This window comes from Passer domesticus, chromosome Z (genome assembly GCF_036417665.1).
Source record: "Passer domesticus isolate bPasDom1 chromosome Z, bPasDom1.hap1, whole genome shotgun sequence".
NCBI lineage: Eukaryota > Metazoa > Chordata > Aves > Passeriformes > Passeridae > Passer > Passer domesticus.
In genome coordinates, this window is record NC_087512.1 from 77,095,605 (window position 1) to 77,163,517 (window position 67,913).

At 46.8% G+C, this 67,913-nt stretch overlaps 3 protein-coding genes and 2 long non-coding RNA genes across 18 annotated transcripts in view; 1 reads left to right on the forward strand and 4 right to left on the reverse strand.

Moving 5' to 3' along the window:
- Positions 1-801: 801 nt before the first annotated feature.
- LOC135290384 (uncharacterized) lies at positions 802-7,765 on the reverse strand. 9 transcript variants are annotated; one of them, XR_010353159.1, is made up of 5 exons: positions 7,399-7,765; positions 6,716-7,018; positions 3,019-6,514; positions 2,834-2,925; positions 802-1,859 (listed from the first exon to the last, which is right to left on the reverse strand). It is a non-coding gene; the product is annotated as an uncharacterized LOC135290384 (long non-coding RNA). The 9 variants fall into 9 exon arrangements; XR_010353157.1 differs by having other exon boundaries at positions 803-1,297; positions 1,794-1,859; positions 2,834-6,514; XR_010353158.1 differs by having other exon boundaries at positions 802-3,880; positions 6,103-6,514.
- A 4-nt stretch (positions 7,766-7,769) lies between these two features.
- LOC135290383 (serine/threonine-protein kinase PAK 3-like) lies at positions 7,770-17,687 on the forward strand. Of its 2 annotated transcripts, XM_064404292.1 has the most exons (13): positions 7,770-8,027; positions 8,923-8,960; positions 9,362-9,484; positions 10,002-10,124; positions 10,352-10,532; positions 11,471-11,534; positions 13,340-13,388; positions 14,534-14,646; positions 15,170-15,287; positions 15,926-16,025; positions 16,459-16,655; positions 17,203-17,340; positions 17,489-17,687. In XM_064404292.1, exons 1-13 carry the CDS (start codon positions 7,952-7,954, stop codon positions 17,576-17,578), a joined length of 1,410 nt encoding a protein of 469 aa, XP_064260362.1. In that variant the 5' UTR covers positions 7,770-7,951; the 3' UTR covers positions 17,579-17,687. The 2 variants fall into 2 exon arrangements, with proteins under 2 accessions (XP_064260362.1, XP_064260361.1); XM_064404291.1 differs by lacking the exon at positions 7,770-8,027 and having other exon boundaries at positions 8,664-8,960.
- Positions 17,688-21,028: 3,341 nt separating this feature from the next.
- Positions 21,029-25,878, reverse strand: LOC135290692 (uncharacterized). The gene is made up of 3 exons (XR_010353463.1): positions 25,723-25,878; positions 23,880-24,562; positions 21,029-21,140 (listed from the first exon to the last, which is right to left on the reverse strand). It is a non-coding gene; the product is annotated as an uncharacterized LOC135290692 (long non-coding RNA).
- Positions 25,879-40,686: 14,808 nt separating this feature from the next.
- Positions 40,687-67,913, reverse strand: part of LOC135290017 (serine/threonine-protein kinase PAK 3-like) — a 40,149-nt gene continuing 12,922 nt past the window's right edge. The window contains exons 1-17 of one of the 5 annotated variants that reach the window (XM_064403917.1): positions 58,597-58,851; positions 57,616-57,653; positions 56,695-56,826; positions 53,763-53,897; positions 53,150-53,485; positions 52,733-52,864; positions 49,789-49,923; positions 49,175-49,318; positions 48,567-48,731; positions 48,081-48,258; positions 46,411-46,474; positions 46,072-46,120; positions 45,195-45,307; positions 44,413-44,530; positions 43,499-43,598; positions 42,229-42,425; positions 40,687-41,949 (exon numbers count right to left, since the gene is read on the reverse strand). In XM_064403917.1, coding sequence (XP_064259987.1) covers positions 41,842-41,949; positions 42,229-42,425; positions 43,499-43,598; positions 44,413-44,530; positions 45,195-45,307; positions 46,072-46,120; positions 46,411-46,474; positions 48,081-48,258; positions 48,567-48,731; positions 49,175-49,318; positions 49,789-49,923; positions 52,733-52,864; positions 53,150-53,485; positions 53,763-53,897; positions 56,695-56,826; positions 57,616-57,653; positions 58,597-58,675 — 2,223 coding nt within the window. In that variant the 5' untranslated portion in view covers positions 58,676-58,851 and the 3' untranslated portion in view covers positions 40,687-41,841. Of the gene's footprint in view, positions 41,950-42,228; positions 42,426-43,498; positions 43,599-44,412; positions 44,531-45,194; positions 45,308-46,071; positions 46,121-46,410; positions 46,475-48,080; positions 48,259-48,566; positions 48,732-49,174; positions 49,319-49,788; positions 49,924-52,732; positions 52,865-53,149; positions 53,486-53,762; positions 53,898-56,694; positions 56,827-57,615; positions 57,654-58,596; positions 58,852-67,913 lie in introns of those variants that run through there. The other 4 variants (XM_064403915.1, XM_064403916.1, XM_064403918.1 and 1 more) reach the window with 4 other exon arrangements.
- On the reverse strand, positions 66,379-67,583 carry LOC135290094 (uncharacterized; the record flags this gene model as incomplete). The annotated part of the gene is given in 2 exon segments (XM_064403996.1): positions 66,379-66,662; positions 67,154-67,583. Coding segments are annotated over 2 exon segments (714 nt in total), but the record flags the coding sequence as incomplete, so codon positions are not given.

Below are 67,913 nucleotides of genomic sequence, written 5' to 3' on the forward strand. Positions count from 1 at the left end.
CGTGGGGAGCAGAGACAAATGAGGAAGGAAACTGGGAGGATAAAACATGCTTCTGCTTCAAAAAAAGCCGTGACTTCCCTTTACAGAGAAGGATATAAAATTTGTCTTGATTGGTCTGAAGGGAATAAACAAGTCTCTCTATGTCCTGATCTTTTACTAGTCAAGGGTGTAAGAATTTTTTTTTTTTTTTTTTTTTTCTGTGGTGGTGGGTGGGGTCTGCGGACCTGCACAGCTGCTGTGGGTGGGGCAGGTGCTCAGGTAATTGCCAACAGCTGCTTGGTAATTGAGAAGTTGGCTTGTGCCTGGTTGAGGGCTTGAGGACTGTGCTGAGAGAATGAATAGGGAGTGGAGTGGAGTGGAAAATATTATTTACACAAGCAGGTATAGGTGGATGTCTGGGGTGTAGGTGGGAGTTAACTGGTTTAGGTACTGCATTTATGAAGAACTGAACATTTAACTCTGAGATAGGACTATTTAGTTGCTACTCTAAATGCTGCATTTACTAACATGGAATGTAGTTTCTTTGTGTTTTGCTCAGAGAGTGTCTCAAAAACATTGAAGTCCAATTATAGTCATCATAAACACAAGTTAATATCTTCCTTTTTGTTGCAAACAGAAGCTGAAAGGGCCAATGGATCTTGCATTCAGTAATGTGCACATTTTAAAAAGAAGTGGCTCTCTCCTGTTCCTGTGGCTAGCTGGTCTCTTCAGGCTAGACAAACATTTCTGGGAGCATTTCCTTGCTGCTCCAATATCTCTACCCCCTTGGAATTTGATGCAAATACTATATTTTTCTAAAATTATTTCTAGACCCTTTCATTTTCTAATTTGCAACTGTCATTTGGGGGAAAACCAAGTCTGATAAGGTTTTATTTTTTGTAGGCGTCTCAAATTGCAGCCCATTGTATTTAGCTGCAAAATCCTAAATCATGCTATCAGGATACCTGAAATGGACACTGGTAGAGAGTAAAAAAACAATACCTGATACAGATGCTATCAACTATTTTTATTTCCTGACAGTCCAGTATTGCACTTACCCAAGGACTGTTCATGTTTTTTTCTCTTTTTCTCAGCTGTCAGTTCTGTGAGGGCTGAGAAACAAAAATGCCAAGTAAGGGGATCCAGAGTAGATGGACACAATGAGAATTCGGGGCCAATTTGACCATACTCTGATCTGTAGGATTGCCCTCCTCTGTGGAAGATTGTAGTGGTGTGATTGCAATTTCTGCTGGTCCGTGTTTTTAGTGTTAACATAGCTACCCAGGCAGCCAGCCAGGTTTTATGACTCTCTTCGGAACTGAAAGAAAAAGAGAAGAAAAAGTGTCTGTGGTGTTTTCCTGCAGCAGTTCCACATGCTATTGGTGGCACGTAACAACTAGATTCCACACCTAGGAACTGCTTGTGCTGCAGTCTTGAGTGTGCTAGCTGTGAGAGCTGCTTCTGGAGAAGGGTGATTTCTATTACTGCTGTGTTAATTCTTCCTACAGAATGAGAACAACCCAGCAACTTCCTAGCTGCTTCCAGACGTTTACATAAGGGTTTGTATTTGTACCCCTGTTCTTGGATGTTTGAGTTCTGTAGTCAAGCTACCTAAAAGGTCCAAGAGCTGTATCCAAGCAAAGGTGTGTTTGGATGGTAGTCTGGGACAGAGAGTATTCTCCTCTGCAGTTAAAACTGGCCAAGTTTAAGCTTTTTAATTGACAGGCATTCTTAACCGGAAAAATAACAGTTTTTGGAAATAGAGAGTTTTGAAATCCCCATAGTACATAATCTAAACATAGAGCATATTTTACAATCTTGCTTTGGGAACTGCTTGCAATTCAGTGTTGCCTCCTGAGGTGTCTCAAGTTGTGGGTGTCCTAAAGAAGAAGAGAAATAGGAATTTACAAGAGAGGAAACAGAATTCCAGAACTTTTCACTACACCAGTCCTGTACTGAAGTGGCTGTTGTGAAAAATACAGCCAGCCCCATGAAACTTAGCAGTGTGAAGAAACTGCTGCACAGCAACAGCTGAACTTCAGTGTGTCTGAGCCAGTGCTGCTGGCTCAAATGCTGCCAGCATTATCTCTGCCCCCTGGGACACTTCCCGGTTCCTGTGCCTTGACACTGCTTTCCCATGGGGCTGGGGAAGGAGTTTGGCTCCATGAACTGCCTGGTGCTGTGAAACACGTTCATTTTTGTCAGATGAGGTGATGGTGTGCATGTGTCCACATGTCTCCCTGCCTTAGTGCCCTTTGTGAGCTTCTTACTTGAGCTGGAATTTGTGGAGTGGTTAAAGCTGGCTGCCTTTTATTTCTTTGGTCCTATTCAGAGAAATGAGTTGTTGAAGTCCCTGAAATGTTCCGTTTTCATCCTTATGCAAGATAGTGAGGAATGTGTTCTTCTCATCCCTTAGGTAATTCTTTGCTTTATTATTGCATGCAGTGAGATAGAATTAGTGTGGGTTACAAGCAGTAAGAGAATATGGAATAAGACAACAATAAGCACAAGAGCAAAAGATAAAAATAGTCTCAGGAATTAACCTAGTAGTTTGAGATTTCTATTAATATATAAAACACTTGCAACAATGCTTAAATCTCTTTTTCTTTCTGATAAAAAATGTGTTTTCAAGTATTTTGCATACAGGATTCCCCTGGGATGGAAGAACTTGAAGCATTTCAAGTCTGCAGCTTCAGGAATGAAATAAACTTTTGACTCAAGTTGTCAACCTGAATAAACTCTTAACTACCCCACAGCAATTGCAAGATATAGCTAGGAACAATGGAATAAAAACACAATTGCCCTTTTTGCTCTTAGCATTTTCTCCCTGGTCCTATAAAATTTGGGTCTGTACCTTGTTCCTTAGTTTGCTTTCCAAACCATTCCATGTCCTCAATAGATCTGGAGAACTGCCTCATGCGTAGAGCTGAATAATCAGTTTTGAATCTAGGAAATTAAAAGAAGAATCACACTTCATAAGCTTGGGCTTCTGGACTGAAAGCTTGAGATCATTCAAGTAGACATTGCTGAATGTTCAACCTGGTCTGGCAGGCTCCTCTCTCTGAAAGGTGGGCAACTGAAACCTCTGTGTTTGCACAGAAAGGCAAGTTATGGGATAGCTGGGAATTGGCTCTGGCCAGCTGGTGTCCCAGGTGTCATATTTAATAGTTGTTTTCTTATGTTATTAGTAACCAGGCTATTAGGCCAAGCACCTGTAGTGTTTGGGTTTTTGGTTGTGCTTGTTTTAGTTTTGGCCAGCTGTGTTGGCAGGTGGCTGTGAGTGCACTGTAGTACCCCCAGCTGCTGCCCAGCTCTGCTCTATTATGTTTCTTTTTCTTAGCCAGGTCTCATAAGCCCTCAAAAGAAATATAATACACCCAAGAACAGCTTATCTATTACTCTGGGGGCATAAAGTTAGCAGGATGACTTCTGCTGCAGTGTTAGAAACAAAAAGGTTGAATAAAAGGTATAATAACAAAGAGAAAAACTCGAGCCAGGTGCAGCAGTCCGCTCCTGGTAAAAACACTTCACAAAAGCACTTAGCTCTTTTCTTCTCTTCTTTTTCTCCCTGATGGATCAAGCGGCACTTTTTGGCTTCTATCCAATTAGATGTCCTCAAGTATTTGGTGAAGTCCCTGAGGTCCCATGAGGTGGCTTTTCACCTAATCCTTGAGAGAAACTTCTGGCCTTCTTTCCTTTTCTGGGGGACAAAGGCTAGTTTTGCCACTCTGCCATTAGGGTGCACACTCCTACAGACATGGCTCTCTTTTCTTTCTTGGTCTCTTACCCCTCTGGCACTCAAAGCCATACTTGCTATTGTAGTCATTAGGTACATGGTCCTGCTAGGATGGTTGACTAATTCAGGAACAAACAGCCATGCTGCCATACCAGGGACACTGCTCTGGAAATGGGCAGAAAGAGAAACCATTTAATGTTTTTCACTTTAGAAATGTTCCATTGCAGCTTTATTTGCAGCAGAGTTACATTTACTGGACTGTCCAATACAATTCCATGTGTCCAGAGCTAACTTTAATCACATAATTTAGGAGTGTCCAGCTGTAAATCTCACAGCCATGGGATCAAAAGTCCTTTCCACTTCTGGTTAAGTGGCTCTCCTTTCTGGGTCTGGATGTACACCCAGTCTCCTGACTAGTGAGGACATTCTTGAACATTCAGGCTTATTAGTGAGACCAAAACAAACTTGCACGATGATAAAATCATTTTCTCCTAAGGGTTATGCTTTAGCAGCAGCATTTTGGCTTCCAGCCTTTGGTGGCAGAGAAGGCTCAATAGCCAGGGCTGCCAGAAGGAGGCAGGGCAGGAGCAGTTTGCAAAGCTTCATTAAGAATCCAGGGAAACTGAGTCCCCATTTAATCCCCATTTTCTTTCCAGAGAGCCTCTGGGGATATTTCAATCCACCACCTTCTATCAACAACCATAACTTTTTGGAGGTGGTGCCAAGATTTTGTTTTCTCAGTTTTGATCCTTGAATGTTGAAATAACTTACAATAACACAGAAGAAGGTCAACGGGCATCAGCTGTTTCTCATGCATTGCTTGGGGTTCTCTCCCCTGTAAGGGGTCCAAACTTGTCACATCACAGGTTGTTCCCCAGGCAAAAGACCAGGGATTTTCACCATGTGCTTCCTTCTCCAAAAGTTCTATTTCATTCCCCCAAATCCAAATTCGCAAAACATTCTCCATTTCCCTTTCTTTGCGATCATTGCTTATTTTCCCGTGTAGTTCAACCACTTCTGCTGCAGAATGAGGTATCACTGCAGACACTGCATCCTGATAAGCCAATTCCTTCTTTATCAGTGAGCAGGCCTTGGGATGAGGAGGGAAGAAGATTGGCTTTGCAGAGCCGAACCTCTCCTCCAGGGAGCAGAGGAAGGTGACATCATCTTCGGGGCATCCTGCCTCTGTATTTTATAGGGGTGGGCAGAGTTTAGGGTGAGGCGCGGGGTTGGACTTTGAGGCACTAAAGCCCTCCCAAGGGCTGTGGGGCTGACCTTGCAGTCAGGAAGGCCTGGCTGTTCCTGGGCTATGGAAAACACTGCTTCCAGGCCTTCCCCAGCAGTGTTAAATTGCAACTCTAAAGCTCTTTGGCTTTGGAGGAGCGTGTTTCACTGGTTTCTCATGGTTTGGGGGCTGGCTTCATCCTGGCATTCAATTCCTACTCTGGCCTGAGGCTGGCTATTGTTTCAGGCTCAGCAATTTGCAGCTGATGCAGCTCCTTTTCCAGCTGATGGGCACCATACAGCTCTGAGTCAAACCTCCATGCATATGGATACCAGGCATGGTCCTTTACTTGGAGTTTTTAATTTTCTTCTACCAAATTTCATGTTTCTCCACAAGTAACTGTGGATGGTGCTAGTTTCTCTCCATCCCCATCTCTCTTTAGGGCTGGACAAGCTTTCTATATAAGCTTTTAGCAAGTGCGTCACTGGAGAGCAGTTCAGATCAGTTTCTGCGTGGGATTCTATTACTTTTCTGCCAGAAAAGAGCAGCTTTGACTGAAAATTTATTCTCCTTTATTATGTCATGAACAGTTAATGCTGTATAAAAGGCCCATATCACCTCAAGAGTACCCTGCTTGCTGTGCCAATTAAAATGCAAGCCTCCAAAAACATTGCTCTATGAGATACTTTAAAAGGATTTAAACTTGTTCATGTACTGTAAGTTAGAAAAGCAGGAGAAATACTGATGAGATGTTCTCAAGAGTTCGGAACAACATAAAAACCCTTCATTGGCAACGTTTGAAAATCAGAGAACTTGAAAGGCAAAAATAATTTAGAGCAGGATTCAATCAACATAAAACATTCCATGAAGCATTAATTTAGCCCATTCAATTTATAATCTCTGCAAGTTAATTTACATTTAGATTACTAAACCTGTTACATTTTAAGTTATTCAAAAATCTGAGAGGAGGGAAAAGGGAGAAGAAAGAGAAAGAGAGAATGACATAAAAGAACCAACAAAGCTATCACTCCTGGTTCCAGTGGTGTTCAGCTGATAGAAATTCCAAGAAGAGGTAGGGTCAAGACATGTGGTGGCCACATATCCCAAGGTAAATAGCCTTTGGCTCTCCTGGGGCCTTCCCCCACATGGGGCTCCCACTCACCTGGCCATTTAGGAGCTGGGTTAGGGGCTCCAGACACAGGTGTGGAGCATTGCCTCTGGTGTGCCAGGGATCAGTGGCCACTGCTGGGCTGGGATACAGGCCTGGGGGTGTGGGGCGTGCAGAGTGGGGCATGGCCTCACCAGAGCAAGCCTTGATCTGCCCCCTTCCCCACATACAAGCCCCTGAAAAGTGTTGAGCCAGCAATCTCCTCTAGTCTCTCACAACAAGGTGTCCAGGTTCCTGTGCTTCTTGGTTGTCAAGACTCCACAGATTTGTGGCTGGATATTAAGAAACTTGGATATTTATTCCTTGCAAAAGCGGCAGCATGAGGGTTGTTTATTCTTTCTAAGGCCTTCCCTCCATTCTATGTCCTCTTCTTGAGGTAGTCCTTGTAAAGCCTCTCCTCTCTCTCCTTCTTCATGACAATGGAAAGGGACAATGGAGAAAACAATAAATGAGAGGTTAAAACTATTAGAGTTATAATGTAGTGAGGAAATAAAAAGCAGTGCACAACAATAAGAAGAAAATAGTGCAAAAGGAGTAATGGCTTAAGCAACAAAGGTGAAGTGTCACATGGGGCCCCTGGAACAAAGACAGGATGGCGAGGGCTTACAGAATGGTTCTGATGGTAGATGGGGGCTGCTGGTGCTGCCTGGAGCAGCTGTGCACCTGCAGTGGCAGTTTCCTGCTCCCTCTCTGCAGCAGGGATGGTGGCAGTGGCGATGGTGATGGGTGTCTCTCTGTCCCTGCAGAGCTCTGTTTGGCACTGCCCCTGCCATCAGTCTGCCATGCTGGGCATGTGTGTGGGAATGGGATCTGCCACTTTGCTGCCTCTTCCTACCACCCTGCTGGGCTCCACTTGGCTTGGCTGGACTCACTTGGGATCAGTGTCACCACTCTGGCTTGCCTGGTTCTGCTGGAGTGGAAAAACAGTCCCACATGCCACCCTGGCCCTGATGGTTTCAGCTGTGTGTCAGAGCTGCCACTTCTGTGACACCCATCTCAGCCCCGCCTCCTGAGCAATATTGTGGAAGGAGAAAAATGGGGGGAAAAATGGTGGTGGTGCTTTGGTCCCAAGGCCTCCCTGCTAGAGTGAGTCAGACAGAACGATCCTCCTTGCATTTTCTGTCACGGCATTTCCCTGCTGTGGGAATGCCATTTCCCATGGCTATGATGTAAAATGTTTTGAATATATAGTATTCAATAATATAATACATATACATATATATAGATATATATATGTGTATATATAAATAAAATATATATACAGAAAGATCCATGACTATGTCTCTGTACCTAGGAAAAACCTCTAAATGTAATTAAAGCAGTGCTTCTCCTTGTTTTCTGATTTCTAGAACAAAGGAACAAGCTTTCTGGTTTTTGCTCAGCAGAAATAGTGGTCAAAGACCACTACTGCGGCTCCTCACATCCTGGTCCCTTCTCAGTGCTCAGCTTCTCAGTGTGGGCTCTAGGGGCTCAGTGTGTTTCTACTCTTACATGCCTTGAGCAACAAGTGATGGAATAGGAGCGCTTTTTGTGTTGCTTTGTAGCAGAGGAGAACTTTGCAGGCTTTTTTTGGCATTAGGTGTAGAGCAGGTCTGGTTCTATGCATGAATTCACAATCCAGCCTAGGGCGCTGCTATTGTGATGTCAGCGGCCGCATCCCGGCGTTGTCAAGGCAAAGTTGCTGTGCCAAGGCCCAGAAGGGCTCAGTGTGCAGAGCAGCTCTGTGGCACGATCACTGCAGGCGGAACCTGCTGATCGACGAGGTCTCTGCCAGCAGGACTCAGAGTATTTTTTTTTCCCACAGGCGTTGTCTGGTACAGACTTGAGCAGCGCTGCTCGAGCCATGGAGGGAGTGTGTGCTGCAGTTTGCACGGCTTTTTCCGTGGCTTATTCTGGGTACTTTCTCACCCACCTGGCACGTAAGTAGATGTTGCAGCATATGGAAACCAAAATGCCACAAAGAGGCCTTTGGTTGGGTAAAGCCGCTGTCAACAGCTCCAGCCAAGAAGGGGGTGTCTCTAGCCAGTGAGGAGTGGGCAGCATTTGTAGTGTGGCCTGCAGGGGCTTCACTCCTCCCGTGGCACAGCCTGTGGCTATGGAGTTTAGTCTCCTCAGTTTGCTGGCTCAAGGAAGACAACTTTCAGGATAGGAAGAGTGGGAGAGCTTGTCAGGAGTCCTTGTAAAAGCTGTGCACTGCTCTCCAGGACTAAGGGAAAGTCTCTCAGTTCAAGTCTTCTTGTCTATATTCCCTCATCCCAGCATGTGCCTGTGGACCTTGACACTTCCTGCACACTAAAAGAGCCATTTGTTCTGTGATGAAGTCACAGAATCAGCTTGGAAAAGGCCTCTGAGATAGATATTTCAGAGGAGTTCTTGTATGCTCCCGAACCCTAGAGCTGTTCCCGTGCTGTGTCACGATAGAACTGCCACCCTGGCTAAGGGGCACTTGGGTGGAGCTTTTCTGGGGAAAGGTTTTCAGTGAGCTCATAGCAATTGCTGCATGCAATCTCTTGAGAAAACTGAAGCACAGAATAGGGAGGAGCTGTAGCTCCTGCTGGGTGGGGTGGGGCAGAAGCAATGACTGTTACAGAACCACTGGGCCTTTCTGAGTCTCAAGTTTCTATGGGTTGAGTGGCCACGGAGGACAAGGAAGTATTTTGTGCTGTTGCCTTGCTTGCTGTGTGACACAGGGGTTGCAGCTGGAGTGATGTAGTGAAAGCAGAATGCTCTGTCTTTGGGTTGACTTTTTGTGGGCTTGCCCAGCACAGGCAGTTTTCTTACAGCATCTGGTTGTTTTTCCCTTGTGTGTTGCAGGTCACATCACCCGTGCCTGGAGAGAATCCGGTCTTTGGGTGAGTGGGAAAGGAGCCTCTGGCCTTGTGGTAGCATTTGACAATTGTGGAGCAAGCTGTGAGCTGGGCGTGTTGCAGTCCAGTGCCAGCCTGGTTGGATGAATGAAACTACAGTCCAAACCCTTTGCAGCAAGAGCAGCAGCAGCAGGAGGAGCCCAGGCTGTTTTCTCCAGTTCCTTTTCAGAGCTTTTAAGAAGCTGAAAGTGGGATTGCTTGCTGCTTTAAGCCATGACGGAATTTCCCCTGCACAAGAGAGTGCAGTTCCTTCTAATTGTCCCATTTTACTTGAGCTGGAACAACTTAGAATCCCATTTCACTGCAGATGATTTCTCCTTAGTGCATCTGGGTCTAGAGCTGAATATAAAGAATATAAAGTCCCTCACACTGCTGTCTGTCTGCAGAGCCCAACACCAACCTCGGAGGCTCCTCTGGCTGCGTGTCTTCTTGCAGAAGAGTCCAAAGGGGAGGAAGATGCTCCCCAAACTGTGCCTGCTGCCACTGCAGGGCCTGAGCATCCAGCATCAGTAAGTGGCAGCTCTGGGTAGTGCTGTGCCTGGAGCAAAGCATAGCTGCAAGTTTCTGATTAGACAGCACCTCCTGTGCCTGGCTGAAGATGCTGGGGGCCGGAATCTTTCCAGCCCTTCCCCCAGTCAGTGGGGCCTGGAAAAGGGGAGTGGAACTGGGATTGTTTAGGCATCACCTTCCTGCTGTTCTGAAAGGGACTGTGAATTTGTCTTAGCAAGAGACAAGAGGTAGCATTAGGATGTCTTTGGATGCTCCTGGGGTACAAGTGAGGCCCTTGGTGGCCAGTGGCTGTGCAGGCTCCCTGTCCCCTGTGAGGAGAGCAGTGCAAAGATGCAGTTCACAAGCTTGCAGGATATGAGGAGGCACTGTCCCCAGCAGGGACCTGGCCCTCCCCACAGAGCAGCTAAAGTCAGTAGCTATAGGAGGAGCTGAGCTGCAGCAGGGCCTGTAGCTGAATATAGGTAAGGTGGTGAATGACAGGTTCTTCCTGTCCCTCATGCTGCTGTCTGTCCACAGAGCACAAGGGCAGCGTCAGCACCTGCTCTGGCTGCCTCTGTACCCGAGGATGAGGCTGAAGAGGAGGAAGGTGCCAATGAACCTGGCCCTGCTGTCAGCCCACAGCCGGAGCAAACAACACCAGTAAGTGCCTGCTTTGGGTAGCAGCATCTTTGGTGTCATTTCGTCCGTCATGTAAAAGCAGCCTTTGGATTTTGTGCCTTGAGCTGTTGAAGCGGGCTGCACAAGCTGAGAGGTGAAGAGCCCTGGGTGTGGCCAGCAGCATCTTCCTAGGGGCTTGCATTTGAAATGGGATGGGAGGAGCATCTCCGCCAGGCACATTTGTGACCCAAATTCATTTCTTGTCCCAGAGCTCCACCTCCTCTGTCCTGGCACCTGCACGAGCTGCAGCTGAAGGCTCGGGAGAAGGCTCCAGTGCCCAGGCTGGAAGCTCAAGCGCAAGCAGCTCGTGCACCTGGAGCACGACCAGCTCGTCTGGCAGCAGAGAGCAGCAGCGAGAGAGGACAGAGGACAAGTGCCTGGCCATGCTGAGTAGGTCCTTTGTGATCCTTGTGTGCCAGAGCAGTGCCTTGTGTGTGCGTGTGTCGGCATGAGCTGTCCCACCTCCTGCTCCTGCTCAGCTGAGTGCCAGGTCCTGAGGCCTCCTCCACACAGGACCTGTTGTTGTGCTCTGAGGTGGTGAGGGATCAGCGGGGTGTTGCTCCCGCCTCTGAGAGCAGCTCGGCCTGGTTTGGCTTTGCCTGAGCTTCCCTGTAGGCAAAAGGCCAGGCAGAGATTGTTTCTGGCTGAGCAGGAGGCTGTGACCTCAAGGAGCTCCTGCGGGGCCCAGCTGCTGTGGGCACGGCCAAGGTCATCTTCAGCACTCAGCCTGTCCTAAAGGCTGAGGGACCTCATTCCTGAGGCCATCACAGTAGCTTATAACATGAGCTGCTGCTCCTGAAAGGCTGAAGGGCATTGTTTAGGCAAAATCCTGCTTAAAGCTGGAGATCTGGGCTCTGCTGGAAGCACTTTGCAATATTCTTCCTGTTCTGGAGAGGGCAGCTGATGACAAAAATTGATTCCAGAACCCAAGATGCCTTTGATGTTTGCAAGGATGAAAGCTTGTGTTGAATGTCGCAGAGTGTTCATTGCCAAGAACAGGAAGGTTTTGTTTTTCCTGCTGCCCTTAATGTTTATAGACAACAATCACTTCTCTTGGTTAGGGTTTTCTGATCCCTGTCTCCTCTGACTGTTTCTCTGTGTGCTTAGATTTTACTTTAGACTTTTAGTTTTGTGCAGGCCATCTGTGCTGCAGGGCTGCTTGTCTTGCTGCTGCTGTTTTTGAGGTGGTGCTGGTGCGGTGGTGTTGTTGTTTCCCGACTGACTGAGTTGAAAGGGCCCAGTGTCCCGGAGAGTGGGGCTGCCTTTTTGATCTGCTGCAGGGGGGGGATCTCTTTTGAAGTGAGCATCTTTCCTTGGGATTTTTACAGAGATGCTGGTGAGCGAGGGAGATCCTGAGGCTAAATACACAGAACTGGAGACTATTGGCAAAGGGTGAGTGCAGCCACAGTTCCTTCTTCAAAGAGAGGGGCAGTGTGTTTTGCTGGTGTCCCATCTCCCCAGAGTGACATCAGGCAGGCTCCAAAGCTGTTCAGACACTGCGTTAAGATGATGCCAGGTGATCTCTCAGTGCTGGCCAGCATTTATAGCTATGGTCCAAAGGCACAGCAGAGGCACCTGGATGCTGGCAATGCCATGTCTGCGGCAAAGAGCAGCACCTGGCAGCTCTCCTGTCCCTCAAGTGTGTTTGCACCTGTTTGCCGCTTTTCGTAGGAGAAATAATTTTTGAGTGTCTTGAAACAGTACAGAATACGTGGGAATGAAATGTGGAGAAACCTCATTGCCTCAAAGGTCAAGGTAGCAGCTGACAGCTTTCAGGGAACAGCTCTCAGTAACATTTCTTTCCAGTATTTTGCTGAAAACAAGATTCAGTGGTCAGGATGACCACCACCTAGTGTAGAAGCCAAAAGCAGAAACGAAAGCAGCAGCTCTCTTTTGTGGCTGAGATGGCAAAAGACAAAGATTCAGGGGAATGCCCAGTGCCAATGCACCCTAGAGGAAAAGGCATCATCTGCCTGATGGCAGACCCCTCGTGGATCCTGTGAGCTTTAGGCCTTTGCTGCAAAGAATCCACCAAGCTGTTCCCTTTGAAAGCCAGCTCTGGTGACTGTAGATGGGATTGACTTGCAGCATTTTCTCTGGGTAAGCTGTCCTGATTCAGGGCGAATTTGGCAGGAAACCTCCAGAAAGCAAACCCACGTGGCCACTGCCCCCAGCTGATTTGGGAACAATCTCCTTGGAGAGAAGTGGAAAGAAGTTGTTTGTTTAACAGGCAAAGCACTTCCCAGCATACAAAATGAACAATCATGGATGACAAAACTCATTTGCTGCTCTGAAGAGATGGCAAGTTCAGAAAGTCTCTCCTGGGGGTTGTCATTCTCCAGTGCTGGGAAAGGCTGCAGAGTAGGCCCTGGTGGGCTACAAAGTGTGAACTCTCAGTGTTTTGCCGGGTCTCAGTCTGGAGCAGGTTCGAATGGTTCCAAGAAAAGGGAAAGAAAAACAGTAAAGGGAAAACTCAGACTGCCTTAGCTAGCTAAACTAACTAACTAACTAAAAAGCAAAAGGAGTATGGTGTTCAGCCCCGTCTGTGCCCAGACAACAACACTGGAGTTCTGTGTTCCAGCAGACTGCGGGGGAGAGTGCAGCTGATAACAAAACTCTGTGCTCCCTCTTCTCCCGGCCCCTACTGTCTGATCCAGTCTTGGAGGCACAGAATATAACATCCAGTATAAACAGAACAAGTGACTGGGGAAACAAGCATCATAATGTCACCCCAGAACAGAGGCCAAATGTACAAGAACTCACCAGAAAAGTGGAGTCCTTCCAGTGTCTGGTGCACTGAAGAGAAGCAGCTGCCAATGGCTCTGGACCCAGAACACAGCTGCCTAAGGATCCTGTGTTTTGAGGACTTCTCCATTTGTGTGTGCAGCAATGGAAGGCTTTGCCTGCTCTGGCTGTGGCTGGACACTATTGTCCTTGCAAGCTGGAAAAGGGATCTGTGTCTGCTTGAGTTTGGCAGACAGACTCCAAGGAGAGGTGTAAGGAGACCCAACCGGCAAATTCCTGGAAGAATCAGACACATGCACAGATAGAGAAAGAGAAAAGGGAGAAAAGACCCATAGAAGAATCTGTGGTGTTCCATTTACTGTTTTCCCCAGGACTTTTTTCCCGTTGGGCTGCAGTGTTTTGCACTTGCAGGGACTAAATGATTTCTTTCTCTGCTGCTGTTTTGTTTCTAGGGGTTTTGGCACTGTGTGCATGGCAGTGGAGACTGTCACAGGAGAAGAGGTAAGCCTCAAGCAGCGCTGCAGCTTCTGCAGCTCTCGAGTGCCCTCCCCTCTGCTGTGAGCTGTGGCTGAGCTTTGGCTCGCCAGCAGAGCTTTGCTGCAAAGACAAATGGAGTGCAGAGCAGTGTCTGCCTGCCAAATACAATGGGGACAGGTTTTGTCCTTCTCAGCTGCCCCAGGGGATGCAAGGAGGCCAAGCGGTATCGTTCAGAGGAGGACACAGGGCTGGGTCTAAGTGCCCAGGTGGTGTCTCAGAGCATGGCACTGCTCTTTGGGGCTGCAGGGTTCCTGAATTCTCATTTCTGGCTGTTAGCCAATACATGGGAATGGTGCTGGTAGTTCTGCAGCCACCTGCAGTGCTGCCCTTGGGATCTGTGCTTAGAGAGAGAGGTGTGCAAGGAGTCTGTCAAGGGCCTAAGCCCTGCTCAGAGCCTGGGATATATCCCTAGAGGATCAAGGCATGGCTTATTTCTTTTTACAGTCAGGCAGTAATTGCTAATATTAGTGGTGTGAAGTAAAGTATTTTAGTGGAATAAAATGCAAATTCCTGAAGTGAGGAAGTGCTAGGATTGTGTTTTTTGGAGGTGTCCTTAATGATGTTTTCATCATCACAGCATTTTTTCCGTGAAATATGTAGGGTTGTATTTCTTAGGGGGAATAACTCTCATGATTTTCATAGGACACCATTATATCTGTCATGTCTGTAAAAGTTTGCTTTGTAGTTGTGCAATGGAGAATGCCAGTGGTTGCTGGAGTAATGATCAAGCCCCCTAGAAGTGCCCAAGGTTTCCCAGCAGTTTTGCTCCATTTTTACCAGCACAAAAATGGCTTCCTGCTTGCAAGAGGTGTGTCAATGACAATGGGGATGATAAAGTAAGGCCCTGGGGGAAGACAGTGGGCACAATGAGTGTTGTTAGAGCTTTGTGGTGCAGAGCTTAGACTCTGTTTCTCCCAGGTTTACAAGGCAAAGGGTATTTGTCACTCTGTCCTGGGAGGTGTCTAAGCACGGGGTCTGATGTCCAGTCACAAGGCAGTTTGGCCCAGCCCAGCTGGGGCTGCTGTCATCCCATAATCACTGTCTCCATGTTCCCCTTGTGCTCCTGTGCCACAGACTTCTTTGGTTCATGGCTGTCCATGTTGTTTTAGGTGGCCATCAAGAAAATTAGTCTTCTGCAAGAGAGCAGCAGCGAGCTGTGCCTGAATGAAATCCAGGTCATGCGTGGCAGTAAGAATACCAACCTTGTGAACTATGTAGACAGGTGAGTGGTTCTGCTGTCCTGCCATGAAAGATCATTCACATCCTGCAAGCCAGAGGTTCAACCACTCCTTTGGGCGCTGGCAAAAGAGGATGGAGCTGTTAATTCCTGTTTCTGGGCTAATTTACAGCATCTTGGGAGGAGATTGCATTGGGGCTGCATTCATCTTTCCTGGCATACCTTGCTTGAAGGGTGCTTTCAAAGACAGGACTGGGCCCTGTCTTACTGAGCCAACAGCCTCCAAGTTCCTGTCCTCTCTCCACATTGTTTTGTTGGGTTTGGGGGTTGATTTTTCCCCTGGGTCTGAAGTGCTGACAAAGCACTGTCTATTGTATTTCCCTTGGCCTGTTGCATTGGTGTGGATACCGAGCAGTCTTTTAAACTGCACAGAGTTCAAGCCCTGCAGAGCGTAGTGAATGACTACTCACTTCCTCCTGTGTTCCTCTGAGAGAGACACAGAAACAAGAATCCATCAGGTTGTATAAGTGCCTGCGTTCATCTCCATGCTGTTGTTTCCTCCTTTCAGCTACCTGGTGGACGAGGAGCTCTGGCTCGTGATAGAATACATGGATGGAGGTTCTTTACACGATATCATCAGGGAGACTCGCATGGCAGAAGGAGAGATAGCAGCTGTCTCTCGGGAGGTAAGGGATGTCACTTGTGCATCCCAAGGCTTGGTCGGGATGGTCCTTCCAAATGGGTGACAAGGAGAGGAGAGATTTCATCTTCCAAGCCTTTCTCTTATGTCCTTGGCAGTAGCAAGAGCATCAGAAGTGCCTGCCAGTGTCCCTGCCCTTCTTCTAGTGTGTTTGTCTTTGCCTCTCTAAACACTTGCCTGGAGCCTGTATGTGCTCCATTCCTTCCCTGTAAGGGCAAAGGCACTGGTGGCGCAAAGTGAAGCAAGGGGCAAAGACAAAGAGATACTCACAGGAGTCTCCCAGAACTCATCCTCAAAGGAGAGCCTTGCACCCAAAGTGGTGTTTGCAAAAGCATCCACTGCTGTCTGGCTGCAGAGAGCACAGCCACTGCAGCAGGGCTCCTTCAGCCTGTGTTTGCAGGGCACTGGCCAGAGGAACAATTGCCCTTTCTCTTTCAGAAGCAAACACACCCTCACTTAGAAAGGAACTGCTGTTCTCGTGGTGGAGCAGCAGGCTCCTGCCCTTGCCAGCAGCCTGTCCTGCCATGGCTCACCATCTCCCAGGAAGTCAGTGTTGCAGATGTGCCACTTTTGTGCCTGTGGGATGAAGTCCACTTAGGCTCGTGTTTCTTTTTCCTCTCTCAGTGCCTGCAAGGCCTGGATTTCCTTCACTCCAAGCAAGTGATCCACCGAGATATCAAAAGCCACAACATTCTCCTGGGCTTGGATGGATCAGTCAAGTTGGGTGGGTGTTGCTGGCCAGGCTCAGCCGTGGCAGGCTGCGGTGTGGGGCTGCCTTTGGGTGGCTCCAGTTCCCTGCAGTGGGGCCTGTGACAGTGCAGGCTGCCCTGCTCCAAGCACAGAGCACAGCCACAAGGTGCAGGGAGGTGTTACTCGGAAGAAGGGCTCAGGAGAGGCTTTGGGTTGTGTGTGTCCCTTCCCAAGCAAGGCAGTTACGGTCTAATAGCTTCAGGGGACTAAAATCCACTGCCTGAAACTGGGGGCTTTTGCTAAGTGGCCAATTCCGTATTTCCTCGGCTGCAGGTCCGAGGAATGGCAGCATGGCCCCTTTACAGCTGGGTTCCACACTGCCTTCTTGGACGTTGGTACAGTGGGGATTTCTTTTGTTTGCTTTCCTAAGTCACGCTGGCTTGATCAGAGTGGTTTTTCCTCCTCAGCTGATTTTGGCCTTGCTGCTCAGCTTACCACCGAGCAGAGCAAACGGAGATCAGCTGTTGGGACTACTTACTGGATGGCGCCAGAAATTTTCACCAGGAAGCCCTACGGCCCCAAAGTGGACATCTGGTCCTTTGGCATCGTGGGGATCGAGATGGTGGAAGGAGCGCCTCCGTACCTGATGAAAACCTCCCGCACGGTACGCTGCAGCTGCTCTCAGACACTGCTGTCACCCTAACAAAATCTGCTCCCATTCTTCTGCCTGGGAAGCTTGCCAACACCTGAAAATGATAGGTTCCAGGCTGCACAGTCTCTCGTGCTTCTTGGCCAGATCATCCCCTTGCCATTTTTGTGCATGAACAGGACCTAAAAATCAGGATGCCTTTTGCTTGGCAGAAGCTTCGCCTCCATATATATGGAATATTCCTTGGAAATAGAAGAGTTAGACGAAAGTCTTCCATATCACTTGTAGAGGCTGTGTGAAGCAAAGTGTGCTTTTGCTGAGGGAGTTGCTGTTGATTCCATCATCCAGTGAAATCAGGGGTCAAGGCAAGAGCCTTTGCAGACTGGACTGGCTATGACTGCCTCTGGCTTTGGGTTGTTTTAGTAGTGGTAGGAAAGGTATCTGCCACCCTGTGGCAGGGAGTAAAGTGCCACTGCAGAGTGGAGCTTGTCCAGTGGGCTCTGTGTGAGCAGTTTGGGGTGCGAAGGAGACAGGTAGAGTGTGGCATTTCCTTCTTCTCTAGGTTCAACAGCTGATAAGCACCGGGGCCCCCCCGAAGCTGCAGAAGCCCAGGCAACAGTCGGCGTGGCTGCGAGACTTTCTGCACTGCTGCCTGGAGAGGGACGAGGACAGGCGCTGGTCTGCCCAGGAACTTCTGCAGGTAAAAGACAAAGCGGCTGCAGGTCCTGGATGTGGAGAGAGAGGTGCACAGAATGCCCTCCTTTCTGTATCTTTCTGGTAGCCAGAGAAAGCCTGCTTCAGGCTGTGGGGAAAGTAGAAGTTCATTGCTTCTTTTTCTCTTTGGGCAGCATCCGTTTGTAACGTCAGCCAAGCCAGTCTCCACCCTGACGCCTCTGATCATGGCCACGCAGCAGTTCATGGCCAACAGGAGATACTAGCCCTGGAAGAGGCCTTTGTTTCTGTTTGTAGTTTGTAGTTTGTAGTTTATAGCTTGTAGTTTGTAGTTTGTTTAGAGTGATAGTCAGAATAAATACTATAATAAATAAACCCTTTGCTGTGTTGGAAGCTTCTCTTTGTTCTCACCCTGTGAATAAGCTCTAAATTTGCTTCTGAATGGTCAGGTGTTTCTTCTGTGTGGGAAGACCCATGGATGGGGTTTGTGGCACGGTTTGTTTGTGAGCAAAGATCTTCTTCCTTCCTCACCTCCAGGCCACAGCCTCTTGTGGAGATACAGGCTTGCAGCTGTGACTAGAGGAGCAGAGCAGGGCAGAGTGGAGCAGAGCAGTGGTGTCACTGCTGGGGATGCTGCTGTGCCTGTGGTTGTGTTGCAGCTCTTGGGAAAGGTTGGGAGTGTGTGTGTTGCTGTGGGCAGAGGGGGAGGGAGCCGGGCTTCTCCACAGGCTCAGGCGCAGGTGAGTGTCAAGTGGGAAGGCAAGTTCTGCCACGGGAACTGATGCCAACACAAGGGAGTACTACACAGACTTGCCTTGGTGGAGTAATTTCATACTTTGCTCCGAGGAGCTGGCAAGAAGTCTGAAAATTTGCTGAATGTGGTAAAAAGATACAGCTTTGGCAATTTGAACAAAAATAGAGTGTTTATTTAAAGGGGAAAAACAAAAGGGGAGGTAAGGAAAAAGAAGAAAGGAAAGAAAGAAAAAAGGATAAAGTCCCAGGCCCAAGGATTGAGGAAACCTCTAGCCGAACTGGAGTCTGGCCCCAAGGCCAGAACCCAAGGCCATTGCAGTGAATGCACTTAGTCTGCCCTCAAATCTGGAAAAAGGTCTCTAAAAAGAGATATTGACCAAAATCTGCAGTGTGGGGTCCCCTGCTGTAGCTAAGTCACAGTCCCAGGAACAGTAAAAGACAGCAAAGACAGCTCTTCAGGCCAGGCTGCCCCTTTGATGTTCTCGGTCCCCTCAGTCTGTACTTGGAGTCCTGCCCCCACAGTCTCAGGTGATTGGTGCTAGTAGATGATGAGGTAAGATCTTCTTTCCCAGAGTGTGCTGTCACTGGGGTGGGATGATATCTCTGAGGTTTTTGATGGGAAGCTCTCTCATTAGTATGCACAGTTGCTATGGCACCAAGTTACCAGTTCAACCTGGAGTGGGTTAGGAATTGTCTGTAAAATGCTGCATGCTGTTGGTGAGAGGAAACTGCACTGGGACCTTTGAAAGTATAAGGCTACTTAAAAGAGATCATTAAATTTACAAATAATGTAATTAGGTGAAGAACAAAGGATTATAAAAATAATACGGTTCTTATTTTGCTATCTATTTTAACAGGACTGTTAAACATTCAATTGGAATGTACTGAATATCTAGTATAACTTTATAATGATTTTAAAATATTTACTTCATTAACTTGAACACTTTTATTTGATCAAACTAGTAACTTTAAACAGTTATAAATGCAAAAGCTAATTAACGGTTACAAATGTAAACCAGTCACTAATGCAGAAGCCATTTAAGGGGTTTTATAAATTGCAATGTCTCCCTTTTCCCCTTATGTTAATAATTGGCTTTTGCATTTACACAAATGTGGATAGTTTTTCGTTGATAGTGTTTAATTGTTTAGAATTAACCTAAACTTCCTGGGCCTTTTTACCCATTTTCCTATCTTTTTGATTGGGTTGAGATTCATGATTCTCTTGACAGGAGGGGTAGAATGTTGGCTCATTTGAAGATTTTGAATAGCGGGAATGCTTTGTACTAGTGAGGTAATTAGATGAATGAAACATGGGATTAAGCAGGGGAGAAAGAGAAGGCTAACTAAGGAAACTTCAAAAATAATTAAGGCTTTCTTCCACCACTCCCCAGAGAACATAGTTTTCTACTTTTCAGGTGTAGTGAGGGAAAACCAGACTGGAACATGTGTAAGCTTTCTGATGTTTTGGGTAATTTTAGTAATAGTTTCACCATGGTCATCACTATGCAGGCAACAGTCTGATGTGTTGAAATTGCCACATATTCCACCCTCTTTGGCTAATAAATAATCTAGGGCTAAAGAGTTTTGAAATACAGCTGTTTTCATTTGCTTCTGATGGGCGTTGAAAAGATCAATTGCACTCTTGGCCTGATTAGATATGACTTGAATCAGGGCTTGTAGTCTAACATTGCAATTTAGCATGTAAATGGGAGTTTGATAGCCCCAGCTCCCGTCCTGAGCCCAAGTGGCAGGTCCATAAGTTTCTAAAATTCTCTCTGATGGCCACCCTTCCTTGCCCCTTGTTGCATTCCCCCTATTTCACATCTTTTTGTCTCTTAAATTTATCATCTAGGCAAACTTCTAGCTGGTTTCCAGCTGCTTCTGATAGTAGAAAGGGGCTAGGTCGTATTGCTCCTAAGGTACAATTGCCACACCAGTGAGAAGGGAGTTTAGAATATGCTCTTTGCCCACAATTCCAGTGTAAACCTTGGGGAGCCTCCCAAAAATGTGAAAGCGTGATAAAAGTGGAGGTCCAATACTTAGAAACTTGGGGTAATACTGAATAAGGCTGACTTTTAGGGTCCCAGCATTGATAAAGTTGTTCATTGGGATGTAATATGCAGTTCTTGTTTCTGATTTTCTTCTTTGACCAAAAGGTATCTGGTTCGCTCAGTATCCACCACGTCTTGTGATCCTCAGTTAATAAATATCTTTTACAGGTAGTTTCTACAACATCCTCAGTGTATCTTTTTCCTTTTCTCCAGATACATTCTTCTCCAAGAACTGTGTCCCTCAATAGCCAATTGTCTTGATCTCTTGGAGTTTGGGAGGGGAAATAATTTAGTTTAAGTCATTTGAGGGGTCCAGTACTGACTCCTTGCTGAGGCCAGGCTTCTGATTTGAAGGTGCCTCCACAAACCCAACAATTGGTTATATTTTGATTTTTACTAATTTGTTCTGCTAAAACAATAAATAAATTTTTATCGGTAGCTAATGGATTGTCCCCCTTTTGTTTCCCCCTTTCAGTTATTACAATTTCTCAAATCAAATCAACATCATAAGTTTTCCTTTTCCACAAATCCTTCTTTTTCGTTGTATAATTAAATTTGACATATAGCCAAATCTCTTGATCAGGGCACTCTCCATTCCTTTTCTGGTTTGCATTTCCAATATTTCTACCAATCCACTGATTTTTGCCTGATTGTCAGTATCTACTCAGTGTCATCATATTATAACAAAAGGGATTTACAAAAGTATGTGCCTGGAATGAGTGTTTTATGAGGTAGGAGTTCCCTTTGGTCAGGTACACAGTATGTTAGCATTGGTGGCAGCGGACGCAGGCTCTGACAAGGGGGATCTACTGGATCCAGAGGGAGAGTATGAGGAGTAGGGCGCACCTTCCCTTCCCTAGGGGTCAATGGGAAGATTGAAGTGCCGTGGTACTCTCTGATAGGTGGTGCAGACCTGGGTTCGAACCCCTTGGTTGTCATGGGAGTGTACCTGGATGCAGGAAGGGACCTAAATGCAGGAAAGTCCTGCCTGGAACTGGCCTTGGTTCTATTCATGTTGTTTCTCCTAAGGAAATTAAAAAAAAAAAAAGACATAGTTATTGGAGAGGAAAGGTAATTTCTCAGGGAAATGATACTCTTCACTGGTGGAGAAATGGAATTGAAAATTCGTAATAACTTGTTAAATAGTAACTACAACATCCATTAGATTCTCTGCTGTAAAGCAGTGAGAGAATAACAATTGATAAATTAATTTCAGGGATAACACCGAGGAGGACTGTTGTAGACAGTAGTTCATGGAGGTTTCTCGTTATCTTGTGGTGGTGTTACTGGACCTTGTACTCGGCTGACGGAAGTGCACCCTTTTTCCTGTGCTCGGATGGCTGTCTCTGTGGTCAGTTGAACTTGGAAAGGACCTTCCCCTGATGGAGTCAGGGATTGTTCCTTCCAGCATTTAATAAGTACCTAGTCTCCGGGGCATATCTTATGTAAATAGAAGTCTAAAGGAATGTTCTGGGGTACAAGACCTCTCTGCTTTAAGTCTTTTAGATTCTGGGCAATCATTTGAATATACCTTTGCACATTTATATTTCCTCACTCTTTGGCAGTTACTTGATGCGGGGTGGCTAAATGGGGAAGCCCATATAACATTTCACATGGGGAACAACCTAAGTCAGCTCTGGGTTGGCTCTGGATTCTGAGAAGGGCAAGGGGTAGGCACTTTATCCAAGTCGACCTCATTTCTAACATCAGTTTGGTCCAGGTTGTTCTAATAGTCTGATTCATGCGTTCTACCCTTCCCAAACTTTGAGGGTGCCAGGGGTATGTAATTTCCAAGTTATTCCAAATTGTTGAGCCAACTGTTGCAATATTAATGATGTAAAATGGGTACCTTGGTCTGAATCAATGTTATTTATAATTCCATATCTTGGGACTATCTGTTCTAGGATTACCTTACTTACTGTTTGAGCAGTGGCATTAACAGTTGGAAATGCTTCAACCCCATTGGTAAGGTGATCTACAATCACTAAGAAATACTTCCATCTTTGGACATGGGGCATTTCTGTGAAATCAATTTGAATACTTTGGAAGGGTCTAATTGCAATTTCAATTCCTCCAGGTCTCGTTCTCCTCGTTAATTTTCTATTGACTTTTTGGCAAATTATCCAACCTATGGTAATTTGATTAGCTAATTCATCAATTCCCCGACATCCAAAATTTTGAAGAAAGTGATCTGCTAAAGCTTTAGATCCCCAGTGTGTGGATTGGTGGAGGTTCTGTAAAATTTCTCGAGTGAGCTCTTTATTTAACATTTGGTGGCCATCAGGAAGATGCCACCGTCCCTCAGAATCTTCCTTTCCACCTAGTGATATGAGTTTCTGTTTTTCATTGTCTTTAAAAACAGGGATGGGAAGAGTGTTGTCCAGTGTACTCTCGGGTGTGTCTCTTGGATAAAATCTGTATACCTTTATTTCCCCTCAAAAGCAGCCTCCTTTGCAGCATGGTCTGCTAGGATGTTTCCTCTGGTTTCTCCAGAGTTCCCTTTTGATGACCTGGAACATGTACCATTGCAATTTCTTTCGGTAACTTAAGTGCCTCTAGAATTTTTAATATAAGTTCTTTGTGTAAAATGTCTTTGCCCTTAGATCTGAGAAACCCTCTTTCAGCCCAGCTTTTCCCGAAGGTGTGGAATACTCCATATGCATATTTAGAGTCAGTATAAATGGTTCCAATAGCTCTGTCTAGTCTGTGCAATGCTTTTTCCAAAGCATCTAATTCACACACCTGGGTAGACCAAGAAGGTGGTAGTTTTCCTTTTCTAACCTGTACAGTTCTTTTCCATCTCTGATGGAGTATCCAGAGCACCTCTTTCCATTTACTACTCTAGATGATCCGTCGATGAACAGGATTTCTCCTTCATCTAATGGGCTCTCTAGGAGGTCTTCTTGAATTTTTGTTTGCGGGTTTATAAAAACTATGCAGTTGTGCATGAGATCTTGTTTTTGGGGAATTCCACATAGGAACTGTGTGGGATTGGTGTGGGTGGTTGTTTTCAGGGTTACATTTGTGGAATGGATGAGGGTGCTCCCATATTGTGTAATATGAGAGTCTGTTAGCCATTCGGCTGCTCGTTGTTTAAGAATGGTTTGGATGGTGTGTGGTGTGTATTCTATCAGATTTCTCTCAAATATAAGTTTTTGGCTGGCTGTTACTAGGATGGCTGCTGCAGCGATTGATTGGATGCATGTTTGCCATCCTTGGGACACAGGGACCATCAATATGGACAAGTAGGCTACAGGTTTATGAAATCCTGACCACTCTTGGGCCAAGACCCTGTAAGTAATTCCTATATAGGTTTAATATATAGGTGAAAATCTTCTTCTAGTGAAGGAAGAAAGAGAACTGGGGTCTGAATCATCTTTTGCTTTAAATTGTCTAAGTTTTTATTATCCTCTTGGGTCCAATTAATAGGTTCTGATGTAGTTAATTTTTCATATAAAATTGTGACACTTTGTGTGTATTCATCAATCCATATTCTACAATACCTCCTTAAGCCTAATAATTGTCTAACCTCGCTCTTTTTTTGTGGAGGTTGTAAAATTAAAATTCCTTCTATCCTTTCAGTACTCAGTTTTCTGGTACCATGACCAATTACATGTGTGAAATATTTTACTTCTGGTTTAACAAATTGTAATTTGGATTTAGATATCTTAGTCCATTCTCTCCTAGAAGGTTCAGTAATTGAATGGTGCCTAATTTTACAGTGGATTCTTGCTCTCTGGAGAGTAGTATGTCGTCTACATACTGTGTTACTTGTATTCCTGAGGGTGGAGAAAAGGAAATGAACAGGCTCTTCAAGGCCTGACCGAAGAGTGTGGGAGACTCCATGTACCCTTGCGGTCGCCAGGTCCAGGTGAGCTGCTGTTTCCTTCCAGTGTCTGGATCTTCCCAGGTGAAGGCAAACAGGTGTCTAGAAGGAGAATCTACAGGGCATGACCAAAATGCATCCTTCAGGTCAGTTACTGAGAACCAAGAGTGCGTAGGTGATAACTTAACAAGGTGTAAGGGTTTTGTACTAACAGGCACAGAGCTTGCACTCTTTTATTTACTTCACGTAGGTCTTGAACTAGCCTGTAGCTATTGTCAGGCTTTTTAATAGCAAGAATGGGATGTTGTATGGGGAAGTACATGGCTCTAGTATATTATCATGTCACAGTTCAGTTATTATGGGTTTTAGCCCATACCTTTTGGTCTTTGTAAGGGGGTGCTGGGGTACTTTTGCTGGTTTAATGCCTGGAAGGAGATTAATTAGAATGGGCGTAAAGTTCATTTTATCCTGGCTACCTGTTCGGGCCTACACTGTGGGAATAATCAGCTGTTCATCTTGTGTGGATAAAGTAAACAATTTGACCTTCATCCTTCCTTCTTGTGGAACTACTCCAACTTTCAAAGGTATCTGGAGATCCCGACCAAGTAAGTTGTTACCTGCTGGAGGTAGAAAAACAAATCTCCCTTTCTGGTTAGTCCATTACCCTTTATAGTGACATTCATAATGATGGGAATGGGGAAGGATTCCCCTTTAACAGCACAAATATTGAAAGTGTCTTTGCTTATGGCACATGCATTTGGTTTTTCAGTTACACAAGTTGTCTCTGCTTCTGTGTCTACTAAAAATTCCATTAATTGTTCTAGGGGTCCTATCCTTGATTTTATCAAGGGCTCTTGAAGATGGTTTTTGTGCCCCTAGAAGAAGCGCCCCTGACCCCCTCAGTTCTCTGAGGGTTGATTCTCCGCTTGGAGAATCTCTTAAGTCCCTCAATGTCTTAAAACAGCAGGATTGCATATGGTCTTCTTTCTTACAATAAAAGCAAATAGGTTTCTTTAATTGAATATTCTCCCCATCCTGCCTAATTGGTTTAGGAATTTGGACAGCAGCCATCATCTTAGCTTTAGTCTTCATTTTCTCTTCATTTCACCTGGCATAAACTTACTGTGCTTCAGCTAATAACTCATCTAAACTCCTTTCTGGCCATCTAATTTCTCTAATTTCCATTTTATGTCAGGCCAAGAATGTAACACAAAGTGGACCTAGAACATTGTCTTCCCTCCTTCACTATCTAAATCTCTTTCTAAATATAATTGGATATTATTCTTTAGGCGAGTTATACAGTCAGTTGGGCTCTCATCTTTTTCTTGTTCACTACCAAAGGCTTTCTTCATGTTATTAACTCTGGGGACTGCCTCTTTTATTCCCCTTACAATTTGGGTGCTGTATTCTGCTATACTTTTTCTTCCCTCATCTGAGTTAGGGTTCCATTCTGCATCTGTTAACGGTAATTTCTTCTCTCCAGTTGTTCCTAAATTATGTTCTCTGTCCCATATATTGATCCCTGCAGTCTAAATAACTTTTCTCTTCTCTGGAGAGAAAAGGGTTTGCATTATTGAATTTCATTTGCCCCTAGGGTAAATCCTAGGGCCTAAGAACTGGTAAACTTTTTCTGACAAACCTACTGGGTCACTGAATGATATCTCCATTTCCTTTTTAAAATGCCTCACTTCTGAAGAGGTGAGGGGTTCATTTCCATGTCCTATTCCACCTTGTGCACCCCCCCCCCCCCCCCCATTGTGACCTCTCTGAGGGGTGGCACCTTTGTTTTATCTTTACTGCTGGAGCAGGAGGAACATTTTTGTACTGCTAGGGTTCTCCTTCAAGTGAAGAAGCCTGGACCTTCTTGATTGGATGGAACTTCCTGCATGGCTGAATTTGTAATTTGCCTGGAGGATGATGATAGAATATACCTTTCTTCTGATGTCCCACTGCTGCTTTCAACTTCTTCAGCCCTCTCAGTTACATGAGTCGTTGAAGCCTCCAATGACTCACCTGCAGTTGCAGCTGGTTCGTTAGGAGGTGCAGTAGGGGGGACGAAATTTAATGAGTCCCACCTTGGTTGATTGGTTTTCCTTGTTGTGTCTTTATCATTGATCATTACAGAGAGAATTTGGTTTGTTTTATCTGTTTCTACTTCCTTTTCGCTGTTCTAATATTTAAACCAGACCTCCACATACTGCAATCCAAGTCTGCATTTAATTTATTTTGGACATAATTGTAAAGTACTTTGCAAATCCACATCCTGGTAGACCCATGCTTCGGCCAGCGAAGACCTTGTTTTAATTTCTTCTTTGGCCATTCAAACATGCAATGCACAATCTTGAGCTGTGGGTCTTTATCTTTAGTAAGTTGATATTCTTCCCATTGTTTTACCATGGTTTCCAAGGGATTCTCAGGGAAGATACTGTATTTCTGTAATTGCTTGTTGTTCTTCCTATGCTTTTGTCCTATGCTTTTGTCTGATATTATGGGGGGAAAATAAATTAATAAATATTTAATTAACCAAGGTGAGTATAATGATTTGAATAGAGATGCTGTATTACAATGTTAAAAATGAAACTTGGGAATTAAAAAGAAATGAAAACTAAACCACTCAATATGGCTGTTGTCCATCTGTGGGAAAAGGTATGATCCCTCCCTGTGGGTATGATCCTGTGTGGGTGGATCATTGGGCCTTCCAAATGACAAATTAGAAGCACACCACGCCCTAGTGTGAGAACAATTATTAAAAGGACACATTGTACCATCAACTAGCCCCTGACCCCTGTCTTTTTATAAAAAACCTGGCAAAGACAGATGGAGGTTATTACAAGACTTTTGGAAAGTAAATGATATTTTAGAAGACATGGGCCCCTTGCAACCAGGCCTCCCCTCACCTTCTGTGCTTCCCAGGGACTGGCAGCTCACAATCCTTGATATCAAAGTCTGCTTATTCAACATCCCTCTCCGTCCCGCACTCCCAAATTCACATTTTCCATACCAATCATCAACTGTCAAGAACCCTTTAAAAGATATCATTAGGTCACATTGCCACAGGGAATGAAAACTTCCCCTGCTTTATGTCAAATGTTTGTGGCTGGGATTATATCTCCAATCAGGAAAGCCTTCCCTGAAGCTATAATTCGGCAAAATATGGACGACATTTTAATTTGCTCCCAAGCCAAGACTTACCTTAACACAGTGATCAGAAAGACTATGACAGCAGTTGAAGATGCAGGTTTTGATATTGCTCCTGAAAAACCCAGTAGACCTCCCCATGGAAATACCTTGGATTCCTAATCAGTGAGCCAGCCATTATTTCCCAAAGTATCTCCATCAAAGATAAGGCTCAAACGCTAAGGGACTTACAGCCGTTGTGTGGCTCCATCACCTGGATCCGACCACTGCTTGGACTCACGAGAGAAGAGCTGTGCCCTTTGTTCAGCCTACTGAAGGGGAGCCATGACCTGACTTCCCAGCGCATCTTAACTCCAGATGCCCACGACGTGCTGCGAAAGGTAGCACCTGCTATCTCATTTCGAAAAGCACACCACGTTGACCGCTCTCTAACCTCCCAGTTTGCTATTCTTGGTAAATCCCCACATTTCCAGGCACTGCTTTTTCAGTGGGACCCGTCTTCTACAGAACAATTGTTAATTGTAGAATGGGTATTTTTGCCACACCAAAAAAACTATTACAATCCCTCAAGAGCTTTTAGCTCAATTAATCATTAAGGCAGGAACCGCCTCCGAATCCCTGCAGCATGTGACCCAACATACATTTGTCTAGCATTTCAGCTACACAAATTAGAATCCCTATTACAGACAAATGAACACCTTCAGTTTGCTTTAGACAGCTATCCCAAACAAGTCTCTATTCATTATCCAAAACACAAGCTACTAAAAGAAACATTCCATCTCGTCCCAAATTCTCTAAAAGGTAAGGTTCCTCTTAAAGCCCTCACAGTTTTTACAGATGGCTCTGGAAAATCAAACGAATTGGTTATCACTTGGAAGGATCCGAAAACTCAGAAGTGGGAGTAGGATGTTCAAGTTGTTGAAGGAACTCCGCAAATTCCTGAGTTGGTTGCTGATGTCAGAGCATTTAAAAAATTCCAACAACCTTTTAATCTAGTAACCGATTTGGCCTATATTGCCAGGACAGCTAAAAGGGCAGAAAACTCCATGCTAAAAGAAGTGTCTAATCAACAATTATTTGGCTTGCTCTGCAAGTTGGTAAGGCTTGTCTCCTACTGGGGAATCAGAAGGCAGATCTTCTAGCTGTGACTGGTAACACCAATCACAGTCCCATGTACTGGGAAAGGTGCAGCAGATGCTGCCCAAGGCTTTGTTGTGCTGCTGCCCTAAAATATGGAATTCTGGAGCATAACGTTGACCCAACAAAGCAGCAGCACCACCAAAATGGGCTTTGACTCTCTACAAATCGGTTTGTCAAGGGCTGGCACCCTCAGATTCCAATCAGACCTTTCATTCCCCTCTGCCTGATAACATCAGCCATCCGGGCTGCCTTCATGGAGATGCTGCAGATTTTCAGGGATCTTTTGTAGCACCCCAGCGTATCCCCAAGAAGGAGCTGCCGCTGCTATGGCACCTTTAATACTTTCCTTACCGGCAAAGAGCAATTTGCTTCACAGAGAGAGACAGAGAGAGGGAGAGAGAGAGATTATTTTGGGTAGCAGAAAATGGGTAACCATGTGTCTTCACTAGTTTGACTGAATGTAAAAGCCGTGCCCTAGACATGTGAGGAGGAAAACCAGAGATAAGAGGATGCTAGGCATAGAGGTAGAAATAAGACATGTACAACTAGAGATAGCCACGTATTTATCCCACCCCCTTAGAGCTGTGGTAAAGAGGAGTATTTTCCTCCAAGTGCTGGGTTGGCAGCCTGCCGCAGCCCACTGCCATATCCAGCCCTTTTCTCAGCTCTTTGGGGTTTGGAAGAATTTGCTTAGGCCAATAGAATTTTGGTGTGGACGCTGTGAATTCCAGCTTTCTGAGAGGAAGGAAGCACTGATAAGGATTCTTTGATTTTCAGACTGTGGGCAAACGGAAGAGGAGGAAAAGCCCTCCCAGGAAGGAGACTGGGGAGACAGGGAAGAGAAGCCGCAAGCGGGCTGGCAGCGCGGAGTGTCCCTGCTGCCAACCGCGCCAGCCGCCCCAGCCGGCGGGAGGCCCCTTTCCGTGCGGGCAGTGCCAACGGTGCGCAAGCTCCTCCTCCTTCTGCTCCCAGCTGCCCCTTTGGCCTAAAGCACGCTGACCCTTTCCAAAGGCACCACAGGGCAAGCTGAGGCCACTTGCAGGATGGCCCCTGGCAGCCCTGCTCAAGCTTACAGCCCACTTGGAACCCAAACAGCTTCGTTCAAACCCAGCATTCCCAGTGAAACCTTGCCATGCCCCAACAAGACACAGTTCATACAAGCAGGAACACATGCATCAAAGCTTGCTTTGATGCTGCTGATCCAATTAAACCTAGGATCAAGCAAAAGGAGGAAGACATTTCAAAGAGTTGAAACCAGCAAGATCAGACTCACGGTGCTGATCGATTTACAAATGTGCCACAGCCAGAAAAGACAAAAATTCATTCAAAAATGGAGATCCCGACACTTGTATGCACTTCATACACACTTGAGCTCGGTGTGTATGGAGTTAACAATGGATGGTTTGTTTCCTGTCTTCCAGGGAGTTTGAAACCATCAAGGAGAGGAACAGGCACAGGAGAAGACATCGCCCACGCAAGGATATACAGCCTCTCCCCAAAAAGAAAAGGCCAAATTAGCCCTGCATTTGCCCTAGGCTAGCAAGAGTTAGGGATCAAGAGGACTAGATAGAAATAATATTGTTTTTCAAGTTTTTAGAATTGTTTCTTCTTCTATTATTTTACGTGATAGGAATCTCGCTGTTTATTAGTTAAGATAAAATAGCATTACGAAAGATGTTTAGTAGTGTTAGATTTAGTAGTAAATGTAACAGGATTGGTGTATCTATGCTTCAACTTTTCATATTTTGTCTTTGTTGAGACACGATCTGTGTTTATCATTAAACCAAAGTTTCTTCCATTTTGCCTTTTTGTCTGTATGAAATCCCTGAGGCAGTGCTCGTTACATTTCCTTGGTGTTGCATGCACGGCATTTGCCCTGAGAGAGCAATGGGGGCACAGGAGTCCCCCCCAGGCCCAGCCCCTGGCTCAGCTGGCAGCACTTCCAGAGGCGTGTCCCCATTACTGCCAATGAAATCATGGTGGAGCTTCCTCCTTTGATTCCTGAACATCTCAGCTGGGAGTGGCTGGGGAGGCTTTGCTGAATTCAATGCACTGGATCTAAAGGAGTGCCCTTGTCTCACTGTACTTGCTGGGATAAAAGTAGTGGGTTGAGGCCTTTTTGTTGCCCAGCAACATAACTTTGTTTCATTTTGGGGGACAGATGGACTTGAGCACCTTGGAGGACTTTTCTAACCTCTCTGATTCTAGAAAAGAAATATCCACATGCACCACAAAGACACCAGGAGTTCAGATCAGTTTCTCTTTAAAGGACCAGGCTCTGAGCCTCCAGTAATGTCCTTAGCTAAAGCAGAGCGGCTGTGAACCTGATCCTCTCACTTCTCACAGCTTTGGTATTTGCGCCAAAGAAGAATCCAAGTCACTCTTTTACTGAGCCCAGCAAATGGCTCTGCCTAGCAAGGCTTTGTCAGCAGGGGCTGTGGAGGATGGCGAGGGGGCGAGGCAGGGGGAAATGGCCAGGCTGCTTCTGGGAAGTGACCAAAGCTTGCCCTTGCCTGCTGGAGCCAGTGCAGGTGGGATCTGGAGCCTACAAAGTATCTGCCTTGCAGTGGGCCTCGTTCCAGATGTTTTCTCAGCAGGTGGCTGGCTTGGGTGTAACATGCAGGCTGGGAAGGAAGCAAGATTTGCTTTTGCTTAAACCTTAGGCAGGAAAGCAGTACAAGTGGCTGGGTTTTGCCATATCTGGCACCTAAGTATTCAAACAAAGGTGAAGGCCATTAGTGTGGAAAAGAAATTCTCTTGGTGTTCCTTCCTTAGAGGAATGCCAGAGTAGTAGAGATGAACATTCCCCCTTCTTCAAGGGAGCTGGAAGAGAGACCTAGAAATTCTGCATGACGTGTTGACTACAGCAATGCTGGTGCACTGCCCCAGTGTGTGTGTCCCCATCAGCTGCCCTGAGAAACATCCCGTTTCTCCAAGTTTCAGGGAAGGAGTGTTGAGGTGAGAGACCAGCTCAGCTGGCCAAAGGAGGGAAAACATCAAGTGACATTATTGGGCACCAGACAATTGAGAAAGGGGGCAGGATGAATGCCGCCACTTGGAGAGAAAGCTTTGCACTTGGTTCTGCACGGAACAATTTGCAAGCTCTAGCTCCTCTCAGAGCCAGAGGAGTGGCAGCGGCAGGAGTCCTTGTGGTTCTGCAGTGCAGGAAATGTGGAATGGGCCCTTGGACAGAGCCAGCCTCCCGTGCTGTCGGAACCCAGGACATCTCTCTGGATGCCCTGGATGTCTCAAAGCCCTTACAGGAGCTCAGAGACCCTGGCAGGAAGGCAAAGACCCCTGGAACTTCAGTCTTAATTCATGGAGCAAATTGCCAACCTTATATGAAGAATTACAGGTCACAAAATTTAAGTAGCAATCACAGGGTGAAGGGAAAAATTTTGGAGCACTGTACAGGGGGGTTTTGATTCTTGTACAGGGGGTTTGGATTTCTGTATGTGGGGGTCAGGGGTTCCAAGATGGAAGGATTTGGGCATGCCCTGTCCTTCTTCTTTCTTCTCCCTGGCATCCATGTTCAGGATGATATTTGCTACATCTAATCAGACCATGCTTGTGCAACAGAAAAACAGGGGAAGTGTGGAGGATTTTGTGGACAGTTAGCTAGCTGACAAAGGTCACACTGACATAATAGCGTTAGTTAAGCAAGAAGGAGACAGGTATAGGAGCCAGCAGTCAGTGTCTAAATCAGGCAAGGGCACTGTGCCCTTGGTGCAACATCAGGATGGGGGAGAGTATCGTTAGCTAGAAATATGAAGAAAAGATGAGAACAGCTGCAACATAGTAGCCACAAGAATGCTAAGGTAGGCGTAGTTAGCTGATAAGTAACTAACCAATATTGAGCTTGTCTTTTGCAATATGTATTAGCCTCATTAACACCAATATAAATGTGTGTGCCTATCAATAAAGTTTTGAGATTTGCTGATCACTCATATTGAGTGCCGCATTTCTTCTTCCGATCTCAACAATTTAGGCTGAAAAAGACTTCTGAGATCAGGATATTTTGCAGCTTCTAATGGAACAGCTCATGGGATCAGATTGTGAAGCTGATGCATTTCTCAAAAATAATTTTAATTAAGCTGTTTGAATTTTGAATCAAAAAATCTATTTGGAGAACTGAAGGAAATGCAGTTTTGGCTTCCTGAGTTTGGTGGGGGAATGTGTGGGCAGCAGTGTCTCTTGTGTCAGTCAGTGCTTATTTAGCGTGTGAGTACAGGTGGGTCAGAACTTGCTTCCTCTGGCACCCAACACACAGAAAGCTCACAACACCCTTCTCCCCCAACAGCTCACTGATTTGAAGTTTACAGCTCCTCTCTTTTTAAATTTAATTTTAAAATTAAATATCTTGAAATGTATTGGCCAATGTAATAAAATTTCAGCAGTAGCCATGCATGAGTGCAAGAAAGAACTCCCAAAAGAACTCAGGGAAACTTTAAAGTTAGCCACAAAACTGAAAAATAAAAATTTCAAGCAATGCTTACTACAAATTCTCTTGTTTTGCTACTAGTAATTTAGAGACTCATTTGCTGTTTTCTAAAATATATGAGAAACTACACAAGTAAGGGCTTTGCAAAATGGGAGTTCTGCCAAAGCATCAACAGTTGTGTATTTATATCCCTGTGTGTCTGCAAAACTGGGGAGTCAGGATTATCATGCCTGTTTCAAGCAGGACATAAAACTTACCCTGAGTTCTTAGTCAATATCTGGACCTCTGTATGTGTTGACAGTGGATATAAGAAGTGCTGATGATCATGCAGAGGAATAAAGTTGTTCTAAATTGGGGTTAGAAATGACTCCTTCCCACCCCCTTTCAGTGTTTGGTATCAAAAAAGAATCTGGTAGAAGATCTCTTTGCTCATTCTGCCCCAACAAACCACAAGAAGAGAAGCTGTTTTTAACTAGATGACATATTTAGTAGTTGCCTTGCCAACAATTGTTTTTCCTTTCAAACTGGAAATAGTTTTTTGTTCTGAAATAATGATCTTTATTATCTGCATCATTCTTTTTTTCTCTGAAGCTGGTCCCTTCTTCGTGGAAGTTTATTTTTGTAAGGCTTTTCCAGATTTAGGAACTGCATTTGATGACTGATAGGATGTTTTTTTTCCTTTGCTTTCTGCCAGGTAGCAGCAGCTGTATACTTGGTAATTAACTTACTATGCTTTTGCTTAACCACTGTGCTTTGACTGTATTCTGGCTGAGGAGGGAAAATGCTGCATTTTTCTCCTGTTTGTTTTTTGTGTTCAGTCTACAAAAGCCAGTTTTACCAAGCCCTTGAAACAGCCAGAATATTTAAATAGAGCATCAAAGTAAAAGGAGGGTTGTAGAACTGCTGTCAATAATTCTTTTTTCCCCCCCCCCCCCGCTCTGTGTTCACTTTCTCTGAACATGGTCATTCTGGACAGTATTGTAAGAGCACAGAGGCAACAAAAAGCCAATGGTTACTATCGTTTCAGTGAATGGAGCCAGTTTTACTTGGCTGAAGGTATTTTCTAATTCCTGTCCTCTTGCCTAACATTCATGAAAGGCCTTTCTGAACGCATTAAAGTCCTGACTGTTTATTAAGTTCTGTTTTATCGGGCCAGGGTTTTATGAGCCCTTAAAAGGGAACTTAATACACCCAAGGATAGCTTAGCTATTACCTTTGGAGGCAAATAATGAGCAGGATGGCTTCTGCTGCAGTGTTAGAAACAAAAAGGTTTAATAAAAGGAAAAACAATAAACAGAAAACCCGATCCAGGTACAGTGGTTTGCCCCTGGTAAAAACACCTTCACAAAAGCCTCGTGGTTTCTTTGTCCTCTCCTTTTCTACCTTATGGCCCAGGCAGGACCTTTTGGCTTCCATCCAATTAGGTGACCCCAAGGTTTTAGTGAAGTCTCTGGGGTCCTATAAGGTGTCTTTTCACCTGATCGTTGGGAGAAACTTCTGGGCTTCCTTCCTTTTTTGGGGGACAAAGGCTAGTTTGTCCCTCTCTCACTGGGGGCATCCCCCTACACTCCTTCAACTGTTTTCATATAACATTTGATTTCTTTTACCTATAAAAGCACAAGGACCATCTCTGATGTTTTTAAGTACATCCTTATGCCCAGGGTTTTATTGCCACTGTGGTTGACTTACATCTGTGGAGAAGCACAACCACTTTCCTTATGCTTTGTCCAGAGAAGCTGTGGCTACCCCTGGATCCCTGGCAGTGTCCAAGGCCAGTTTGGATGGGGCTTGGAGCAACCTGGGACAGTGGAAGGTGTCCCTTCCATGACAGGGGTGGCACGGGATGGGCTTTAAGGTCCCCCTAACCCAGTCCCTGGTTCTGTAATTCAGTGACAAACAACACCTGTAACCATGGGCAGAGTTGGATACATTTGAACTTCAGCAAACAAAGCAGCAGCCACAGCTTCCTCGTGCTTTGCTATGGCAAATTAATTGGGATTGAGGAGGAAGTGATTAGATGACGTTTGCAGGAAGCTGCAATATGTCTGTGGAAATCTAGTGGATGGTGGTGAGGATGAACCTGTGTTATGATTAAATAGACACTTGAAAATGTGCAAGTTTGCTGCTATTTCATTAAATGAGCAGCTGTTGCAACCTTGTTATTTTAAAGCTCATTACAGTGTTTAAATTTGATTTTTTTTTTTTTTTTTGTCCATATGTGGCTTCTTATGTTGTGAGATTGTAATGTCTTTTGTGTGAAACTTGCTGTGTCCTGCCCCAATACTTTGTCAGGTCTGTGACAGCCGATTTGGTAGCTGTGAACAGCTGTGAACCCGACTGAAATTCCTGTCACTTGAGGGGCTCAGGAGGAAGAATACTCAGCAACAGCCTCCCCTCCACCAGGATGAAGCACCTGCACAAACGTCAGCCAAGGAGAAATTGCAAGAGATGGCCTTTGCAGTATCTGGCACATTTGCTTTTGCTTAGTGTTTAATATTGAAGACTGAAATGGGTAGAAGAGGTTCTGCAGAGCATAGGGGCTGACAGCAGCATCCCCAGGTGGGTCTGTGCATTTTGGCAGAGTCAAGCTCCAGCAGCAGGGGGCTCCCCGAGCAGACAGCAAAGGAAAGGTGGCTTTGCTGCACATTCTCCAGCTGGAAGCAGAAGGAAGAAGGGAAGGGAGTCCCTGAATTCTGGAAGGCTTGTGGCTGGAAGGGACCCTGCCCGTGGTTCCATCCAGGGTTAAGATGCCATGAGGGAGAGGTGTCTGTCCCCCAGTGAAGGCACAAATGAGACCATAGGAGAACAAAACCAGATTTTATTTGACATGGATTTTATTGAACAAGAAATGGGAGTTAGGGAGCTAGAAATAAGAAAGAGGTCTTGGAGAGCGAGAGCTGAGAAGATGATCAGTTGGAAGTAGATACTTTTTGAAGTCCTCTCCTGCCTTCTGAGATTCTAGAAGATGTGCGGATGTATATTTTTATTTCATATTCTTATTACTATTCCTTCTTCTTTCCCTTCTTTCTTCTTCCCCTTCTTCTTAAATGCTACTCTTCTTTCTTCTTCTTCATCTTCTTTATAATATTCTTCTTATTCTCATTCTAATTAATCTTATTCACTTCTTATGCTTACTATAATTCTTATGTTTTAATATTCTTATATTAATTACTTTTTTTTCATCTTCATCTTCTTATTCCTATTCTCATTCTTCTTATTAAACTTATTATTTTTATCCTGCTCCTTTGTCTTCCTCTTATCTACTACTACTACTTCTTCTTCATCTTCTTATCCCCCTTTTTTTTTTTTTTACTACTACTATTTATTAAACTCTTAAACTATTTCTTAAATGGGAATAATGGTATCAGTCCAAGTCCTGCAGTCACATCCATGGAGCAACACCTCTCATCTGTGCCATTCTTCAGGGATACAATCCCAAAAGACCAGCATGGAGTCCTTTCAGGGTGAGAGGAAATGGCCATTGATTTCCAGGGGAGGTTCCGATTCAATATCTGAAGCAATTTTTCTCTGACAGAGGGGCATTGGAAGAAGCTGCCCAGGGAGGTGGAGGAGCCACTGTCTCTGAGGCGTTGAAGAGTTGTGCAGATGTGGCCCTTGGGGACGTGGTTTTGCGGTGATGGTGGTGCTGCCAGGGTGCCAGTGGCCCTGGATGACCGTCAGGGTCTCTTCCCACCTTGATGACTCTGTGGGATTCACTGCTGAGCGCCCTGGCTCCAGTCGTGTCCCACGCGTGCTGTGTGGGGCTGGCCACTGTGGTGACTGTGGGTGTTGGGGAGATGCCCCCGGGCCGCTCCAGGGCTGCCGGGGCAGCTGAGGCTGCGGGGCCATGTCCAGGGCTCCCTGGGCCCCGGGCCGGCCGCCATCTGCAGCCCTGGGCTGGGCAGGCGCGGGCGCTACTCCTGCGGCTGGGGCGCCAGGCAGCGGCAGCGGAACAGCGCCCGCAGCGCCCGCAGCGCCCGCCTGAGGCGGCCGGGCCGCTTGCTGAGGGCAGCCGGCTGCTGCCTGGGGGCCTGCGCTCCCGGCTGGGGAGCTGAGGCCTCGAGAGGGCTGAGCGGGGCAGGCTCCGGGCTCTGCGGCCCTGCCTCGGAGCCCTGCTGGCCCTCGGAGGCTTCGCTGTACAGGGAGGGAAGCGAGGTGCACGGTGACTCCGGTGCCTGGCTCTCAACCCAGGCCTCCAGAGGGAAGGGCACTGGCAGCTCGTCTGCCTCAGAAGGTGACAGCCTTTGGGCGCTGCCTTCTGCTTCATACGACTCGAGGACGCTGACTTCGTCCCAGTCGTCCTCGTAGTCCTCCCTCAGGAAGGGAGTGGGCCTGCAGCTAAAGTTGCTCATGCTTTCATGGCTGTCCTGGGTGAGGTCTGCGCCGCTGCTGTTGTCTTTCTCCGTGGAAACGTCTTGGAGGGCTTTGAGCTCTGGCTCGCTACAGTCTTCCCACTCGGAAGAGCTGCTGACCTTTCCTTGGGACAGCTCTGGCTCTGCCTCACCTTGATATTCTGGGGAAAGCTCAGTCTGGGGGTAGTATTCCCAGTCTTCATCATCCCCAGCTGAGGTCCAGTCCTCACTCTCTCTCTGAGCCAGCTGGTACAGCTCTTGCTGTGCCCTGTCTCCCCAGGCCGCCCTCACAGCCCCCTCCCACTGGTGCAACTCTTGAGGACTCCCAGCTCTGCGTGACGATGCTGCCTTCGCTGCCATTACTTGTACCAACTGGTACAATTCACAGCCTGTCGCTCCTTCCCAAAGGCGATACTCTCGAGCCCCAGTGTCTCCCCACTTGTCATCTGTGTCAGGTTTGTTCTCTTCTTCCATGATGACAAAGGGCCTCTCCTCCTCCTCAGTGCCTGACTGTGGCCAGGCTGAGGCACCCACTGCCCCCACCAGGTGCCCGCTGAGGGCCTTGTCTTGCCCCCAGCTGGGCAGGGGGCTGGGTGACGGAAAGCAGTTGAGGTTTGTCTTGTTCGCTTCCATTTCTGCAGTCCTGTAGCACGCACAGATCCCGGGAGCCGCTTCCTTCTGCAAGAGTGGCTCTCACGGGACTGGGCACCCCAGAGCTCTGCACCCCTTATATACCCCCAGCTATGGTGGGGCCCTCTGATATCACAATGGTCTGTGGGCACCGTCATGTCCCGCATCATCAAGGGCCCTGTGTCACAAAGGGCCACACCCAGCACCCCATCCACAGCGGAGCCCCCTGGAAACTGAATGGAGGAGCCCCTGGACTTGGGCACTTGTAGTCCTTGGTGTGCCCAGGCCCCTCCCGCAGTCCCACAGTGTGCCCACTGTGTCATGGTCCCACTTGACAGCCTGACGTGCCCCCTGCAGAGCCCTGGCTTTGGAGAGTGGGCTACTCTGGGCACCAGCCATTGGCCAGATGGACACAGCCAGGGACTTGTGGGCAGTGGCTCCATGTGCAGCTGCAGGCTGGGGATGGGGGGTGTCCCTCAGGGCTCTGCCTTGGCCCTGGGGCTCTTTTGTGGCTTCCCCAATGGCACAGGCAGTGGATCAATCTCCCCCTCAGCACGTTTGCAGGGGATGGGGGAGCTGAGACGGGCAGGGGCACCATGGCAGGATATGGCCATGCACAGGAACCTGGACAAGCTTGAGAAGTGGGAGACAACCTCATCTGACAGCTTCATGAGGTCCCACAAGGCCAAGTGCCAGGTGCTGCACCTGGCCCAGAGCAATTCCTGAGTCCCGGATTCATCCGGGGCAGAAGAGACCTTCAGATGTGTCCGTTTGGTGCCGCCTCCCTGGCTGCTCCCAGCACCTCCAGAAGCAGCACTTGGCTGGGTTTCGGCCTTTCCCATGCCTACTTCCCGCAGGGCTGGCCAGAGGGGAGCACCCCCAGCCTATGCCTCTGCCCCCCAGCCCCTGTGGGCTGCTGTGGGTGGGAATGCTCTAGAGGGGAATGTCCTTGCAGCATAAGTGCCAGAGAGAGCCCAGAGCCAAAGAGTCTCTCTCCTGTAGGCACTGCTTCTTCATTGCATTGAAATATTTCCAGTGCTGGAGTGGGCTAATGGGTGTTCCTCGTCCCACCCAAAAAGAAGCTGATGGTTGGCTATTATTTGAGAATTTCTCTCAAGTTGAGCCTGGCAGGGGGTTATTTACAGGGAGAAGCTGCTACAATAAATATACCCTGATGCCTCCCCCAGGGTCTGTGTGTTTCAACACTCTTGGCCTTTGCAGATGTAATAATCACAGAACTGAGGTCATTTGATATTACAGAAAGGTTAAAAAACTATGCATGGGAAGGTCATGACAAAAATTTCTAACTAACAAAAACTGGTTTGTCCTGCAGCCTTGAACTCATGTCCTTATACCCTTCCCAAAAGAAAACCTATTCACTGAAGATGCATCATCATCCCAAAAACATGTTGAAATTAGGCTCGTGATTCCCTCAGGGAGCTAGGAGATAATGTTTTGCTGCAGCCAAAAGGTTATTAGAAAAAAGAATGAAAGCTGTTGGTGCTAGGTGGTGTTAGTTCTGGTTTGCATTTGTTCCAGTTAATTTCTTGGGTGTTGCTGTGAGCTGGAAAAGGGGCAGGGCTGAACACCAGAATAAAAGAGAAGTAGGAGAAGAGGAGAGGGGACAGAAAAGTAGGCTGTCAGGAGAGAATCTAAGTTGCCTAGCACCCAGCCAAAGGGGAAGGGGACAGGGATCACCCAAGGCTGTGAAAAGCAATCAAAAGCAGCATTGTGTTGGTGTGTGTGCATGTTCAGCTCTCAGGAGACAGAGATACACAGCGGGCTCAGTTGAATCCTTACTAAGAAGAAGGTTCTCGTTTGCTTTAATGACTTTGTCTCCACTTAATGGTAACTTACTAAATGGTAAGAGTTTGTTTGTTCCTAACACCTCTCTCCGAGCAGCTCAGAGAGGCATTGCACAGTGCTTGCTGTGCTCCAGAGAGCACAAAGCAGGCTGGCCTGGTGGCCCTGAATATTTCTGCAGAACACTCTGCATTTCACACCTTTGCTGTGGCTCAGGGCAGAATTGCAGGCCTGCAGGCGCTTCCTGGCAGAGCTGTGGGAGGCACTGGCCCCTGCAGATGTGAGCTGCCAAGCTGTCAGTGCCTCAGGCTGGCCTGGGTTGCCCTGGCAGAAGTGCCGTGCCGGAAGGACGCTGCCCTGTGCTCCAGCCTGCCCAGCAGCCCAGCTCCCTGCGCCGCTGCCCAGAGTGCTGCACACACTGCTGCCCTTTGCCAGGAGTCACAGGGCAGCCGGCAGAAGAGTAGGAATCCTCAGCCAGGCCACCGGCCCTGGGCTGCCCCTGGCCTTTCTCTGCTCCTGGGCAGGCTCCAGACGGCCAATGCCTCCAGTCTGGGCTGTGCCCAGCACGGCTACGCTTCCCCTCGGGAGCAGCCAGCTGCCACCTGGGCTCTGAGAGCGGAGGATTCGCCCGCTGCCAGCAAGAGGCACCCAGGGCCCGGCTGCTGCCTCCTGCAGCTCCAAAAGGGCCTCCTTCCAGCCTGCCTCTGCCCAGGCTCAGGCTGCTCCGGGCTCTGCCAGGCCTCTGCTGGGGCTGCACCCCGGCCAAGGCCGGGCCCGCTCTCACCTCACAGGCGCTGCCAGCTCTGCACCAGAGGAGACCTTTCAGAGCCCCCTCTCTGATCCTTCTGCTTGCTCACTTGAGCAAGGCTCTCCTTCTGCCAAAGAGATTGCACTTGGGGATACAAATCCAAGTGGCAGGATCTCGAATGCTCTTGAGTCACAGCAGAGAGCCTGTATCCACATAGAGTATTTGGGCTGTCCCATTTCTCCTTTGTTTTTTCATGCAAACGCCATTGCCATTTCTACCTCAAATAGAGGTACCACAGCTGACCAAAACCAGACAAGTGGGTCATATTCCAAAAGCAGCATGGAGTGCATGAATGAAGATGAGCATACCCCAATTTCACAACATGCCAAAGACACTGTAGGGGTGACTTCCACCTTTAAGAAACAACAGACAATTTACAAGGAAATCATGAGCTTGTTCACAGAGTGAGAAGGAAGGAAATTACAAGGAGAGTTGTGGTTTGAAATATTTTATTAATTTCAAATCCTACTTGGGAGACCTATTAGGCAATCATACCCTAACGCTAAACCCCTAGGACTAGTTGTAACCCTAACACTAAACCTAAACCTAAACCTAGTCATAACACTAACTCTAACCATAACCGTAGTCCTAAACCTAGTCCTAAACCTAAGCCTAAGCCTCAGCCTAAGCCTAAACCTAAACCTAAGCCTAAGCCTAAAACTAAGCCTAAACTTACGCCTAAATCTAAGCCTAAGCCTAAGCCTAAGCCTAAACCTAAGCCTAACCCTAAACCTTACCCTTATCCTAACCTACAATCCTGTCTAAGCTGGTTGAGAACTAAGTGGTGCTGATGTCTTGTAATGTCTCCTTCCTCTTCTTCACTGCAACAATCAGGGGCACCAGGCTGGATGCAGGCTCAGCAAATCTTACAAATGGATGCTGCACCAAGGAAAAAAGAAAATCAACAGAAGTCAATGAACCATGAATTTCCAAACTCAGTGCTTCACAGGATTCACAGGTCTCCTAGAAAGATCCAGAAAGATGGACCATCTGCACCTTCATCTTTATGTGCAGGACCTTGCCATCACAGGCAAACCTGGCCCAGACTCCCACTCATCCATTTATCTAGGTATCTTCATCTTGCTGGGATTTTTGCCCTGCCAGTGCTCTAGAAATGGTGCTTTCTGTCCTTGGAGTTTCTTCCTTTCAGGAAACTCCAAAGCCTCACATTGGTCCCTGTCTTTGAACAACAGGCACTGTGTTGATTTCCACAGGGAGACAGAGCAGTGTCTACCTTTCCATGCCCTGCCCCTCCTGTGCTGGATGGCACCTTCCTTCCCAGCAGGGGCAGCCCATTTGAAAGCCTGAAAGTTTTGAAGACCTGCAGGACTTGGAAAAGACACGACAGAATGGAGGAAAATTGATGTGCTTTGGTTAATAAAGAGAAAAGCAAGCAGAACTGCTTGGGCATTGCTTTGGTGTTTTTTTCTCATCTTTTTCTTTTTCTTTTTCTTTTTCTTTTTCTTTTTCTTTTTCTTTTTCTTTTTCTTTTTCTTTTTCTTTTTCTTTTTCATTTCTTTTTTTCTCTTCCTTTTCCTTTTTTTCTTATCCATTTTCTCTTCCTTTTCAATCTCCTTTTTTCTTTTTCTATATAATTGAAACTAGGATGATTGAACCTCCATTTTGAAGGATATTTATCACACATCCAACCATTCCACTGAAAATTTTTTTTCCTTCAGAGACAGAGCTCCAACACTGTTCAAAAAGCAAATGAGAAATGCCAGGCATGGCTGGAGGCCTAAATGGCAAGTTCCTGAACTGGTTAGGTGTCTGAACTGCTTAGGTTTCTGAACTGCCACTTCCCTTCTGATGCAACCAAAGCTACAGCAGATTCTGATGTGCTGCAGGGACATTTTTACAAGGGGATGGTGGAAGTAGTTCCAGCAGATTTTGGCAACGGGATTTTGTCCAATGGCACGCAGGGCATGGGACAGGTGAGAAAGACAGAGGGATCAGTGAGCATTTGCTCCTTACCATGCCAGAAGTTTCTTTCCAGTAAGGAGCTTCTCGTTCCACCATTTCAATGCCCACAATTCCAAAAGACCATATGTCCACTTTGGGGCCATATGGTTGACCTGTCACCACTTCAGGCGCCATCCACCCAGAAGTGCTGGCCACGGAGCTCTGTCTACTCTGCTCAGGAGTGAGCTGAGCAAAGAGGCCAAAGTCAGCTGTGGAGAAAACAACAAACCATCAAAGCCAGCTCCATTTAGGAAACTAAGCAAAAAAATTTCCCACTCTCAGTCTAAGAATGCACTGTGTCATCTGCTGGAAATCTGTCCCTGCTCTATTTCCTCAGGGCTTTAGCCAAGTGTTAGAAATATGGTTAGTAATTTGTAGAAATAAAAGATGTATGAAATATATATGTGTAAAATAAACGGCCGGTACACATCTTCCCCAGGACGGCGAAACTACGGCAGATGGGCAGAGTGGCGTCACCACATTTACATGCGAAATACAACCTGGGCTGCACAGGAGATGGGCATTCACAGAAGCATGCACCCAGTGACGCCCAAGCGTGGATGGCCTGGACGAGGTACCTATCTGAGATGGCCAAAGCCATCAACACCTTTCCATCTGAATGCCAGATTCCGGGAATCGGGGAAACGTATTATTCTATTCCCAGACGAAGATTTTGTGCAGCCCGAACCGAAGAATGAAACCAACTTGAATATGCAGAACTTAGAAGGAGAGAAAGAGACTCTGCCGCGGGCAAAATAAATCGTATAAGAACTGCTAACTCGGAGCAGCCAGTGTGGACGAGGAGAATTTGGTGCTAGCGAGACCAATCTCACGTCCACCCGGCTCACCTCCCGGGGGTGGTACGCTGTCCGATTGATTGGTGGCTGTCGGGAATGTATTACGGTCGCGAAATAAATTTTATTTTTAATTTTTTTATCAAAATTGGCTATTTTTCATTTTTTATTTATAACACAAGGAAATAAGGAATTTTCCATTTCAAAAAAACCTCATCATTTTTTTACACTACCTCCATCAGTAGCCTTTTTATCTGAAGCTTTAGACTTGTAGCTCCCTCCCTCTTGAAAGGACACACACAAACCAATGCCACTGTTGACTGCTTGTGGTTCCTTGTCATACCTCTGTGCACATTGCAACCATGTCACCAGCTCACAGAGGGGTCCCTGCACTGTCACCAGCACCATTTCTGGGGAGCTGGGAGTCACTCCAAGCAGCCCCACACCCACATCCCTGGAATGCTGCACCTGACCAAGAATACACTGACCCAGCTTGACAGAGCCGTCGGTTCTGAGAAGGATGTTGCAGCTCTTCAGACCTCGGTGGATCATGTGGTTTGAGTGAAGAAAATCCAGTCCTCGCAGGCACTGAGAGAGAAAACAGAAACAGGAGAGCAAAACTAAGTGATGTGATTTCATCACAAAAGAAAGGAAACAGCTCTAAAAGATTCCCTTTCCCCAGGGGAATGGGGAGTAATGGCAGAAGACAGTGCCACTGAGAGGAAAGAGCTTGCTGCTGCAACACTTGCAGAGCAGGACCTTTCTAAGGAAAGCTTAGAAAGAGCAACAGCACCTGCTGTTGTAGACTGTCCCCTGCAAACCAGCCAGGATGACTGCTGCTGCAGGGGATGTGCTCTCTCCAGACAAGGGTTTGCCAAGAAATAAAAAGCCCCTGCAGCGTGGATCACTTTTGGGTGGGAGGCTGCATGACAAAGGTTTTATTGCTCTCCTCAGCACACACTTGGAAGTATCACATCAGTCACCTTCTTGAAACAAATACTAATTTGTGTGACTACTATACTTTTCAGTTGAGGACTGTGAGAAATTAGTGTCTTTCTCCTTGCCATTAGTTTCAAATCCTGCCCCCAGCACCTTTGCTTTTACAGGCAAGAAATGCAGTGCAGACAGGCTCGAGGTAAAGGTTTAGAGAGGCAAGGTGGGGAACAGCAAATACAAATATGAGACAGAGCCAGCATACAACAGCAGGAGATAAGAGTAGAGGAAACACAGTACAGTGAGTGCAGGGGCACTGGTAGGCATTTCACTTGAGATGCTTTTGCTTGCCCCTAGCATAGCAGCAACACACAAACAAAGCATTATGCATGAAATCACCCCAGTTCCAAGCCCCTGTTTCCCAGACAATCCTGCCCAAGCCCTCGGCAGCACAGATGGTATTGCTGACCTCCCGACTGACGGCTGCAATCTCTCTTTCAGACATGTGAGTCTCATTGATGACATCGCTCAGGGCACCTCCATCCATGTACTCCATAACCAGCCAGAGTTCATCACCCAGAAGGTAGCTGAAAGAAGGAAACAAGGGCATGGAGATAAACATGCATGGCTTCGTTGCTCTTTGGAAACAACAAGGGTTGTTTCCAGGTGCCTTTGTGATGAGGACAGAATAAAAGGAATAGACATTCCCTCTTGGCTGTGCATTGTTTACAGTCTGCGCAGTCTCAAGGAGAAAGGCACAGCTGTGAAAAAGGAGATGGCTTAGATGGCCAGCAAGCAAAAAGTGCAGTTTAGTAAAAGCCCAGATAAAAAACCTGTCACACATGCTATTTCTGGAAATAAACACCTAGTCTTCCTGGCATGCACAGCAATGGAAAAGGGACAACAATCCAAGGGAAATCCTCTATAGATGGTTTATCAGAACTTAAAAGGTGCTGAGAAAAATTTGAAAAAATTGAGCCTCAAAAGAATGTGGAGTCAGTGAACGTACAGGGTATTGAATTGGTAAAGTAGGGCTGACCCATGTTTTGAAAAATTTTCAAACTGTGTTTGCCAGGGTAAATTAATGCAGACAAAATGCACTCTCTTTCCATCCACTGGAGATAATAGAGCAATAATAATTAACCAATAATTAACAGCTCTATTTTCTGCCGGTGACCAAAGTGGGTTTTTAACTGTAAACAAATGTAGTCTGTAAACAAACGCTGCAGGGATAAAACAACAACCACTCACCTCTTTAAATAATTCACAATGTTTAGGTGCTTATTAATTTTCATGACCATGAGTTCCTTAAAGGTTACTTTCCTTCTGATCAGTTCTTGAAGATTTATTTTCTTTATGGCCACCTAAAATGATGTTGAAAATCAGTAACAGTAAAAATTGGTTTTATGAGAACAACTTCTCACATGGAGTAAGTGATTTTGGATGACTCAGCCAAACTGCACCAAACTGCCTTGTGATTAGACTTTTTAATGGGAGCAGACATCCCAACAGCCCATGTCTCTGCTGCCTTGGGGGCCAGTTACAGGACACGTGGGGCCACTGACATTTTTCCTTGACCATTTGGTAACAATTATGTCTCAACCATCACCCACAAAGCTCTGACCACACTCTCTGCTGCTTTGGATGGGATTCAGAAGAAGTAATCCAGGCGCTAATATTCTGTGGATACATCCTGGGCTATGGGCAGGGCTTAGGGCTTTTAGGGACGCCTTGCAGATCTCTCCCTACGTGCAGCTCCCAAGTGCAGCACTGCAGGTGGCTAAGGAACTACCAGGAACTTTCAGATGGATTGGCTGGCAGCCAGAAATGAGAATTCAGGACTCTGAAGCTGTAGCCCCAAAGGGCAGTGAGGTGCTCTAAGGCACCACCTTTGTTTTAGCCATGGAGAGCGAGTGAGCGCGTCCTTCTCTGAAAGGAACTGCTGCCCTCCGTGCCTTCCTTCTGGCAGCTGAGAAGGACAAAGCCCCAAATGTATTTTGCAGGCTGGCACCAGTCTGTGCTTCTTGTGCCTTTTCAGCACAGCTCTACCCAAAGCTCCAGCTACAGCTCACAGCAGAGGGCAAAGCCCTCGAGTGCAGCAGAGTCTGCGGCAGCTGTTGACATTTACCTCTCCTCCTGTGGCAGTGTCGAGTGCTTTACAAACATCTCCAAAAGTCCTAGAAACAAAATAGCAGCAAAGAAAGGAGAAGTCATTTAGATCTTGCAGTGAAAGCCAACCCACACAGGAGATCTCAGCTGTAAATGCCTAAGATCTGCGGGACGCTGGAAACATGGAGATGTCTTTGACAATGCCTTCTGACCACATTTACAAATTCTGATCAACACTGACAATCTAAGCCCAGTGTCTGAACACGTTGGTAGCTTGTCTGAATTCACACATGATAGCTATTCCACCAGCAAAAAACCTGGTGCATAGTTTTGTAAAATTAACATTGCTTGGACTCACCCTCTGCCAATATATTCCAGATTAGTGTATTTCATCATGAGATTTTCCATCTTCCCCATTCTCCCTGGGGGAAACAAAATGCAAAATGCTCACTTGAAAGAGAGATCCCGCTTTCTAGGGGATACAAAAGGCAGTCCCACTGCCTGGGGCTCTGAGCCCTCCCTTTGTGGACAGATGGCTAACAAGAACAGGAACAGGAACAACAACAAGAAAGCAGATGTTCTGCAGCACAAGTGGCTGGCACAGAGACTGATTTTCTAGCATCCTTTGAAGAGAGAGACCTCTTGACAGTGGACACACAGGGAAGCACAGGGAGACAGATTCAGAGGAGACAGAGACCAGAAGAAAACAGATACCAAGGCAAGAAAGTTTGTCATCTACAAACATTAAGGAGACCTTGAACTAATAGTGCCTTTGTTTGCTTGAGAAAAAGCACTTTGAGGTTCAACAAAAGATTTCCTACTTGCTAAGATTAAATGCACCTTAACATCTAGAATCAATTCCTCTGAACAGATGCCAATTTCAGAACAGCAGGAATATTGCCAAGTGTCCTCATCTTTTCCACCTTGCAGCAGTTTACCAGAAGAATGCCTCTGTGTTTGTAAACCAGAGCAGCTCGTGCTATAACCAATCCCGATGGGACTTTCAGCATCAGCACCCTCACCCTTTATGAGCAGGCTGAGCTCAAAAACGCCCTGGCCTGTGCCCCTGTGAAGAACCACACTGCTTCTCTTCACCCTGACAGCGCGGATCAGTCGCTCCCACTGCACTCGCCCTCTGGGCACTGCACACATCCCCATCTTCCCAACTCGGCATGGCGGGCACGGGCAGAGAGGACAGCAGTGCTCCTGAGGCGCCAGCGTGACACAGACAGCTGCCAGAGGAGATGCTGACCCTCTCCTGAGGCCAGGCCGTGCGATGCAGAAGCCGGCCCAGACGAGGGGCTGCTGCCCCAGGCAGCTCCGTGCTGCAGTGCTGGGCAGCAGCAGGACTCTCCCAGCTAAGGAAGGCTCCAGCCTCTGCAGTCCCACCAGCCCTCAGGGACAGGGCAGCTACCACAACAAGGCTGGCAAAGCCCAAGCAGGAGCACTGACAAGCAGTGGGAAGAAGCCACAGGCAGCCTGAGCCCCGTACAAGCTGTTGCCCCCATTCAGGACACAACAGGATGGGCTTTGAGATCAGACACAGCGAGGTGCAGATCAATGCCCTTCTTGTCCCAACAGGTGATGGCAGACCCAGAATCCACTGGGCTCTGCTCTCAGCCCCACCAGGTCTTATCTGAGAGCACAGCACTGGCAGCTGTTGTGGGCAAGGAGCAGGTTAAATGCCTTGTGCTGCAGAATCACAAAGGACTTGATGTGTTTTCCTAGAGACTGATGTGAGCTGGGCTTCTGCCCATGGCTAGTCACTCAAGCAGTCACAGCCTTCTGCTGATGCAGGAACAATCCCTGCTTCTGCCTTCAGCCCAGAGGGAAGCCCAGTCTAAGGTGCCCTCAGAGGCAGCAGGAACAGCCAGGCGCTCTCTCGCTGCCTCAGAGCACTGCCAGCACTTCCTGAGGGCAGTTCTAAATGTCCTTGTGACACCAAACTGAGGAGGACCCTTTGGTACAGCTGTGCTGACACGTGCACACAATACACTGTTGCTCAGACAAGAAAGACAGCAGACGTACTCCATTGCTGCAGGGAGTCATCCTCGATCCGCTGTTGCTGAGCGGCAGCTGGGTCAGCACAGGAGGTGAACCAAGTGCCCCAGCTCCACTTCTCCGGCTGGAGAGCAAAGGCTCCTTGGGATGGTGCTGCTGCTGCTGCTGCTGCAGCAGCTGCTTCAGTGAGAAGGTCACTGCAGATCTGAGACAAGAAATGAATTTGTGTCAGGAAAGTGGCTGGCAGAGATTGCCCTGAGATCCCATTTCAAATGCAAGCCCTTAGGAGAGCTGCTGTCAGCCACATGCAGAGCTCTTCAACTGGATTGGTTTGGCTGTCCGCTTGTGAAACCAAATGGTCAAAACCAAAGGCTGGTTTAACTCGAGTTCATGGCCAGTTTCATGTTCTGAAGGATGACTGAAACAATGACCGCTCTACATCCTCCCAAGGACTCCTTTCCCCCTCTTAGGGTGCAGACACATTGCAGCTCCTCATTCTAATGTTTTTACCACCTGCTCTTGATTTGTCTTTTCCTGCACCATCCTGGGGATGTGCTTATCCTGCAGCATCTCTGGTTGGTTTGGTTCCTGGGCCTCACTCCAGTCTTGGGTCTCTTGGTCTCCTGTCATTTGCTGGAACTCTTCAAAGGCTTCCAGGTAGGATGTCAACACATGCACCTCAAGTCAAACAGAACAAAGCAGTCAGAGACTACAGCTTGTCCCTGTCAGCCAGGAGTCATCCACTGTGAGGAAAGGGAAAGAACAGGACAGGAGCAGATTCACAAGGGATACAGATAGCCTGTGGCTTGTATTCCAAATCTATCTGAGTGATCATGTACACCTGCAAAAACCTCAAGAAACAAGGGGACCTGGAAGAAGTCACCAGGACTTTTTTTGGATGACTTCTGAGCAAGATGTAAAAAGGACTAATCCCACTGTCCAAGTCAACATCTGAGATTCAGCAGACCAGGAAGTGTCCTTCAGAGCAGCTGTGATAGAGGCCTCAGCAGGGTGGCATTTAAGAGGCATCACCCCATCCCTCCCCTGCTGGGCAGAGGAAAGGCAAGAATGGCAGGAAGCACCAGTTTGGTGACTGCAGGGGCTATTGCTATTTCACTCACTTTCGCATCTAGAGCCATTTTCTCCTGAAGGATGGGTTTAAATTTCTTTATGATGATTTCAAGAATTTCTTCTGGCCTCTTCTTCCTTGCCTTGTTCCTAGCCTCAGTTTCCTGCAGCTCTGCCGGCATCTGTTTGTAAATGTTCTGTAGAGAACAAGAGAGAGGATGTCCCATGAGTGGAGTGGCTGCCACTATTTCTGGTTTTGTTGATCATTCGTGTGCTGATGGAGATTCATCTCCTCTTGAATTCTTCTCATCTCATCTTTGTTCCTCCTCTTCACTGCCATGATGGCACTCTGAGCTTCGGGCAGCTCTGCTTGTGGTCTGCCTTGATGTTCTGTACATACAAATGCACAGCAAGTGACTGGGAGCTGCCATCAGGATCAGCTTTTTCCTCTTGCAGCCTCAAAAGCACATCTATGCAGCCACTTCTTTCTGCTTCCCTACCCACCTCTGCTTCCATTGCAAACCTCGTGTCCCAGTGCTGATCTCTGCAGATTCCAAGGCTCTGTGCTTTCAGTGCCTGTGGGACTCCTGGCCTCCTTAGGCCCAAGAGCTCTGTTTTATGTTCCTCTTCCTGCCCTTCCCTCTGTGACCTGGCCAGTCAGGCTTACCTGGCCATTCTGCTGTGGCTCTTCCACCTGCTGCCTGAGCTGCTCTTCCTGCTCTCGGGCTGGGAACAGCTCTCCCTGAGCCTGGCATGGCATCTCTGATAAAGCAATCTGCTCCTGCTTTTTCTCTACAAGGACCTGCACAGAAAGCAAGAGAAGATGGGTTTTGACTTGCCATATGATATTTGTGAGACAAGACTCAAAGGCTGATGGGCTCACACATTCCCAAAGCTCTGTGCTGCTGCTCTCCTGGGTCATTCCCTGCCCGAGGGGAGGCACAGATTCCAAAGTGAGCCTGGCACTACAATCAGGGGCCATCTGGCACTGAAGCTCCAACAGCCTGTCAGGCAGCTGACAGGGAAGGTGTGGCATTCCTCAAGGCTCTGGTGAGGGCCTCCCTCTGCTCCTGCCATGTCCTCTTTGTCTTTCAGTAGTGACTGACACCCAGCCCTGTCCCACAGCTCCATCCTGGCTCTGCAGGTGGCTTCCTGGCTGAGCTCAGCCCTTGGGAGAGACACTTCTGCAGTTCACGTTCTCCTCAGGCCTGCACCAGCATTCCTGCCTTTCTGACATCTACACTCTTGTTAGAAATCCTGGTCATTCAGGAGATAAGTACACGTGCAAAGATCCTCTGATGGATGTCACAGAGCCTCTATGGTCACCTCAGTTATATGGAAGAGGACCAAGGTGTTTCTTCTCCCTCTTTTGTCAGCTGAGAATTCTGACCAGCAGTAACAGAGACTCTCATAAGGCCCCATTAACAAATGCACTTACACACCCCTGGGGATGCCAGTGAAGGAAACTGTGTGTCATGTAATGCATGTATGAGCAGAGTCACCAAACACCATTGAACCATGGAATTGTTCCACCTCTCTCGGACAAGCAGAAATTTAAAGAATTAAGTGGGGACTTCAGGGCAGAATAGGCCAGAGGAGGAAAACAGCTCTGAGGGGAAAAAAACCACCGTATCTGGAGGGGGAAACATCTCTGCCTGCTCGGAATTGGTCAAGAGAACATGTCTCTAGCCCTCTCCTGAAAGGGATGCTTTAGGTGAGCTTTGCACCTCCAAATCCTTTGTGCCAGAGCTGGGAAAATTCAGTTATGTAAATGTTACATAGATAGAGATAGACAGACAGAAACATAGACATATAGATCTCACTGATATAATCTCTCTTTACTGTCCTCTCTGTTGCTGCACACATCAACACTTGGTAGCCAGTGCCCTGGTCAGCAGCAATCCTGAGATTGCTGTTGTGTTGCTTCAATAAACCACATTCTTGGGGAATCTGGAGTGTGTAAGTCCTTATGGAAAGTGATCTGATCCACAGCATTGCACTGGGAGCTGCATTCCCTGTGCATCTGTGCTGGAGCAAGTTCTTCTCTTGGACACGACCACACTGACAATTCTAATGTGGCTGTAATAAGACATAAAGCCCAGCCACTCCCAGCTCCTCTGATTTCTGAGGACCAACTGGAATGCAAAGGCATTGATGTCATGCTAAATTCCCAAAAACAACACACACTGATTCACTGGGCTGAAAAAAGGAACAGGCACTGATAAGCTCAAACTGGTCTGTAATGCCATACTGTCTACCCTGGAAGAACAAAAGCTTCTTCTGCACCAAGGTGCCTGCACCGAAGGATGACGTGACAAGCAAAAACATTTCATTCTCCAAAAGTGACACCGAGGAAATCAGAATTCTAGCAGACACAGTCCCAGTACAATGAAAGAGCAAGAAATAATGAGGAAAAGTGCCTTAGATGGGAGAAAAAGAAAATGGGACAAGACTCGTACTACAAGCAATTAAAAAAAAAAAGAAATTAAAATAAAAAAAAGGCAAAAAGTCACACCTGAAAGTTACTAAAATATTTGGAAGCATTGAGGAAAAGCTGAAGGTTCCTCACGAGACTCCCCTTTTCCAGGCTAAAGCTCCCTCAGCACCTCCTCCCTGGCCTTATGCTCCACACCCTTGCCTACCTCCCATCTCCTTCTGTGCACACGCTCCAGCCCCTCAAGGACTTGCTGTTTCACAGGGGCCCACAACTGCACACAGCACTCACTGCAGCTGCGGCCTCAGCGCTGCCCAGCACAGCCCGACGCTCACTGCCCTGCTCCTGCTGCCCCTCTGCTGCTCACACAGCCCACCATGCCCTTGGCGCCTGCCCACACGCTGCTTCACGTGCAGCTGCTCTTTACCACCATCAGCCCTGCTTCCTTTTGGCCCACGCAGCTCGCCAGACACACTCTTGCCCATCTGACTTCAAATACTGCATCCTCCATTTCAACATCTCCTTCCTCTTCTCTACAACGCAAGACAGCACTCAAGGACTTGCAGCTTCACCCCCACTCCAGGCTCCAGTGCACTTGCCAAAGCTGCAGACTTTGGAAGGAAGCCACAGAAACTCCCCGCTTCTGCCTTTTGCCTCACAAGAAGCCTTCGCAACTACGCGCTTCCTTTCCTTGGCCACACGGCACAAGAATGGCCCCCCACAGCTTCACGCACAGCACACTCATCTCCTTGCAGCTTAGCAAAAGCCAACAGAGATCTGGGCCAAAAGAGGCTGTATAAGTGAAGAACTGCTCAAGAAAACTGCAGAACACTTCCACAAGCCAAACACACCTTTCCACGAGGGAAAATCAAAGGAACAAAACCCTGGGACTGCCAGCACCACCAGCTGTGCCCTTGGCCAATGCACTGCAGAAGCCCAGACATAGAGCTGCACTCAGCCAGGCAGCCAAAAGCCCACCCAGAGCCCCCAGCTCTTCGGTGCCTCAACATGACAGGCCAAAGGCCAATTTCCAGCTGGCACTGCCTGCACAAAATGGCTACGTCCTGCAAGACTCCAGCACTCCGCCTCCTCGGCCAGCAACAGCAAGTGCTGGCTGCTCAGCAACTTGCACCTCTGCCTTGCCCTAAAGACAGTGCCACCCACAACTGGCACTTACTCTCTTGGGATGATCAGGCTGGGCTGTGACCACGGCTGGAGTCTCGTGGTCATCTTGCTCCCTTTGCTCCTTTTTGGCTTCTTCTCCAGGAGCAGAGGGAGCCAGGGGAGAGATGGCTTTTGTTTTTGTCTCCTGTGGCAAGAGAGAAGCATGAGGGACAGGCCATTACCCTGCATTCCTAAACTCATTTCTCCTGGCATTTACAACCACATCTTGTAAGAAGAACTCATCAACTGTGTTAGCAGTGGGATTCTCAGTCACTCCAACCCCATTAAAGTCGTCCAATTCAACAGAACACTATATAGCTACACATTTGATTTGCCTCCTTGGCTGCTATCAGCAAGCAACATTGTCTCTGCAAAATGGAGTTTTTATTTCTTGCGAGGTGTCTGCAGTGGCTGTCCCTCCTTTACTCACTTGCTTTTTCAGAGCCCGAGGGAGCCGGTTAAGTTTCTCTCTGATGATTTTCATTTCTTCCTCCAGCCTCTTCTCCCTTGCCTTGTCCCTCTCCTCAGATTCCTGCAGCTCTGCCTGCACATCTTCCTTGATGGTCTGTAAACAAGAATAAACACGCTGTTTAATGAGTGGAGTGGCTGCCACTCTTCCACGTACCTGGTTTTGTTGATCGCTCCTGTGCTGGTGGAGATGAATCTCCTCTCGAATTCTTCTCATGTCTTCCTTCTTCCTCCTCTTCACTGCTATGATGGAACTCTGAGCTTCGGGCAGCTCTGCTTGGGGCTCTGACTTGATGTTCTGTACATACAAATGCACAGCAAGTGACTGGGAGCTGCCATCAGGATCAGCTTTTTCCTCTTGCAGCCTCAAAAGCACATCTATTCAGCCACTTCTTTCTGCTTCCCTACCCACCTCTGCTTCCAATGCAACCCTCCTGTCCCAGTGCTGATCTCTGCAGATTCCAAGGCACTGTGCTTTCAGTGCCTGTGGGACTCCTGGCCTCCTTAGGCCCAAGAGCTCTGTTTTATGTTCCTCTTCCTGCCCTTCCCTCTGTGACCTGGCCAGTCAGGCTTACCTGGCCATTCTGCTGTGGCTCTTCCACCTGCTGCCTGAGCTGCTCTTCCTGCTCTCGGGCTGGGAACAGCTCTCCCTGAGCCTGGCATGGCATCTCTGATAAAGCAATCTGCTCCTGCTTTTTCTCTACAAGGACCTGCACAGAAAGCAAGAGAAGATGGCTTTTGACTTGCCATATGATATTTGTGAGACAAGACTCAAAGGCTGATGGGCTCACACATTCCCAAAGCTCTGTGCTGCTGCTCTCCTGGGTCATTCCCTGCCCGAGGGGAGGCACAGATTCCAAAGTGAGCCTGGCACTACAATCAGGGGCCATCTGGCACTGAAGCTCCAACAGCCTGTCAGGCAGCTGACAGGGAAGGTGTGGCATTCCTCAAGGCTCTGGTGAGGGCCTCCCTCTGCTCCTGCCATGTCCTCTTTGTCTTTCAGTAGTGACTGACACCCAGCCCTGTCCCACAGCTCCATCCTGGCTCTGCAGGTGGCTTCCTGGCTGAGCTCAGCCCTTGGGAGAGACACTTCTGCAGTTCACGTTCTCCTCAGGCCTGCACCAGCATTCCTGCCTTTCTGACATCTACACTCTTGTTAGAAATCCTGTCATTCAGGAGATAAGGATGCCTGCAAAGATCCTCTGATGGATGTCAAAGAGCCTCTATGGTCACCTCAGTTATATGGAAGAGGACCAAGGTGTTTCTTCTCCCTCTTTTGTCAGCTGAGAATTCTGACCAGCAGTAACAGAGACTCTCATAAGGCCCCATTAACAAATGCACTTACACACCCCTGGGGATGCCAGTGAAGGAAACCGTGTGTCATGTAATGCATGTATGAGCAGAATCACCAAACACCACTGAACCATGGAATTGTTCCACCTCTCTAGGACAGACAGAAATTTGAAGAATTAAGTGGGGACTTCAGGGCAGAAAAGACCAGAGGAGGAAAACAGATCTGAGGGGAAAAACCACCATGTTTGGAGGGGGAAACCTCTCTGCCTGCTCGGAATTGGTCAACAGAATATGTCACTAATCCTCTCCTGAAAGGGATGCTTTAGGTGAGCTTTGCACCTCCGACATCCTTGGACTAGAGATGGGAAGATTCAGTTATTTAATGTTACATAGACAGAGATAGAGATAGAGAGAGAGAGAGAAAGAGAGATATCTCACTACTATAATCTGTTATTACTGTCCTCTCTGTTGTTACACACATCAACACTTGGTAGCCAGTGCCCCCAGTCAGCAACAATCCTGATAATGGTGTTCTATTGCTTCAAGAAACCACATTCCTGGGGAACCTGGACTGTGTAGGTCCTTATGGAAATTCGTCTGACCCAGAGATTGCACTGGGAACTGCACTGTGTGCATCTGTGCTGGAGAAAGTTCTTCTCTTGGTGTCTACCACAATGACACTGCTAAATTTGCTGTAATCAGAAATTAAGCACAGCCCCTCCCTGCTCCTCTGATCTCTGAGGACCAGTTGGAATGAAAGGCCATTGATATCCTGCTCAATTCCCAAACAAAACACACTCTGATTCCCTGAGCTGCAAAAAGGAACAGACATTGATAACATGAAAGTGATCTCTAATGCCATACTGGCTGGCCTGGAACCACAACAGATCCATTGGCACCAAGCTCATGAAAAACGACTTAATTCTCCAGAAGTGACACATTGGAAATTAAAATTCTAGCTGACCCACTACAAGTACTGTAAAAGGGCAGAAAATAATGAGGAAAAGTAGCGTGGTAGGGAAAAAAAAAGAAAATGAACAAGCCTCATCCTCCAAGAAAAGAAAAATTAACAATTTAAATAAAGGGAAAAGAAGTAAATTCCAAAAGTGGCTAAAATATTTTGATTGAGTGAGCAAAATCTGAATGTCCCTCACCAGCCTCCCTTTGTGCAGACTAAAGCTCCCTCAGCACCTCCTCCCTGGCCTTATGCTCCACACCTTTGCCCAGCTCCCGTCTCCTTCTGTTCACACGCTCCAGCCCCTCAAGGACTTGCTGCTTCACAGGGCCCACAACTGCACACAGCACTCACTGCAGCTGCGGCCGCAGCGCTGCCCAGCACAGGCCGGCGCTCACTGCCCTGCTCCTGCTGCCCCTCTGCTGCTCACACAGCCCACCATGCCCTTGGCCTTCTTGGCCACCTGGCCACAGGCTGGCTCTTGCTCAGCTGCTCTGCACCGGCAGCAGCCCTGGCTCCTTTTGGCCCATGCAGCTCCCTAGACACAAAGCTGCCCATCTGACTGCAAATACTGCATCCAACATTTCAACATGTCCTTCCTGTTCTGAGCGACACAAGACAGCACTCAAGGACTTGCAGCTTCACCCCCACTCCAGGCTCCAAGGCACTTTCCAAAGCTGCAGACTTCACCACTAAAAGGACCCACAGAAACTCGCCCATTCTGCCTTTTGCCTCACCAGAAGGCTTCGCAACTAAGTGCTTCTTTTCCTTGGCCACAGGGGACAAGAATGGCCCCCCACAGCTTCACGGGCAGCACAATCATCTCCTTGCAGCTTATCAGAAGGCAAAAGGCAGCTGGGCCAAAATAATTTGTACGAGTAAAGAACTCCTCAAGAAAAATGCAGAACTCTTCCACAAGCCAAATACACCTTTCCACTCAGGAAAAACAAACAAACAAATAAAGCCCTATGACCAGCGGCTCAACCACCTGTGCCCTTGGCCAATGCACTGCAGAAGCCCAGACATAGAGCTGCACTCAGCCAGGCAGCCAAAAGCCCACCCGGAGCCCCCAGCTCTTTGGTGCCTCGACATGACAGGGCAAAGGCCAATTTCCAGCTGGCACTGCCTGCAGGAATTGGCTACGTCCTGCAGGACTCCAGCACTCAGCCTCCTCGGCCAGCAACAGCAAGTGCTGGCTGCTCAGCAGCTTGCACCTCTGCCTTGCACTAAGGACAGCAGCAACCACAACTGGCACTTACTCTCTTGGGATGATCAGGCTGGGCTGTGACCACGGCTGGAGTCTCGTGGTCATCTTGCTCCCTTTGCTCCTCTTTGGCTTCTTCTCCAGGAGCAGAGGGAGCCAGGGGGGAGATGGCTGTTGCATTTGTCACCTGTGGCAAGAGAGAAGCATGAGGGACAGCCAGTTACCTACCATTTCTAACCTCATTTCTCCTGGCATTTACAACCACAGCTTCTAAGGAGAACTCGTCAACTGTGTTAGCAATGGCATTCTCAGTGTCTCCAACCCCATTAAAATGGGCCAATTCAACACTATATGGCTATGAATTTGATATTCCTTCCTGGCTGCTATCAGCAAGCAATGTTGTCTCTGCAAAACAGAGCTTATATTTCTTGCAAGCTCAGAAATGGACAAGTAGGAAAGAGCCAGCAACGCCATTGCTATTGCTGCTGCAGACAGGGAAAACTACAACTGGATCACAGTCCCCATCCAGTGCTGGAAAAGGAGAGGAGATGTTGTAAAGAAGCCCCCTTGTTGGCTGGAGAAAGACAAAAAGAACAGGGCTTCTCCTCCTGGCATACCAAAAACACCTACAAGCCCCAGGATGCAAGTGAGCCACTCCAGTGTCTAAAGCACTTGGATGCACTGAGGGCAGGTTTGGCAGGGCAACAGCCCTTGTGCTGAGCACTGTCATATGGGCATCTATGGAAATTCTTCAGTTCCCCTTCTTCAGATTTCTGAGGTTGAAATTAGGAAATATCCACTTTTTTTTTTTTTTTAAGTCATGGGAATTATTTTTTATTTTCTTTGGGCTTTTCTCTCTGGATTTTCTTTTGGCCGTCCTTGCTGGCCCTCTATACTCTTCTGTGTCTAGCCAAGGTGACAGCTCGCTCCCAAATTTTTGAATAGGAAGAACATGAAATCTTCCTTTCTCACTCACCTCACGATCTGCTCCGCTGAATACATGTTTTATGTGACCTGTAGTGGGCAGGGAAAATGAATCAGATGCTGTGAGAAAAGTTCCTGGCCTGGTGAATCCCACACAAGAGGTCAAGCCAAACAGAGCTTATTTTCCCTTTCACAACATCTCTCCAGGAGACACATTTCATTCACGCAGCCACCAAGAGATCAGGACAATGTTCATGCTTGTTGCTACACTTCAACCTCTTTAGTCAGCAAAAAAATACAAACACGATCAAGAAAATACAAATTCTTCTTTAACACTCAATATTCCTGTTCTAGTAAACACATAAAATAGCTTCTAAAATCCTCTCCTTCAGGTGCTTTTTTTAAAAAAAATCAGTTGCATCCACTAATTCTCATTAACTTGCTGTAAACAGTTGCCCAGTAAAGCTTCCCCAAAATTCCTCTGAGCTTTGGCAGTTCTATTGTGAAACAGCACAGCAGCAGCTGCAGGGTTCAGGAGGAGACACTCACTGGTTTGGAGTTTGCACTTCATTGCAAAGGGAATCACTCTTTTAGCACTAGGTAAAGGGTCAAGTTAGACAATCAAATTCTTTCATGACCAAATTTAGAGAGAAAGAAGCTTTCCCTGAATTCTGGGAACAACTGCAACTGGGAAGAACTGAATTTTTAGAAGGCCTTCTGAGAAGTTCTCCCAGTCTACATTTTCAAAGCTGTCTTGCTTGTCCCAGCAAACTGAGGAAATGACAGACCCTGTTGCCACAGACTCTCCCGTGGACGGAAGGGAACCCCTGCAGGTTCCCTGGCAATGCTGCCCCTGTGGCTACAGACACCCCCTTTTTAGCTGAACAAATTGACAGGAGCTTTATTAAACCAGTGGCATCCTAATGCTCTTTCTGTTTCTAAATCAGCTCAGTCACTAAGAAGGAGCAGGAAGACATACAAAAGCTAGGTTATGTTACACCCTAACCTAAGTAGAGGGGAAATCTCTACTTACGTGCCAGGTGAGTCAGAAAATAGCCGGAATAAGTAACGCCATAAACAGTAACCACTGCAGCAGCAAGCTGCTGAATCATTGTAGCACTGCTGTGCAAGTTTGCACGCTGTGCTCCAACACTAGAACAAACAAGGCTCCTGTCAGTGTGCAGCTGCCCACTGACAAATGCCTCAAGGCGCAGGGTGCTCCTGCTCTGAGCAAGCCCTAGGGCTGCTCTGACACTGAGGCCTTCCGTGCACCAAGGCAACCTTCTCATGTCACCACTGTGACGTGGCAACCATGCCCTGACATCACAAAGCAAACGCTCCATGCTGGTCTGTGACTTTATGCAAAGCAATAACCAACCTTCCCCACAGCAAACACAAAATAGCCTGGGAAGTTCTCCTCTGTCACACAGCAGCACAAATTGCCCTCTTGGGCCAAACCCCGTTGTTCAAGGGATCCAAGAGCAACTCCAAGAGTGTCCCAAGCACCTACAGCCTGTAGCCCAAGTGAGCACTGAGATGGGACCCAAGCAAAGGAAACCAGATCGAGAAAATGGCCCACAGCATTGCACATGTGAGAAACGACTCTCACTTTGAACATTTTAAAGGTTTATTAAACCTTAACAAAGGACTGAACAAGGAAAAATGTTCAGCACTGACAGTCTCTGTGACTTGCAGCCACATCCTCATCTACAAAAGACATACTCTGCCTTTGATAGCTTTAGCCCCTCCAAAAGTTTGGTCAGTCAACTCTTTCTCTGCTATCCATTGCTGGAGATTACTTTCTTACATCTTGATTGGAGGTCAGATGTTTTAGACCCCACCTCCTGGTCACAAGCCAGCCCTCCCAAATGCCTTGAATACAAAGGTTATTACAAGGGGAGGGGAAAGAGGACAATGGGAGGATATATTACGATAACATCACTTTACATTTTTACATCCACATCATATCAACCTCTTAATTGTGAGAGCAAACCATTACATTACTCATCTGTAACACACAGAGCCAGGAGAGAAGCCACTGTTGGCAGAACAGCTGAAATAATTGCTAACAAATCTCCCCATATATTTGCACGTTTATCGGACATGCCCAGGGCTCCTGTGCATGTACATCTCTGCCTTTAGTCCCCTTTGGAAGCACTCACACTGGCAGCATCTGCCCAGCAGCAGCAGCTGCTCCAAGCTGGGAACGTGACTGGAGGTGCTGATTTCCAGAGGCTTCTGTGTGCCAGGGGAAGGCAAGGCAGGAGCGGGTTGAACGGCGCTGGCGCTGCTGCTGCTCTGTGCCAGGGAGCCCCGGATGGGCAGGGCACGGTGCCCTCTGCGCTGCGGGCTCTTCCTCCTGCCACAGCTGGGCACACCTGGGAACAAGGCAGGACAACTTGTGGGAAACCAAGGGCTCTGTGGGGCTCCTCTGCTCTGCACACACCCAGGACACCTGCAGCAAAGAGCTCTGGAGCCTAAGAAGAGAAACCAGAGGGAAACAGCTGGAATAAGTTTCATTTGGACCTTTCTTACCTGCTAACAGAAGTTGCCCAAATGAAAGGTTACCAAGCAGGGCTTGATCCCTGCTGCCAGCTCAGGGTTAGAAAGAAAGCAATACTTTGTTTCAGTGCTGGGTGTGTAGGGAATCACTTCCCTAACACATGTACACCCAGCAATCTGACTTACTAGTTTGTACCCATGGAACTAAGAAATAGTCAATACTTTGCTGAAACTCACAGGCTAAACATTACTCCAAATTATTTGACATATTTAAACCTCTTCTCAGAATTTATTGCCATCAGAGTAGGAGTGTCCTGTAGGTCCCTGGTGGTTGTTGCCACAGGTTCAGGAGGAGACCCATGCACAAAATAACTAAAAGACAACTGGACTTGCAAAGCAAATTTATTCCATTAGTTGCAGTGGCAAATAATACATACCAACCCCTGGATTCCCAAACATCCGCTGGGCAGGAGAAGGAGCTGGAGCGTGGTGCTCGGTAGGAGGCACAGGTAGGCAGTGCACTTCCAGGACATCCCCTGGATCAAAACGGTGTGCATCTCATCCTTCTCATCCCTCCACCCCAGAACCAGGCCTTCTATCTCCTGCTCAGGAGTGGGATTTTCCCAGTTACAGCATCAGCTCACACACGGCCGGCGTGTGAGATGAGGCCACCATGGCTCACCATACTCCATGGCTCCCTGCCAACAAGGGCTCCATGATGCATTGCTCCCCTTTCAAAGCTGAACTGCCCACCCACTGACCAATACATTCTTTCTCTTTCAAGGGCCAAGTTCTCCCCTTTAAACAATACACTTTTCTTCATTGTCTTGTCAACCTGCTCAAACATGGATCAAATATGGCAGGACCTCGGATCTTGGGTTTCCTGCTGTCAGGATGATCCAAGTGTCCCTTTTTCCCAGCCCAATGGTTGAAGGAAGAGTCGGAATTCTTTGGCTCTGATTCACAAGATTGTTCATTATCTAATGTCTAAAATATTTCTTCTCAGATTCACAGAGGTCTGATCTGCAGGTCTGTCAAGGGCATGCTGCCCTGCCCTGAGGCAGTGCTATCTCTTGATACTAAAATCTACATGTACTTTATTCACAGTTATTTTCCAATACCTATCACCTATGTTAGACTGTCTACTTCTACTCTAAACCAATCCAAAAGTGCCAGCATCACCCAGAACATGGATGTTAGGAAGGAGAAAGAAGAAGGACAGGGAATGGCCAAATTCCTCCATCTTGGGATTCCAAACCCCTGTTCTAAAAATCCCAAAATTCTACTTTTCACCCTGTGACAACTACTATTATGCTACTTCAACTTCTGTGACTTGGGATTCTTCATACAAGGTTGTTAATTTGCTCCATGGCTTAAGATCAAAATCCCAAGTGTCTTTGGCTTCCTGACAGGATCTCTGAGCCCCCTGCCAGGGCTCGAGCTATCCAGGGCACCCAGAGGGATGTCCTGGGTTCTGACACTCCAACACGACTCCTGCTCCTGACACAGTCATTTAGGAAATATTTCAATCTTCAAATTTGCCTCTGCTAGTCAAGAGACTCCTAAAAACACTTTCTTCCCTTTCAATGCATTCCAGCTGCCTTCTTAGCAGTACCTCTCTCTTTATTCTCAAGGCTAAGATAGCCACTTGCACACATTAATCACTGCAATGGGGGAATACAGGGTTCAGCACTGCCTGTTAAAACTAAAGAAATTCACAAGACTAAGCCCTATTTGTTAAAATTAATGCCTCTCCTTCCTTTTCTGGGAATCAAACACAAGCGTTTCATCAATACACCCTATAAATGCTCTTGCTGAGTGAAGAGCCACATTGCTGTGTCAATAAAGCAGCTGGGACTCAGTTTCTTCATGCAGGGAAAGCCAATTCTTTATTCATATAACACATTTTTATGCGGTTTTCACAGCCCTCATGTTCAATTCCAACTGTCTGGTAGTTTCCTTGCTACACAATTCATTGCTTAGAAGGTGTTTTTGTGTGTATGTGCTAAGACTTTCTCTGTTACTCAGGTGTTTCCATTTTTCCTCTGTGGACTCTCATGGGTCAGATTTCTTGTTTATTACAGATGCAAACTGTTTTCTAACCACAACAGCTTACTGTTTTAACTGCACTCATTCTTACGATTTTTCACATGGGAAGTTAGCTAGCTGCACATAGAAGACGTAACAGGCCAGCTGGTAATTGAGCAGAGCCAAGGCCTGATTTTATAAGGCCTTTCTTTTCTAATACCCCTACCTGTGTGCAACACATGGTGACTTTCTTTCAGAAATTAATCAGGAAAACACAGATTGCCTGCTGAAATTATTCTGCTCTTTTCCAAATCAGTTCACTACTCAAGTACAACCTGCAGGCACATCCCAGATTCCCTCTCTCCCAGCAGCTCAGAGCGGCACTGCACAGTGCTTGCTGTGCTCCAGAGAGCACAAAGCAGGCTGGCCTGGTGGGTCTGAATATTTCTGCAGAGCACTCTGCATTTCACACCTTTGCTGTGGCTCAGGGCAGAACTGCAGGCCTGCAGGTGCTTCCTGGCAGAGCTGTGGGAGGCAGTGGCTCCTGCAGATGGGAGCTGCCAAGCTGTCAGTGCCTCAGGCTGGCCTGGGTTGCCCTGGCAGAAGTGCCGTGCCTGAAGGACGCTGCCCTGTGCTCCAGCCTGCCCAGCAGCCCGGCTCCCTGCGCCGCTGCCCAGAGTGCTGCACACACTGCTGCCCTTTGCCAGGAGTCACAGGGCAGCCGGCAGCAGAGTAGGAATCCTCAGCCAGGCCAGCGGTCCTGGGCTGCCCCTGGCCTTTCTCTGCTCCTGGGCAGACTCCAGACGGCCAATGCCTCCAGTCTGGGCTGTGCCCAGCACGGCTACGCTTCCCCTCGGGAGCAGCCAGCTGCCACCTGGGGTCTGAGAGCGGAGGATTTGCCCGCTGCCAGGAAGAGGCACCCAGGGCCCGGCTGCTGCCTCCTGCAGCTCCAAGGGCCTCCTTCCAGCCAGTGGGTTACATTCCAAAAGCAGCATGGTCTGGAGAGCATAAATGAGGATGAGCATTCCCCAGTTTGACACCATACCAAAGACACTGTATGGGTGACTTCCACCTTTAAGAAACAAAAGAAAATTTACAAGGAAATCAAGAGCTTATTCAGAGAGTGAGAAGGAAGGAAATTTCAGGGAGAGTTTTGGTTTCAGAAACTTTATTAATTTCTAATCCTACTCAGCAGGCCTATTAGACACTCATAACCAAAACCGAAGCCTAGTCCTAAACCCTAACCTGAACCTTAATCCTAGTCCTAACCCTCGTCCTAACTCTAGTCCTAACCCTAACCCTGACCCTGACCCTAACCCTAACCCCAACCCTAACCCTAACCCCAACTCTAACCCTAACCCTAACCCTTGTCCGAACCTACAATCCCGCCCTGTGCCGGTTGAGAAGTAAATGGTCCTGATGTGATTTTCAGTTTCTTTGGTCCTTCCTCTTCTTCACTGAAACAATCAGTGGCACCAGGCTGGACACAGGCTCAGCAAATCGTACAAATGGATGCTGCCCAAAGGAAAAAAGAAAATCAACAAAAATCAATGAACCATGACTTTCCGAGCTCAGTGCTTCACAGGATTCCTCTGGCTCCTAGAAAGATCCAGAAAGATGGACCATCTGCACCTCCTTCTTTATGTGCAGGACCGTGCCATCACAGGCAAACCTGGCCCAGACTCCCACTCATCCATTTAACCAGGTGTCTTCATCTTGCTGGGATTTTTGCCCTGCCAGTGCTCTAGAAATGGTGCTTTCTGTCCTTGGAGTTTCTTCTTTTCAGGAAACTCCAAAGCCTCACATTGGTCCTTGTCTTTGAACAACAGGCACTGGGCTGATTCCCACAGGGAGACAGAGCAGTGTCTACCTTTCCATGCCCTGCCCCTCCTGTGCTGGATGGCACCTTCCTTCCCAGCAGGGACAGCCCAGTGGCACTGGCTGCTGCACTTCCCTCTCTGCCACACAACCTGGCAGTAACCCTGGGGCAGTTCCTGTCTGCTTGAGCGTGCCAGGCAGCAGATGGGGCTGGGACAAGTCCCTCTCAGCTCTCCCTGTTTGCGTCCCAGAAGCCTCGAAGGGTGGGCTGGGGGCACAACCAGGGCCCCTCAGAGGCTCACAGTGAGCCCCCCACAGCCCCTCCTGCCCACAGCCAAATCTCTGACCACTCAGCCAGCCTGGCTTCCTTGGGTTCCTGCACCACCTTTGCATGTCTCTGTACCCTGCATTGCTCTACTTCAATTCTTTTGCCATTGGATAAAATGGAGCACCCCACCAAATTACAAAACAGGGCAACAGAAGCAATCAGAGGACAGAGCACGTCTCTTCTGAGGACAAGCTGAGACACCTGGAGTTATTCAGCCTAGAGGAGAACAGGCCCCAGGGAGACTTCATTGCTATGTTCCAGTATTTCAAAGGGGATTCTCAGGAAGTAGGTGGCACCTTTTTTAACAGTTGCAATAGGACATGAGATAATATTTATAATATATAATGGGGATTGAGTCAGATTAGGTCTAAGGAAGATCTTGTTTACTTGGAACATGATGCAACCCTGACACAGGTTGCCCTTAGAGATGGCAGGTGCCCCATCCCTGGGCAGGGATGGGGCAAACATTCCATGGTAGGTGAGAAGGGGCTCTGAGCAACCTGATCTCTTTAAAGATGTCCCTGCGCATTGCAGGACACTTGCACCAGATGACCTTTACAGGGCCCTGCCAGCCCAGCCCAGTCTAGGACTCCTTGCCATTTTCATTTGAAGAGCACCAAGAGTGGAGGTGAGGAGGAAGGGGGCTCATCTGATGCCTTGGACTTCAGTGGAGGAGGAGCCCATCCCTCGCACCCTGTTTCACCTGCAGCCCCTTTGCATTTTACCTGCAGGAGCTCCTTGGCAGACCAGCGCTGCTCCTTGTCTGTCTGCAGGCAGCAGCTCAGGAAGTCACACAGGCAAGGTGAAAACAGGTTGGGCTGCAGCAGCTTTGGTATCCCTCGTCTGGCTATCATGAGTTGAGGCTGGGGAAAAGGAAACACGAGTCTCCACCTGCTGCTTTCACATCTGTAACTGCTCTCCCAGATCCCATTGTTTAACCCACAGGTTCAGTGGCAGTTTCTGCCCTGGCAGAGACCCAGAGATGCCTTTCCTTCACCAACCAAACACCCAAACCCCGATGCAGCCACAGCTTTTCCAACATTCAGCAGATCTTGCCTTGGCAGCTGATTTCATTGACTGACCTACTCAGTGGGAACGACATCACCAAAAGCATGTTTTGTTTCTCTGAGGATTCACACACACCTGACAGGCAATTTGGAAGGGGAGGTTTGCTCTATCTATACTATTTCCAAGGATTATTACATGAAAATAATCTCTGCAGTGCTTGTTGGTCCCTTAAGCACAGCTGCCATAAAACAAAAATCATCAAGTTTTTTTTTTCTCCTCTTTTAAAAAATGCAGAAGCAGAATCCATCTAAAATAGACAGCAATAACAATGGAAAGAGGCCTTGGAGTCTCCATGAAAGTGCCTGCCACCATAGTAACAGCTCTGCTGGTGGCACTGAAACAGATGGTGCCCAAAGAGACTTTGTGACTTTCTTGTTCAACCCAGAGGAAAATTTCCTTCACTTTTCCCACACCACCAGAGGTCACAAAGAGGGTTTTATCCTGTCTCTCTGCAGCTGAGCTCAGCCACTGGACATGGTGGGGAGCTGGAGTCCTCACTGCCATTAGAACTGTGCAGCCCAGGGATGGCCCTGCTCCTGTGCTGCAGAAACACAGCACCGGCGCCGACTGCCCACGGTGGATCCCAGCCCAGGCACCTGGCTGCAAGCTCACCAACTTGTTAAAGCACCAAGAAACAGCCAAGGGTTGGCATACAATTCCAACTGCAGTCGGAGCAAAACACATCCTAAACTTCTCCAGGCCACCCACAATGTACAGACGATTTGAAAGCCTGAAAGTTTTGAAGACCTGCAGGATTTGGAAAAGACACTACAGAATGGAGGAAAATTGATGTGCTTTGGTTAATAAAGAGAAAAGCAAGCAGAACTGCTTGGGCATTGCTTTGGTGTTTTTTTCTCATTTCTTTCTTTTCCTTTTCCTTTTTCTTTTCCTTTTTCTTTTTCTTTTTCTTTTTCTTTTTCTTTTTCTTTTTCTTTTTCTTTTTCTTTTTCTTTTTCTTTTTCTTTTTCTTTTTCTTTTTCTTTTTCTTTTTCTCTGGCTTTTTTCTTTCTTTTTCTTTTTCTCTTTCTCTTTCTTTTTCTCTTTCTTTTTCCCTTTCTCTTTCTTTTTGTCTTACTTTTTCTTTTTCTTTTTCTTTTTCTGTTGCTTTTTCTCTTTTTCTCTTTCTTTTTCTCTTTCTTTTTCTCTTTCTTTTTCTCTTTATTCTTTTTCTTTTTCTTTTTTTTTCTTTTTCTTTTTCTTTTTCTTTTTCTTTTTCTTTTTCTTTTTCTTTTTCTTTTTCTTTTTCTTTTTCTTTTTCTTTTTCTTTTTCTTTTTCTTTTTCTTTTCCTCTCTTTTTCTTTTTCTTTTTTTTTCTTTTTCTTTTTCTTTTTCTTTTTCTTTTTCTTTTTCTTTTTCTTTTTCTTTTTCTTTTTCTTTTCCTCTTTTTCTTATTCTTTTTCTCTTTCTCTTTCTTTCTCTTTCTCTTTCTCTTTCTCTTTCTCTTTCTCTTTCTCTTTCTCTTTCTCTTTCTCTTTCTCTTTCTCTTTCTCTTTCTCCCTTATTCTTTTTCTCTTTCTCTTTTTCTTTCTCTTTCTCTTTCTTTTCTCTTTCTTTTTTATTTTCTCTTTCTCTTTCTCTTTCTCTTTCTCTTTCTCTTTCTCTTTCTCTTTCTCTTTCTCTTTCTCTTTCTCTTTCTCTTTCTCTTTCTTTTCCATTTTCTTTTCTCTTTCCTTTTCTCTTTCTCTTTCTTTTTCTCTTTCCCTTTCTTTTTCTCTTTCTCTTTCTTTTCTCTCTATCTTTCTCTTTATTATCTTTTTCTTATTCTCTTTCTTTTCATCTTTCTTTTTCTCTTTCTCGATCTGTTTTCTTTTTCTCTTTTTTCTCTTTCTCTTTCTTTTTGTCTTACTTTTGTTTTTTTCTTTTTCTTTTTCTGTTGCTTTTTCGTTTTTCTCTTTCTTTTTCTCTTTCTTTTTCTTTTTCTTTTTCTTTTTCTTTTTCTTTTTCTTTTTCTTTTTCTTTTTCTCTTTCTTTTTCTTTTTCTTTTTCTTTTTCTTTTTCTTTTTCTTTTTCTTTTTCTTTTTCTTTTTCTTTTTCTTTTTCTTTTTCTTTTTCTTTTTCTTTTTCTTTTTCTCTTTCTTTTTCTTTTTCTCTTTCTCTTTCTCTTTTTCTTTATTTCTTTCTTTTTCTCTTTCTCTGTTCTTTTTCTCTTTCTCTTTCTTTTTCTCTTTCTTTTTGTTTTTCTCTTTCTCTTTCGTTTTCTTTTTCTTTTTCTCTTTGTTTTTGTTTTTCTTTTTCTTTTTCTTTTTCTTTATCTTTTTCTTTTTCTTTTTTCTTTTTCTTTTTCTTTTTCTTTTTCTTTTTCTTTTTTTTTTTCTTTTTCTATTTCTATTTGTTTTTCATTTTCTTTTTCTTTTTCTCTTTCTCTTTCTCTTTTTCTCTTTCTTTTTCTTTTTCTCTTTCCCTTTCTTTTTCTCTTTTTCTTTCTTTTTCTCTTTCTCTTTCTTTTTGTCTTTCTTTTGCTTTTTCTTTTTCTTTTCTCTTTCTTTTTCTTTTCCGCTTTTTCTTTTTCTTTCTTTTTCTTTTGCTTTTGCTTTTCCTTTTGCATTTCTTTTCCTTTTGCTTTTTCTCTTTCTCTTTCTTTTGCTTTTTCTTTTTCTTTTCTCTTT

Excerpts from the sequence above, each read along its gene's own strand:
- LOC135290383 (XM_064404291.1), top strand. The coding sequence starts at position 8,832 with ATGCTCTGTCTTTGGGTTGACTTTTTGTGGGCTTGCCCAGCACAGGCA. Across the intron at positions 14,647-15,169 it reads CTTGTGAACTATGTAGACAG|CTACCTGGTGGACGAGGAGC; the intron begins GTGAGTGGTTCT and ends TCCTCCTTTCAG. Across the intron at positions 16,026-16,458 it reads GGATGGATCAGTCAAGTTGG|CTGATTTTGGCCTTGCTGCT; the intron begins GTGGGTGTTGCT and ends TTTCCTCCTCAG.